Raw genomic sequence first — 72,089 nt, 5'->3', positions numbered from 1 at the left:
ATGTCACCTTAAACGGTCATCTTTTGACTTCATCCTCGTGGTGGGTGCTGGGTAACGCTAAGTGATCGCGAACCCCCAGTTGTGGACCCGGGGGCATATTCAGTGCGGCCCTGTGTCGGTGGAGAAGGAGATCCTGCTGGTTGAGGGCATGGGAGCAGGACCACTGTTCATGTTGCTCAACACCCCACTTCGGCCCTGACTTCACCTAGACGGGTGGTTGAATGGGCCCGGTTCAACCAATCAGCTGGTCACTCCAAACCATGTGCATGGATTATTTACGTGATTGTACAGTTTTGATTTGGAATTCTTTCCAATGTTTGTCCTGGCCCATTTAACACTTGCAGGTTTTGAAATATGATATTATGAACTTATGCCCAGAGTCTTATGCCCAGAAGTCCTTGTGTAATTCCGTGGTGGGTGGGGAGCTCGACTGATGAACCATATTACACTAACCATGGTTTCCGAAATCTCTCTCTCTCATAAAAATAAAACAAAACTTGAAATCGATCTTCATGGTACTGACCACAATCCACGTTTTCTTGTGATTGAGACTCCTGACAAGGCATCGTTAAAATTGAATCCTTTTGCAGTATAGAAGGGTATTCAAGGTATTGCTGGGGATGTTAAGAAAATTAGACGCTTATGTTCGGGTGCGCTGCTAGCTGAGTGCGGAAAAGAGCAACAATCAACCAATCTGATGGGTGTTGAATCTTCCTTGGACATTCCGGTCACGTGCACGGTTTCACAAAACCTTGAACACAAGTAAAGGAATTGTCAGAGATCGTGACTGATTGTTTGCTGATGTGCCAGAACTTGACACTTTATCAGAAATGAAAGAGCAAGGTGTGATTTATGTACAACGCTTTTCAACCCGAAAAAACCCAATGAAACTTTCGGAACAAATACCTGTCTGTTTTCTTTTTCATGCTCCCGAATCAGTGAAGGCAAGTTACTATAGTTTCCAAGTTGACACCTACATCCCCAACCTGCTCAGGTGTTTCAAATGCTAGCAGTATGGACACGGTGTAACTACTAGCACCTTGTCTGTAGTGTGTGATCACTGTGATGAGAAGACACAAACAACAGAAGATTGTGACAGCGAGTTTAAAAAATGCACCAAGTGCACATGTGATCATTCATCTTTTTTGAAACAGTGTACGATTTGGAAAGAGCAAATGGCGATTAACAATATCAAATTTACCTAAAATATCTCTTTTTGCTAAAGCGAAGAAACTGGGGAAGATATCTGACCTTACAAAAAGTTATGCTACAGCAGCAAAAAACATCTTTTGAGACTAGCTCTAAAATAACAAAATCATCCACAGACTGCCAAACTACCTTTCGTGGTTTAATTGCGACTCGCCACAACTTTTGTACCCTGCTACGAGTATATAATCTCAGACTGAAGAATCACTTAATGGTACATCAAAGTCTTCTTCTGATCGCAAATCATCTTCTCAGCCACGCCCAGTGTCTCAGTCGACAGCTGATAGTCAACAAGTGTTAAAAGTAAACCTACACCTGAGTCTGATGCTTCAAAACAACAAAGGGACAGAGCCCCAAAAGGGCCGCAAAATAGAATTCAGTTGTTCAACAAATATGGATTTCTTGAAGACATGGACGCATCTGAAAACGTCCATTCTTGGGTACATAGCTTGTCGCCCTCCAAAAATGTGTGGGGTAGATCCCCAATCAAAACCCCCAAAAGATAGTTTATTCCAATAATATTGTACAGTGGAACTGCAGAGGACTGAGGACTAATTTAAATGAGTTACAGATATTAGTCTAAGATTTTACACCTTCAGCGATATGTCTCCAAGAAAAATATTTAAAACAAACAGATACATTTGACCTTCGTCATTTTAATGCATATCATTGTTTTGGGGCCACCGACGGATCATCCATTCTAGTCAGACAAAACGTTATTCAAAGCCCTGTTTCACTTAATACTAATATACAGGCTGTCACACAGATCACTTGTATGATCGAAACTTGATTATGGCTCTACGTTGAGGCTGAAACATCTCTTACGCAACGCCGTATAAAATTGTCTTTACAATACATTACTAAATTATACTCTAATGAACCTGTGTTTAGTCCCCTTCATGAGGATTTATACAAGAAATCTTCTCGTTCCGCCTCTATTAGATCCAGAACAATATCTTCTAGATTACCGAATAACAGCTCTATTTTCACAGCTGAAGCAAACGCCATATTGACGGCTCTTGAATATATTCAGAAACATCCTAATCATAAACAATATATAATCTTTTCAGACTCTTTTTCTTGACTTCAGGCTATTAAAACGTATTAATCATATTAACATAAACTTTTAAGAGAAATTATTGAATTGTATAATGATCTTGCTACTTGCCAATACAACATCTTCTTCTGTTGGTTACCCAGTCACGTAGGCATTTCTGGTAACACAATGGCCGATCTTGCTGCCAAGGCACCTCTCATCAAATCTGTGGCACCACTTCTTACTCCATACTCAGATTATTCAGCCACCATCTTCTATTCATGATCTAATGTAGAAGTGGGAGACCCAAGTAGGCATCGATAAGTTACATGAAATAAAACCCTATATCAGTTATACCTGCTTGGGTTGTGTATTCGGATTTGAAGAAGTCGATGTCGTATGGTCAGACCAGATATACACATGAATACGTATTGAAAGGCGAGGCTCCTCCATTTTGCATCCATTGTTATGAAGGACTCTCGTGACGCATGTTTTGCTTGACTGTTGAATATTCCATCACAAGGGACACCTATTGTAAATCACGTACTATGAAAGTCCCCATTTAATTATAATGATTGCATTAAAAGAACTGGATTTGTGAATTAAATTGTAAACATATATTTTTTAATATTAGTATTCTAGATAAGTGGCACCCGTGGCGAGCCACCTCCTCTTTGTGGGTGCTTGGTAACGCTAAGAGCTCGCCGACGCCCCCGTAGTGGACCCGGGGGGATATTTGGTCCACCAACCCGTTTGCCGTGGGTTGCGGCCCTGTGTCGGCGGAGGAAAGGAACCTGGTGGTTGAGGACAATAGGGGCTTGCAACCGTGTTCCTGTTGCTCAGTACACCACTTTGGCCCTGACTTCGCCTAGACGGGTGGTTGAATGGGCCCGGTTTGACCAATCGACTGGTCATGCCAAGCCCTGTGCATGGAGTATTATTATATTTATCAATGCACACTTATCATTTGCAATTGTTCTAACTTTGGACTTGGCTTTATTGTCTAAAACAATTTTGATTTTGAAATATGTTGTTATGAACTTAGCCTAGGGTCCGATGCCAGAAGGCGGTGGCTCATGGGCCAATCTGGTGGAATTATTAATCTTTTAATTCTTCTGTTGGAGTATATCATCCGGGTATCCATGGTGCTGCAAGCTGGAGGCCCGCTTGCTTTAGCATTGTTCTCGTGATACTCCGTTGTGGGTGGGGAACTCGGATGATGAACCATATTACCTTAACCATGGCTTACGAAATACCACTAAAAAAATCAAAACGTCTACTTGATATTGACCCTGTTTATACTGACCACAGACCGTCTGATTCGATTGAATATTGGCCGCGTTTCATTGTGATTGAGACTCCTGACAAGACACCGTTAAAACTGAACCCCTTTGCTGTCTCCAAGGGTATTCAAGGTATTGCTGGGATGGTGAAAAACATTAGACGCTTGCGTTCGGGTGCCCTGCTAGTTGAATGCGAGAAAAAGCAACAAGCAACGAGCCTGATGAACATTAAATCTTTCGTGGGCATTCTGGTCACGGTCCCTGCTCACAAGACCTTGAACACGAGTAAAGGTACCGGTATTGTGAGAGATCGTGATCGATTGTTTGATGATATGTCGGACCTTGATATAGTGTCAGAAATGAAGGATCAAGGTGTCCTTTATGTCAAGCGCTTTTCAACTCGGAAAAACAATGAAATCATCAAAACGAACACGTATGTTTACTTTTTCATGTCCAAAGAGAAGACACACACAACAGAAGATTGTGACAGTGATTATAAAAAAAATGCACCAATAGCTCAGGTGACCATTCCTCATTTTCTAAACAGTGTCCTATTTGGAAAGAGCAAATGGAGATCAATAAAATATAATTTACTCAAAATATCTCTTTTTCCGAGGCCAAAAAATGGTAAAGAAATCTGATCTTTTAGAAAGTTCTGCTACAGTAGCAAAAACATTCTCGGGGTCTAGCTCTAAAATAACATCAAACACAGGCTGCCAAACTACTTTGACTTGGGTAAATTGCGATTCTCCACAGCTTTTGTACCCTGCTATATCATCACAGACTGAGGAATCACTTCCTAGTACCTCAAAGTCTTCTTCTGATCACAAATCATCATCTGAGCCACACTCAAAGTCCCAATTGACAGCTGATAGTCAACAAACGGTGAAAAGAAAACCGAAGCCAAAGCCTGATGTTTCGAAGCAGCAAAGTGGTAGAGCTCCTAAAGGGTCACAAAACAAAATTCAATTGTTAAATAAATGCGGGTCTCTTGAAGACATGGACGTTTCTGAAAACATGCGTTCTAGGACACATAGCTTGTCGTCCCCCAAAAGAGTGCGGGGTAGATCCCCAATGAATCCCCTCCAAAAGATAGTTTATTCCAATAATATTGTACAGTGGAATTGCACAGGACTGAGGACTAATTTAAATGAGTTACAGATATTAGTCCAAGATTTTACACCTTCAGCGATATGTCTGCAAGAGACATATTTAAAACAAACAGATACATTTGACCTTCGTCATTTTAATGCATATCATTGTTTTGGGGCCACCGACGGATCATCCATTCTAGTCAGACAAAACGTTATTCAAAGCCCTGTTTCACTTAATACTAATATACAGGCTGTCACACAGATCACTTGTATGATCGAAACTTGATTATGGCTCTACGTTGAGGCTGAAACATCTCTTACGCAACGCCGTATAAAATTGTCTTTACAATACATTACTAAATTATACTCTAATGAACCTGTGTTTAGTCCCCTTCATGAGGATTTATACAAGAAATCTTCTCGTTCCGCCTCTATTAGATCCAGAACAATATCTTCTAGATTACCGAATAACAGCTCTATTTTCACAGCTGAAGCAAACGCCATATTGACGGCTCTTGAATATATTCAGAAACATCCTAATCATAAACAATATATAATCTTTTCAGACTCTTTTTCTTGACTTCAGGCTATTAAAACGTATTAATCATATTAACATAAACTTTTAAGAGAAATTATTGAATTGTATAATGATCTTGCTACTTGCCAATACAACATCTTCTTCTGTTGGTTACCCAGTCACGTAGGCATTTCTGGTAACACAATGGCCGATCTTGCTGCCAAGGCACCTCTCATCAAATCTGTGGCACCACTTCTTACTCCATACTCAGATTATTCAGCTACCATCTTCTATTCATGATCTAATGTAGAAGTGGGAGACCCAAGTAGGCATCGATAAGTTACATGAAATAAAACCCTATATCAGTTATACCTGCTTGGGTTGTGTATTCGGATTTGAAGAAGTCGATGTCGTATGGTCAGACCAGATATACACATGAATACGTATTGAAAGGCGAGGCTCCTCCATTTTGCATCCATTGTTATGAAGGACTCTCGTGACGCATGTTTTGCTTGACTGTTGAATATTCCATCACAAGGGACACCTATTGTAAATCACGTACTATGAAAGTCCCCATTTAATTATAATGATTGCATTAAAAGAACTGGATTTGTGAATTAAATTGTAAACATATATTTTTTAATATTGGTATTCTAGATAAGTGGCACCCGTGGCGAGCCACCTCCTCTTTGTGGGTGCTTGGTAACGCTAAGAGCTCGCCGACGCCCCCGTAGTGGACCCGGGGGGATATTTGGTCCACCAACCCGTTTGCCGTGGGTTGCGGCCCTGTGTCGGCGGAGGAAAGGAACCTGGTGGTTGAGGACAATAGGGGCTTGCAACCGTGTTCCTGTTGCTCAGTACACCACTTTGGCCCTGACTTCGCCTAGACGGGTGGTTGAATGGGCCCGGTTTGACCAATCGACTGGTCATGCCAAGCCCTGTGCATGGAGTATTATTATATTTATCAATGCACACTTATCATTTGCAATTGTTCTAACTTTGGACTTGGCTTTATTGTCTAAAACAATTTTGATTTTGAAATATGTTGTTATGAACTTAGCCTAGGGTCCGATGCCAGAAGGCGGTGGCTCATGGGCCAATCTGGTGGAATTATTAATCTTTTAATTCTTCTGTTGGAGTATATCATCCGGGTATCCATGGTGCTGCAAGCTGGAGGCCCGCTTGCTTTAGCATTGTTCTCGTGATACTCCGTTGTGGGTGGGGAACTCGGATGATGAACCATATTACCTTAACCATGGCTTACGAAATACCACTAAAAAAATCAAAACGTCTACTTGATATTGACCCTGTTTATACTGACCACAGACCGTCTGATTCGATTGAATATTGGCCGCGTTTCATTGTGATTGAGACTCCTGACAAGACACCGTTAAAACTGAACCCCTTTGCTGTCTCCAAGGGTATTCAAGGTATTGCTGGGATGGTGAAAAACATTAGACGCTTGCGTTCGGGTGCCCTGCTAGTTGAATGCGAGAAAAAGCAACAAGCAACGAGCCTGATGAACATTAAATCTTTCGTGGGCATTCTGGTCACGGTCCCTGCTCACAAGACCTTGAACACGAGTAAAGGTACCGGTATTGTGAGAGATCGTGATCGATTGTTTGATGATATGTCGGACCTTGATATAGTGTCAGAAATGAAGGATCAAGGTGTCCTTTATGTCAAGCGCTTTTCAACTCGGAAAAACAATGAAATCATCAAAACGAACACGTATGTTTACTTTTTCATGTCCAAAGAGAAGACACACACAACAGAAGATTGTGACAGTGATTATAAAAAAAATGCACCAATAGCTCAGGTGACCATTCCTCATTTTCTAAACAGTGTCCTATTTGGAAAGAGCAAATGGAGATCAATAAAATATAATTTACTCAAAATATCTCTTTTTCCGAGGCCAAAAAATGGTAAAGAAATCTGATCTTTTAGAAAGTTCTGCTACAGTAGCAAAAACATTCTCGGGGTCTAGCTCTAAAATAACATCAAACACAGGCTGCCAAACTACTTTGACTTGGGTAAATTGCGATTCTCCACAGCTTTTGTACCCTGCTATATCATCACAGACTGAGGAATCACTTCCTAGTACCTCAAAGTCTTCTTCTGATCACAAATCATCATCTGAGCCACACTCAAAGTCCCAATTGACAGCTGATAGTCAACAAACGGTGAAAAGAAAACCGAAGCCAAAGCCTGATGTTTCGAAGCAGCAAAGTGGTAGAGCTCCTAAAGGGTCACAAAACAAAATTCAATTGTTAAATAAATGCGGGTCTCTTGAAGACATGGACGTTTCTGAAAACATGCGTTCTAGGACACATAGCTTGTCGTCCCCCAAAAGAGTGCGGGGTAGATCCCCAATGAATCCCCTCCAAAAGATAGTTTATTCCAATAATATTGTACAGTGGAATTGCACAGGACTGAGGACTAATTTAAATGAGTTACAGATATTAGTCCAAGATTTTACACCTTCAGCGATATGTCTGCAAGAGACATATTTAAAACAAACAGATACATTTGACCTTCGTCATTTTAATGCATATCATTGTTTTGGGGCCACCGACGGATCATCCATTCTAGTCAGACAAAACGTTATTCAAAGCCCTGTTTCACTTAATACTAATATACAGGCTGTCACACAGATCACTTGTATGATCGAAACTTGATTATGGCTCTACGTTGAGGCTGAAACATCTCTTACGCAACGCCGTATAAAATTGTCTTTACAATACATTACTAAATTATACTCTAATGAACCTGTGTTTAGTCCCCTTCATGAGGATTTATACAAGAAATCTTCTCGTTCCGCCTCTATTAGATCCAGAACAATATCTTCTAGATTACCGAATAACAGCTCTATTTTCACAGCTGAAGCAAACGCCATATTGACGGCTCTTGAATATATTCAGAAACATCCTAATCATAAACAATATATAATCTTTTCAGACTCTTTTTCTTGACTTCAGGCTATTAAAACGTATTAATCATATTAACATAAACTTTTAAGAGAAATTATTGAATTGTATAATGATCTTGCTACTTGCCAATACAACATCTTCTTCTGTTGGTTACCCAGTCACGTAGGCATTTCTGGTAACACAATGGCCGATCTTGCTGCCAAGGCACCTCTCATCAAATCTGTGGCACCACTTCTTACTCCATACTCAGATTATTCAGCCACCATCTTCTATTCATGATCTAATGTAGAAGTGGGAGACCCAAGTAGGCATCGATAAGTTACATGAAATAAAACCCTATATCAGTTATACCTGCTTGGGTTGTGTATTCGGATTTGAAGAAGTCGATGTCGTATGGTCAGACCAGATATACACATGAATACGTATTGAAAGGCGAGGCTCCTCCATTTTGCATCCATTGTTATGAAGGACTCTCGTGACGCATGTTTTGCTTGACTGTTGAATATTCCATCACAAGGGACACCTATTGTAAATCACGTACTACGAAAGTCCCCATTTAATTATAATGATTGCATTAAAAGAACTGGATTTGTGAATTAAATTGTAAACATATATTTTTTAATATTGGTATTCTAGATAAGTGGCACCCGTGGCGAGCCACCTCCTCTTTGTGGGTGCTTGGTAACGCTAAGAGCTCGCCGACGCCCCCGTAGTGGACCCGGGGGGATATTTGGTCCACCAACCCGTTTGCCGTGGGTTGCGGCCCTGTGTCGGCGGAGGAAAGGAACCTGGTGGTTGAGGACAATAGGGGCTTGCAACCGTGTTCCTGTTGCTCAGTACACCACTTTGGCCCTGACTTCGCCTAGACGGGTGGTTGAATGGGCCCGGTTTGACCAATCGACTGGTCATGCCAAGCCCTGTGCATGGAGTATTATTATATTTATCAATGCACACTTATCATTTGCAATTGTTCTAACTTTGGACTTGGCTTTATTGTCTAAAACAATTTTGATTTTGAAATATGTTGTTATGAACTTAGCCTAGGGTCCGATGCCAGAAGGCGGTGGCTCATGGGCCAATCTGGTGGAATTATTAATCTTTTAATTCTTCTGTTGGAGTATATCATCCGGGTATCCATGGTGCTGCAAGCTGGAGGCCCGCTTGCTTTAGCATTGTTCTCGTGATACTCCGTTGTGGGTGGGGAACTCGGATGATGAACCATATTACCTTAACCATGGCTTACGAAATACCACTAAAAAAATCAAAACGTCTACTTGATATTGACCCTGTTTATACTGACCACAGACCGTCTGATTCGATTGAATATTGGCCGCGTTTCATTGTGATTGAGACTCCTGACAAGACACCGTTAAAACTGAACCCCTTTGCTGTCTCCAAGGGTATTCAAGGTATTGCTGGGATGGTGAAAAACATTAGATGCTTGCGTTCGGGTGCCCTGCTAGTTGAATGCGAGAAAAAGCAACAAGCAACGAGCCTGATGAACATTAAATCTTTCGTGGGCATTCTGGTCACGGTCCCTGCTCACAAGACCTTGAACACGAGTAAAGGTACCGGTATTGTGAGAGATCGTGATCGATTGTTTGATGATATGTCGGACCTTGATATAGTGTCAGAAATGAAGGATCAAGGTGTCCTTTATGTCAAGCGCTTTTCAACTCGGAAAAACAATGAAATCATCAAAACGAACACGTATGTTTACTTTTTCATGTCCAAAGAGAAGACACACACAACAGAAGATTGTGACAGTGATTATAAAAAAAATGCACCAATAGCTCAGGTGACCATTCCTCATTTTCTAAACAGTGTCCTATTTGGAAAGAGCAAATGGAGATCAATAAAATATAATTTACTCAAAATATCTCTTTTTCCGAGGCCAAAAAATGGTAAAGAAATCTGATCTTTTAGAAAGTTCTGCTACAGTAGCAAAAACATTCTCGGGGTCTAGCTCTAAAATAACATCAAACACAGGCTGCCAAACTACTTTGACTTGGGTAAATTGCGATTCTCCACAGCTTTTGTACCCTGCTATATCATCACAGACTGAGGAATCACTTCCTAGTACCTCAAAGTCTTCTTCTGATCACAAATCATCATCTGAGCCACACTCAAAGTCCCAATTGACAGCTGATAGTCAACAAACGGTGAAAAGAAAACCGAAGCCAAAGCCTGATGTTTCGAAGCAGCAAAGTGGTAGATCTCCTAAAGGGTCACAAAACAAAATTCAATTGTTAAATAAATGCGGGTCTCTTGAAGACATGGACGTTTCTGAAAACATGCGTTCTAGGACACATAGCTTGTCGTCCCCCAAAAGAGTGCGGGGTAGATCCCCAATGAATCCCCTCCAAAAGATAGTTTATTCCAATAATATTGTACAGTGGAATTGCACAGGACTGAGGACTAATTTAAATGAGTTACAGATATTAGTCCAAGATTTTACACCTTCAGCGATATGTCTGCAAGAGACATATTTAAAACAAACAGATGCATTTGACCTTCGTCTTTTTAATGCATATCATTGTTTTTCACCTCCGGGTGATAGGGCCACTGGCGGATCATCCATTCTAGTCAGACAAAACCATATTCAAGGCCCTGTTTCACTTAATACTAATATGCAGTGAGAATTACTTCACATGTAGCGTTTACACAATGCTCTCTTTATATTTCGCCTTCTTCGACGTTTGCCAAACTTTATATGACCAACTCTGTATTATAATGGGAGATTTAAATGGGCACAACCCACTCTGGGGTAGTGTACCTACAAACACTGAAGGTAAATTGTTGGAGGACATTTGTTCTGACAATGATTTATGTATTTATAATGATGGTTCCAGCACACATTTACACCCTGGTACAGGGACTTATTCTGCTCTCGACTTGTCACTCACAAATTCAGAACTACTAAATGAATTCGAATGGTCAGTCCACGATGAGCTCTGTGGAAGTGACCATTTTCCTCCTATACTAAAATCTGTAACTCCATCTGATGTTCCTCCATCATCAAGGTGGAATTTTGAAAAGGCTGCCTGGGCCTTACATGAAACACTGTGTGCTGACAAACTTAAACCTGAACGTTTTATTGACGTTCCTGATGCTATTAAGTGCTTTTTTGATGAATTGAACTCCATAGCTGATGAGTGAATACCAAAGTCCTCTGCAGTTCCACATATTCGAAAGCCATGGTTCAAAGATGACAGCAAACAAGCTAGGAAGGCATGGAAAAAAGCAGAAGATTATTTCCGTCGCCATCCTATGGTGCATAATTTAAACAATTCTAAAACTTTAAATGCTAAAGCATGGTGTACTTTTGAACAGAACAAACGCCAATCTTGGCAAAATTATGTATCCAAAATAAATTCTCGGACACTCATGTCCAAGGTATGGAACATGGTCCAGAAAATTAAAGGTAAAGGTACTAAATGTACTGTCCATGGGGACCTACAGTACCTTTGCTACCTACATGGACCCTAGTTGGATTTACACCATCCCTTCAGCCGCTGGCGAGTGTACAATATGCTAGCCAAAATTAAAACAACAGGAATACTACGATTAAAAACCTGCTAGACTTAAATTTACTGTGAATGTTTTTGGACTTACGTAACCTCCCAGGAGGACAATAATTTTACAATACTTCAACCCCCATTGAGGGTACAGCCACTAACAATTCTAGTTACGAATCCCAACTACCAATTATTAAAATACATGTTTTTACAGAAACATATTGCTCACAATTCTATAAAAAAACAATAATTAAATGAAAACTAACGCTGGTAAAAAGATCCATCATTGTTTTAACTGTAAAATACATGTCCCTTGTGATGGAGAATTCAACACAGTCAAGCAGAATATGCTTGACTGTGACTCTCTCATCACAAGGGATACAAAACGGAGGATCCTCACCTTTTAACAGGTATGAATGAGTATATCTAGTGTGTCCAATACGACATCGTCTTAAAATAACCTCTTCAAATCTGGACTGACAACCCAATTGGGTCTAACCAATGTAAGGTTTTATCTCATGTAATTTATTTATATCCACTTGGGTGTCCCACTTCTTCTGCATCAGATCACGGATATAAGATCTAATGTTAGCTTTACAATCAGTGTATGGAATAAGAAGTGGTGTCACAGATTTGTTGAGTGCTGCCTTGGCAGCAAGATCTGCCATTGCGTTACCAGAAATGCCCACGTGGCTGGGTAACCAACAAAAGACGATGTCGTATTGGCCAGTAGCAAAATTATTATACAATTCAATAATTTCAATTAAAAGTGGATGTTTACAAGAAATATTTTTCATAGCCTGAAGGCAAGAAAGAGAGTCTGAATAGATTATATATTGTTTACGTTTAAGGTGTCTTTGGATATATTTAAGAGATGTTGATATGGCGTTAGCTTCTGCTGTAAAAATAGAACTATTATCTGGTAATCTAGAAGATATTGTTCTGGATCCAATGACAGCGGCACAAGCCACTGCGCCACCGTCCTTGGAACCATCTGTAAATAAGGGTTTGTAATTACTATATTGATGTTTTAATTGATGATATTCCTGTTTATATTGTAAGTCATTTGTTTCTGATTTTGTAAATGATGTTAATGTTAGGTCAACTTGTGGCCTAACCAAATGCCAAGGAGGAGAAGAAAGAAGACGGGAAGGCGATATACTTTCCAGCTCAATGCCGGTAGAAGAAATAAATGGTTTAATTCTGTGCCGAAGAGGTGGAACAAGAGAAGACTTTTCGTTATACAAATCCTCATAAAGGGGATTGAAAACACAGTTATAGGCAGGGTTAGATTCGTTAGAATATAATTTAGTAATGTATTGTAAAGACACTTTTATACGACGTTGAGTAAGAGATGGTTCATCGGCCTCAACGTAGAGATTATCAATAGGTGAAGTTCTGAAAGACCCAAGACAAAGTCTTAGACCTTGATGGTGGACAGAATCAAGAAGTTTCAGGCTGCTTTTGCAGGCTCCACCATATACGATGGAGCCGTAATCAAGTTTAGATCGGATCAGTGATCGATATAAGTGAAGTAGGGTAGTCTGATCCCCTCCCCATTTAGAATTTGAAAGAAACTTTAATGAATCGAGTGCCTTCAGGCATTTGGCTTTAAGGGATTTAATATGCGGCAAAAAGGTCAAGTGTGAGTCGAAAATAAGTCCCAAGAACTTGGCCTCCTTGACCACTTTGATTGGGGTACCACTGAGAAAGAGTTCTGGGTCTTTATGGGGTTTGTATTTACGACAGAAGTGTATAAAATTGGTTTTTGATTTAGAAAATTTGAAGCCGTTTTCAAGACACCATTTATCTAATTTGTTTAAACACAGCTGTAGTTGCCCTTCAATAGTATGCATATATTTACCACGCCAAGAAATATTAAAATCATCCATGCAAGACCATGGAACGCATTATAAATAATCGACCTGTTTGGTACTTGGGAACTAATGACCTTATCACAGATATACAATGTGGTTTCCGTAAAAACAGAAGTACTGTCGATCACTTAGTGCGTTTAGAATCATTTGTGAAAAATGCGCTGATTAATAAACAACATGCTGTGTCTATCTTTTTTGATCTTAAGAAAGCATATGACACAACCTGGAAATATGGTATTTTAAGAGATTTAAATGATTTCGGTTTGCGAGGTCGTTTGCCTAAATTCATAGCCAACTTTTTAAATAACAGACAATTTCAAGTCCGTGTGGGCTCTACCCTGTCTGATCATTACACTCAGGATAAGGGTGTTCCATAGGGCAGTATTTTGTCTGTTGCATGTTTTAACATCAAGATCAACACTTTATCAAAAGTTTTAAACGATTTAATAGATGGATATTTATTTGTGGATGATTTCAGTATTTCTTGTCGTGGTAAAATATGCATACTATTGAACGGCAACTACAGTTGTGTTTAAACAAAATAGACAAATGGTGTCTTGAAAACGGCTTCAAAGTTTCTAAATAAAAAATCAGTTGTATACACTTCTGTCGTAAATATAAACCTCATAAAGACCCAGAACTATTTCTAAGTGGCACCCCTATCAAAGTTGTCAAGGAGGCTAAGTTCTTGGGACTTATTTTTTATTCACATTTGACCTTTCTGCCCCATATTAAATCCCAAAAGCCAAATGCTTGAAGGCACTCGATTTATTAAAGGTTCTTTCCAATTCAAAGTGGGGAGGGGATCAGACTACCCTACTTCACTTCTATAGGTCACTCGTCCGCTCAAAACTTGATTATGGCTCCATCGTATATGGTGGAGCCTGCAAAAGCAGCCTGAAACTATTAGATTCTGTCCATCACCAAGGTCTAAGACTTTGTCTTGGGTCCTTCAGAACTTCACCTATTGACAGTTTCTACGTTGAGGCCGATGAACCATCTTTTACACAACGTCGCATTAAAGTATCCTTCCAATACATTACTAAATTACACTCTAATGAATCTAACCCTGCCTATAACTGTGTGTTCAATCCCCTTTATGAGGATTTGTACGACAAAAAGTCTTCTCTTGTTCCACCTCTAGGGCAAAGAATTAAACCCTTTCTTTCTTCAACCGGCATTCAGCTGGAAAACATAGCTCCCTGCTGTCTTCTTTCTTCTCCTCCTTGGCAGATGGTTAGGCCACAAGCTGACCTAACACATTTACAACTACATTTACAAAATCAGAAACGAATGAATTACAGTGTAAACAAGAATATAATCAATTGAAACATAAATACAGCAATTATAAATCCTTATTTACAGATGGGTCCAAGGACGGTGGCACAGTGGCTTGTGTGGATCCAGAACAATACCTTCTAGATTACCAGGTAATAATACTATTTTTACAGCAGAAGCTAACGCCATTTTAACAGCTCTTAAATATATTGAAAGACACCCTAAACGTAAACAATATATAATCTGTTCCGACTCTCTTTCTTGTCTTCATGCGATTAAAAATTTATCATGTAAACATCCACTTTTATTTGACATTATTGAATTGTAGTGAGCATTAGAACTTATATACGTGTTCTGATGCAAAAGAAGTGGGACACCCAAGTAGGTATAAATAAATTACATGAAATAAAACCGTATATTGGTTACACCTACTTGGGCTGTCAGTCCAGATTTGAAGAGGTTATTTTAAGACGATGTCGTATTGGCCATACTAGATATACTCATTCATACCTTTTAAAAGGTGAGGATCCTCCGTTTTGTATCCCTTGTGATGAGAGAGTCACGGTCAAGCATGTCCTGCTTGACTGTGTTGAATACTCCATCACAAGGGATAAATATTTCAATGTCAAAACGATCAAGGATCTTTTTACCAGCGTTAGTTCTCATTGAATCATTGTTTTTTTAAAAAGAAACTGATTTTTTGGTTGAATTTTGATTAATATGTTCTGTAAATAGATGTATTTTAATGATTGGTAGTTTGGATTCGTAACTTGAATTGTTAGTGGCTGTACCCTCAATGGGGGTTGAAGTATTGTAAAATTATTGTCCTGAGAGGGTACGTAAGTCCAAAAACATTCACAGTAAATTTAGACTTTCCACTGTTTTAGTCGTAGCATATTTGAATTTTTAATTTTTGGCTAGACGTGTCTAAATTGCTAACAGCTGAGGGGATGATGTAAATCCAGCTAGGGTCTATGCAGGTAGCAAAGGCACTGTAACTCCCCATGGTCCCTAGTATGATGATCTACCTTTAGTTGTTGACAATCTATAGCCTGATTTTATATTGTATTGTTCGAATAGTGATATAAGTTTTAACTTTTCACGCTAGTTTTAATTCCATTTGTGATATTCTAGTTGTTTTACTGTCCTTCGTTGACAGGTTTTTATACTATACTTATATTTCATTTCAGTATTAAATGCTCTCGTCACGATATGGCTGAGATATTGCCGATGTGACGTTAAATATTAACTCACTCACTTCTGGATTAGTGACTGAGATTGTTAGTGGCTGTACCCTCACAGGGGGGTGAAGCATTGTAAAATTACTGTCCTCCTGAGAGGGTATGTAAGTCCCAAAACATTTGATGTAAATTTAAGTCTACCGAGTTTTTAATCGTAGTTTTCTTGCGATTTTAATTTTGGCTAGCATTTCGTGCACTCGCCAGCGGCTGAAGGAATGATGTAAATCCAACTAGGGTCCATGCCGGTAGCAAAGGTACTATTCCCCCCCCCCTCCCCCCCATGGTCCTTAGTATGATGATCTGCCTTCAACTGTTGGCGATCTATAGCCCGTGTTTTATATTGTCTACTTTAATTACTAGAATATTTTACTTTTCCATGCTAGTTTTATACCCATATCTGTGATACCCTAGTCTTTTACTGTCCATCGTGACAAGTTTAATTCTTCAAAATGTTTTCGGTTTTCACGTAAAATTTGCTTTCGTCATGATATGGCTGAGATATTGCCAATGTGACGTTAAATTGTAACTCCCTCCCTCGCTCGTTTGACTTCACGTCCCTGTATAATCTGTTGTTTGCTAATTATCAAACAACCGCCAACATGTTCTGTTGATTTTCATGTTTCACGTAGTTCCTACTTTTCTGTCATTGTCATTACTCGTTATCTATTTGCATTTCTGAAATATTAATTTAAAAAAAATATGTTTTTAAAAAATCTGCTCCAGTCTTGTTTGGTGAGGACATTAATTGGTAATGCTATCAGTTTCTTGCATGATAGTTTAATTTTTAAATAATAATGTCTGAATTTCTAGTCCAATTTTGATAAAAGTGGAACTTTCAATTTGATACAGTTACATTACTGATGGTAATAGATGAATCACCAAATAGATTTTGATATTACCCAGCAGTGTTTGGTCAAATCAGAAATAATGTTTCTGAAGTTGAAAATTGCAGACAAAGGAAATGATGGTCTAAATTTAAATTAAATTCGCTCATTTGGTAGTTGTAAAGTAAAACAACCTGCAGCTGTTGAGACAAAGAACCCCTCACTACGAAATGATTCCCTACAGCCTGTACTGTTCATGAATTGGTGTGAAGCTTTGGCAGTGAGTTATTGTTGACAGAAGGTTCGGTAATCATGCCTGGAGTAACATCTAGAATGAAGCGTAAAACGTAATCCTGTGAAACCTTTTGGCACCTCCAGAACCGTACTTGTCACGACCCTTCTGTGATGCACAGTAAAGTTGTTAGTTGTAATTATTGTGATACATATGTTACCTTTTGTACATCAATATTTTCACAACTACCCGTCTATATAAGAACGAGAAACTTCGCTCAGTTGGACCATCATCTTCTATCCGACAAGGTAAGAACACTTCATTATTTAAACATCTTTTTTCCGGGTAAAACATCATTTATGTTTGACTTTATCTTTGCCCTGTCAGCTTGATACTCTAAGACTGAAGGCAGTCTTGAAATAACCACATACCATTTCAGAGAAGTACCGTCAACGTATGTACAACTGTTGAATAGAAGTCCCGTCAGCGTACCTACAACGGCTGAAGTCCCGTCAACGTATATACAATTGTTGAATAACACGAATGGGTTAAAATTGTTTTGATGCAATTATGCCGTCATGAATTGCTGTACAATATAATTACTTCTGTCTGCCAGTACCTAATACGATATGAGCGATAACGACGCATATGCTGTTAAAACAACTTCGATTGTTCGCAAACTTGAGAAATAATCAGAAAAACATATGGTCATTATGATCATGCCAACTAAATAAAGAACGATAGTTTCTTGAACACTTGTGAAGAGTGTTTACTATACAAGTATGTGTATGATATTATGGCCGCTTTAATTTAAATCCTTTATACCATGATTAAATATTGGCAGTTGGCCACTTGTAGAAGCAGGGGTGGTTTGTAATATCCGCTTATCTGCGAAATCTGGTAGGAGAAGCACCTGACCTTATTCCGAAACTGATCATTAAATGCTGGACGTTTACTCACAATAATCGCATTCGAATAAAGAACGATAATTTTTTGCACACCAGTGAAGAGTGATTACTATACCAATGATAGATAGATAGATAGATAGTTAGGTAGAAAGATAGATAGATAGATATCCATTATTTCCTCCAGTTGAATAAGATAATTTACAATGTGCAGTTATGGTACATTTTACGTTAAATGATTAAGATGGATCACTGTTTTAGTCAGGAATGTTCATATACATACAAGTGTTTTAACAAGTGTCGCCATTTCCTTATGAAACGGCTTACAATAAGTATTACGTTTGCCCGTACATCCCTTTCTAGTTCCATAATTCATTCTATTGGACATCCACCGAGTAGAAATGCAAGAATAACATCGTCATCCTGATCCCAGATCTTAACAAAAGTATCTACATCCAGAATATCACATATGGAGTTAAAGAGTTCATTTCGGTCATTCATATTAATCGTACATGACATAAACACGTGCTTTACAATACCATTGGTGACAGTTTTACAATAACATTCTCTTGAAACGATTTCAGCTGATCCATAGAATAAAAGTCTTGCAAAATCAGTGAACTGGTAATTTGTCTCTTTCCCTAGCATCCAGAGATAATGTTCCTTACTGGATCGTATATTGATATATTTTGGCAGACTTAGTCTTGGGTTAAGATGGACATAAAACAGATTGTATCTATGTGATTTAACGGCATCATTTACGGCCCTGGACCAGCGTTCCTTATTACTAAATTGATTATTATTGACAGAGTTTGCTAGTATGTCGTTTTGGTTATACTTATGTACAAGTTGTAGCATATCTATATATCGGGGATTTTCTAATACATACGTTGCATGTAGAGCTATTCGAACACATGAACTGACCAAGGCGAACTTGAAACATACCTTTGAAAACATAGTTATACTTTGCATTACACAACTTTCCTAACTGGTAGAGTGCTCTTTTATCTATGTAGTACTGTAGTGGCATAATCCCAATGGAATCCAATACAACAATACTGGGAGTGCGCTTGTGTAGTCCATGAACCTTTTCACAAAATTGTCGTTGTACAACTTCGAGCATTTCATACTCTGTAAGAGAAAGTTTGTCCCATACGTTGCATCAATACAGGCCTCATGCTACGATTAGCCTCTCCCAAATACCTGCTGCAGATATAGGATTAAAACCACCAAAATACAACCATTTTTATGGTTAGTGTTCATGAGCACACTTTTCACCTGCAGAGTTGGTATGTTCAAGTGATGATTTGCCTGTGCTTATATATACACCTATATATTTAATAGATTTTTTTGGTGTGTGGAACATGCACATAATCAATTTAAACATTATTGGTTTTAACGTTATCGTTTGACCATTCAAAGTGTACAACCGCACTCTTGCATTTTAACTGCCGCATATGAGCATACAATTTTCAGCGATATTGAAAGGATTTTGCAGGCCTTGGTAGAGGAACTCATCAAAGTAGTGTCGTCAACAAGACGTATTCCAGGGTAGTTACCCCACGACAGGGTTAAGCCAGAGTCTGAATTCCTACGTTCATATAGGAGGTCATTAATGAATGATGTGAATAGCCAGGCGGACATTACTCTCATTCACGGGGAATGCATCCGATTTAAATCACTCAAAGCATACAAATGAATTCATGGGGTAATGGGAGAGTCTTCATATTCTCCATAGTTTATTCGTAATTCCAGTATCATACAGTTTAACAAATAACCCATCAAGCCATACCCGATCAAATGCCTTTTCGTTATCTAAGAATGCACAATATACAGGCATCATCCTTTCATTGTAATATGCAATAGTTTCTTTTAACGTAAGTACGGACGTTTCAGCACCGTAGTGACGCCTAAATCCAAAGTGAAGATGATGGTTGAATTCTATCTTAGAATGTGTGTTATTGTGGCCGCTTTAATCAAAATCCTTAATACCACGATTAAACCTTGACAGTTGGCTACTTTTGTATAAACAGGGCCCGGCTTTTAATATCCGTTTGTCACCGAAATCTGGCATGGGGAGAAGCACCTGACCTTATTTCGGTCAGTAAGTGGTGGGCGTTAACCCACAATGATCGCCTTCGAATATTGTGATTATGTGATTATCTCTTCGTAACATTTATCTCATACCACTCAAATTTGGTATGTACTAGTTACAGTCAACAGTGCCATGTGTGACTTTGGCCTTGCGCAGGTCATGTAAAGTGAGTTGGTAGTTATTTGAATCTGGACGGTATCGGTAAGGGCTTTCATTTGAACCACTATAAACTACTTGTGAATGATTACAAGTAAGACTAGGACTAATTAGACTAAGGTTACGCTTATAATATTTACCTTTTCACGCACACGCACACGCACACGCACACACACACGCACACAAACACACACACATATGTACATCCATACATGCATGTTATGAATGAACAAAATGAGTGATTAAAGAAAGAATAAACACATTTTATGTACTCTTTTAACCATTACATGTGAAAGACTTGTAGTTAGTCTTAAGCGGAACGCCAATTTTCTTTTTAAAAAAACGCGTGGTTAATTAATACCTAGAGATAAAAAGTGGCCTCTTTACCTCTCGCCCCGCCAACAAAACCACAGACAGGTTAGGTAACTCTGTCACCAGAACCCTGCAGTGGCGTCATGTGAGGAATTATTTTCTGTTAGTTCAAGCTCGTCAATTTACTGATTTCGCGACGTCATCAAAGACATTCCGAATCGTTGTGTTGCCGCCCTATGCTCCCACGTGATGGTGTCACAATGCACAGATTTCCACGGGACCACTCAGTTCGTGTTAAATATGTTGTTTGTGAGCGCGAAGCGAGCGTTGTAGAAGCCTGTACGTATTAAATCAGGTGGTTGGACACCTACCTCTCTTCCAAGATAGAATATGCTATTCTGATTTGTTTCCATCGAGTTTAAAAAAATCAAAACAGCTTACTAGTAAATGATTCATAACCAAAAGTATTTTGCATGACACAACTTGTAACATAAAGATGTCTTCATCCGAAGCGATCGAGGTTTTTGTCGAAGTGACAGTAATATTGTAAGCAGGATTAAATTAACACACACCTCGTTTCCAACAGTGAAACTGTTATGTTATAAACAATGTCATGCGCAATCATATTGTCTATCAATCAAATACATATTTTATTACCAGTAGAAAGTGGTTTAGATATTGTTACTCGGTGTAAACAATGCCTAAATAGCATTTATTCTCAGACTGGCGAATGTTCGCAACAGGGTGTCGCTATTTTAAAAATCATTGCGTCACTGTCTAAAGTCAGCTTGATCAATTAGATTTTGGTTTATTTTCATCAAGTTAATAGATAAAACTAGTTTCCTGCTCCTTTGTATATTTTTAAATCATGATCAAAAGAATTTTGGACCCGTGAAGGTCCCGGGGTAGAATAGGCCTTCAGCAACCCATGCTTGCCATAAAAGGCGACTCAGCTTGTCGTAAGAGGCGATTAACGGGATCGGGTGGTCAGGCTCGCTGACTTGGCTGTCACATGTCATCGGTTCACAATTGCGCCGATCGATGCTCATGATGCTGATCACTGGACTGTCTGGTCCAGACTCGATTATTTACACACCGCCGCCATATAGCTGGAAGATACTCGCTCAAAGAATTTTGCATGACACCGCTTGTAACAGAACGATTTATATCTATCATAACAACAAGCGAATCGTCTATGAAAACAAGCTGTATCTCGGAAAATATGCAAAGCAGGTGACAAAATGAAATGGCAGTAGATTGTAAAAATATAAAGCTTTTATTTTTTAAAACAATTGGTACGATTGCAGGTTTAGACAAACCTGCAAACAAGATAATCCACGCATGAATTGTAGATGAATACTACAGCAACCCACATTGGTATACCTCATATTGCGTTATGGAGGCGCGCCCCTCTGATTGGTTGAAATTTCGTTCGCGGGAGTGAATTGTGCACAGTTGTCTAAAAGGTCGACTTAAGGTAATTAAATGTCGAAACGAGTACATTTGTAGTTTAAAAGACGGGGTTTTACTTATACGATGCCAATATTTATGACTTATGTATTTTTACCCACCGGAGTATATCTGATCTATCAAATCAGATGTCACCCCTTAGCCATTATCTATGGACGGTCCATAAATGCCCTCAAGCAAGTCTGATTCAGATAGGCACCCGTGGAGAGCAACCTCCTCGTAGTGGGTGCTGGGTAACGCCAAGAGCTCGTCAACACCCCTCTTGTGGACCCGGGAGGATATTTGGTCCACCAACCCGTTTGCCGTGGGTTGCGGCCCTGTGTCGGTGGAGGAAGGGATCCTGGTGGTTGAGGGCCTGCAACTGCGTTCCTGTTGCCTAACACACCACTTTGGTCCTGACTTCATCTAGACGGGTGATAGAATTGGCCCGATTCTATCAATCGGCTATTCACGACAAGCCATGGTGAATATACTTCCAGAATAAATTATCAATGGGTCTTGGTTTTTGGATCTACAGTCCTATGCCAGAAGGCGGTGGCTCATGGGCCAATCTCGTGATATTAGACCTCTGAAATCTGTGCTTCTTGGGAATGACGTCATGGTCCGAACCAGCCTGGCATTTATTCTTTTAGTTTTTAATAGAATTTCACGTGTTTATCTCTGGAGTATAACACTTCTGTATCCCTGGTGTCGGCATCTCGGAGATCCGGTGCTATTTGACACCGTCCTTGTTGACACTCCATGGTGGGTGGGGAGCAGAGATGCTGAATCATTTACTTTCGCCATGGCATTATCACATGCTGGTTCAACTCGTTCTGACAAGAAAAGGCGTTTTGAGGATTTGGATCCCTCAGCAGGACAAAATTCTGACTGTGATCCCTGGCCACGATTTCTAGACATTGAGGCTACTGGTTTCCTTCCTATCAAATTAAATCCGTTTGCCATTTCAAAGACTATTTCTGGCATTTGCGGTGAAGTAAACAACGTGACCCGTCTCCGCAGTGGTTCACTTCTTGTGGAGTGCGCACGGAGACAGCAATCTCTCAATTTGCTATCAACTAAAACATCCGCTAATATTGAGGTTGCTGTGTCTGTGCACAGAACACTAAACTCTTGTCGAGGCATTGTTCGTGACAGGGCTCGTTGCTTGTCCGACATGTGCGAAGAAGAAATTGCTACAGAGTTGAAGGATCAGATGGTAACATCAGTGAGACGTTTCACGATAAGGAAAGATGGTTCAGTTATTAGTACAAATACACATCTAATGACATTTGCTCGTTCATCACTTCCGGAGTCGATAAAGGCAGGCTATTTCAACATCGGGTGGAGGTGTATCTCCCCACTCCACTTCGATGTTACAAATGTCAAAACATTTGGGCATGCCTCCAACTCTTGTCGCAACTCTGCAACATGTCTTCATTGTGGTGACAATCATGAGGGCACTGACCGTCAGGAGGATTTCAGATGTTGCAACTGTGATGGTAAACATGCTGCATCGTCTAAGTCTTGTCCAGTCTGGCAAATTATGACGATAAAGTGTCAAAACAATATTTGGTACTTGGAGGCAAAGAAATTGTTAAAATTCAGGCGACACCTCAACTGCCTAAAAGATACTCCGCTGCATTATCTCGATCTGTGATCACTTCTATCGTTTTTAGCCAGACTGACTTGACATGGGTCAAGTCAGAAAAACCTGTTTTGTCATCAACATCTCCATCCCCAAAACTTACTGCCCCAGTTACTCTGTCGACGTCTGGATCTCAGACAGACATCCTGAGTGAGCCATCACAAACGACTTCTTCACAACATACCATTTCACAGTCATCCAGCGATCTGTCCAAAAAGAATAAAGGCAAAAAATTAAAAAGAAACGTACCATCAAGGTCTAGTTACTCCTCCCATTCACGAGAACGTTCACCCATTGAGGCACCATGACTCAATTGGCCAATATAATTCAGTGGAATTGTAGAGGATTGAAGAATAACTTCAGTGAGATCCACTTGTTGATACAGGACTTTAAACCGTCAGCATTATGTCTTCAAGAGACATATATGAAAAATACAGATAGATTCAATCTACGATATTATAGTGATTATCACTCTTTTTCTCTTCAGGAGATAAAGCAACTGGAGGGGCTTCTATTCTAGTACGACACGGTGTAATTCATAGCCCTGTCCATCTTAATACCAACCTTCAAACTGCAGTTTTTCGACTGACCCTGCATATTGCATTGACGCTGTGCAGCTTATATATACCTCCATCCTCTGATATCTGTTTCTCGGATCTACAGAATTTGTATGACCAGATACCAAAGCCACGAATCATCATGGGCGATCACAATGGACACAATCCGCTTTGGGGAAGTATTCATTCTAGCAATAGAGGTTCAATCCTAGAGGAATTTACATCAGATAATAATCTCTGCATTTTCAATGATGATTCAAACACCTATTTACATCCAGCTACGGGAACATATTCTTCCCTGGATTTATCACTCTCCGAATTCGAATGGATGGTCCATGATGACCTGTGTGGGAGTGATCACGTCCCCACCATTCTCAAATCAATCAGCCCTGCTGATGATCCACCTGTAACTTCGCCAGGGTTGATTGGTCATTATATAAGACTCTGTGTACTGATCGACGACGTTTTAGCGAACAGCGGAGATCCTATATAGTTGTTTTCAGATATACTGAACACCATTGCTGACAAAACTATACCAAAGTCCTCTGCAATTCCACATGTTCGTAAACCATGGTTTAATAATGAATGTAAACAGGCCAGAAAATGTAGGAAGAATGCCGAAAAATATTTCCGCAAACATCCTACTGTCCATAATTTAGACAAAGTTAAAATATTAAATGCCAGGGCTCGACGCGCCTTTAAACAGAACAAGCGTCAGTCTTGGAGGAACTATATTTCCAAAATAAACCTATGTCCAAAGTGTGGAACGTGGTCCAAAGAAGTAAGGGCAAAGGCTCTAAATCTACTGTTCATCATCTCAAAGATGGTAATAATCTTTTAACTGATAAAACTGACATTGCAAATAAACTTGGCGAAACTCTAGCCAAATACTCATCTTCATCACATTATGTTCCAGAGTTTCAAAAGTATCAGGAACAGGAAAAGAAAAAAAATCAATTTTACCTTAGACAATGGTGAAGATTATAATGAATTATTTTCACTCCATGAGCTAAATACCGCCCTTGAAAGACTCATGATACAGCAACAAGAGCTGATGATATCCACTATCAGCTCTTGAAGCATTTGCCCGAGTCGTGTTTGGAAACACTGCTAAATTTATTTGATACCATATGGACTTCGGGGAATTTCCTAAATTCTTGGCGTAATGCCATTGTAGTTTCCATTCCAAAACCTGGCCGGGATCATTCTGATCCGTCTAATTACAGACCAGTCTCTTTAACGAGTTGTGTCTGTAAAATCATGGAACGAATGGTTAACAATAGATTAACATGTTATCTTGAAACCAATAACCTTATATCAAATATTCAATGCGGTTTCAGGAAAAATCGTAGTACCATTGATCATTTGGTACGTTTAGAAAAATGCTATAGTCAATAAACAGCATGCTGTATCTATTTTCTTCGATCTTGAGAAAGCTCATGATACCACCTGGAAGCATGGCATTTTGAAGGATCTACATGATTTAGGTTTGAGAGGTCGTTTGCCTCTTTTTATATCACAGTTTTTTACAAGACCGGCAATTTCAAGTCCGAGTGGGTACAACCCTGTCTGACCATTATAATCAGGATCATGGTGTTCCACAAGGCAGTATCTTGTCCGTAACACTTTTTAGTATAAAGATAAATGGTTTATCAAAAGTTTTAAACGATTCAATTGATGGATCGTTATTTGAGGATGATTTTAATATTTCTTGTCGAGGTAAAAATATGCAAACTATTGAACGGCAACTGCAGTTGTGTTTAAATAAAATATATAAATGATGTCTTGAAAACTGCTTCAAATTTTCTAAATCCAAAACTAATTGCATACATTTCTGCCGTAAATATAATCCCCATAAAGACCCAGAACTGTTTTTAAATGGTACTCCCATCAAAGTTGTGAAGGAGGCCAAGTTCTTAGGTCTGATTTTCGACTCACATTTAACTTTTCTTCCGCATATCAAATCCCTGAAAACTAAATGCCCGAAGGCACTTGATTTATTGAAAGGCGTGTCCAATTCAAAGTGGGGAGGTGATCAAGCTGCCCTCCTGCACCTGTATAGATCACTTGTCTGTTCGAAGCTTGATCACGGCTCAATTGTATATGGTGCAGCCTGCAAAAGCAACTTGAAACTATTAGATTCTGTCCATCATCAAGGTCTAAGACTTTGTCTTGGCTCCTTTTGAACTTCACATGTTGACAGTCTGTGTGTCGAGGTTGATGAATCATCTCTTGAGCAGCGACGTATATAACGAAACTATATTCCAATCAGTCAAACCTTGCATATAACTGTGTCTCCAATTCTCTCTATGAGGATTTATGCAATAAGTACTAACTATAATGCATTTAAATCCTTATGTACAGACAGATCCAAGGACGGTGGTACTGTAGCATGTGCTACTGTCATAGGATCCAGAAAAATATCTTCCAGATTGCATGATAACAGTTCAGCGGAGGCGAACGCCATATTAAGAGCCTTAAAATATGTTCAAAGACACCCTAAACATCAGAAATATATGATCTATTCAGACTCTCTTTCTTGCCTTCATGCGATTAAACATTTATCATGTAAACATCCACTTTTAATCGAAATTATTGAACTGTATAATGATCTTGCTACTGGCCAGTGCGACATCGTCTTTTGCTGGTTACCCAACCACGTAGGCATTTCTGGTAATGCGACTGCCGATCTTGCTGCCATGGCAGCACTCAACAAATCAGTGACACCACTTCTCATTCCATACTCTGATTGCAAAGCCAGCATTAGAGCTTACATCCGTGATCTGATGGAAAAGAAGTGGGACACTCAAGTACGTATTAATAAACTACATGCTATAAAACCCTATATTGGTTACACCTACTTGGGTTGTCAGTCCAGGTTTGAAGAGGTTGTCATGCGACGGTGCCGCATTGGCCACACTAGATACACGCATGAATACATACTAAAAGGAGAAGATCCTCCGTTCTCCGCATATTTTGCTTGACTGTATTGAGTATTCCATCACAAGGGACAACTATTTCAAATCACGAACAATGAAGGATCTTTTTAACAATACCAGTTCTCATTTAAAAAAATGCATTTTGAAAAGAATTAGATCTGTTAGTTGATTTGTAAATAGATAAATATTTTATAATTGGAAATTTAAAGTAGTAACTCATTTTGTTAGTGGCTGTACCGTCAAAGGGGGTAAAATTACTATAAAATTATTGTCCCCCTGAGAGGGTACGTAAGTCCCAAACATTTGATGTAAATTTAAGTCCTCCAGGTTTTTAATCGTAGCATTTTTATCATTTTAATGTATGGATAATTCTCTGCATAAAAGTCAATGGCCGAGCTGATGGTGTAAATCCAGTTAGGGGCCATGCAGGTAGGAAAAGTAACGTAAGTCCCCATGGTCCCTGCTATGGCGATCTACCTTCGGTTGTTTGCAATCTATAGCCCATTTTTATACTGTATTGTCCTTTTAGCTTAATTTTTTTTAGATCTAATTACTAGTTTTACATTCCTATCTGTGATATTCTAGTTATATTTTACTGTCCTTCGTTGACAGGTTTTTACATGCCATTGATTAATATGTATGTTTGTGGTTGATCGTTCTCGTCACGATATGGCTGAAATAGTGCCCATGTGACGATAAATTCTAACTCACTCACTCACTCTGATTCAGATAGACATTTGTATATATATTATATATCACATATACTGTATTTATCGTGCTCTTGTGCCACGGGGCACTCGTGTTAGGTTATTCTGAGTAACAGATACATAGTGAAGGTACTTACAATGGAAAGCATAGTTCCTGAATTCCAAAACACGTTTTCATTTTCTTTTTACAATTTCAAATGCCAATCAAACAACTCCAGATGCTTTTTAATCTCGTGTTGGTGTATTCTTAATTCGAGTTCGTATGGTGTATTTTGTTCTGAGTAACCAAGATATACTTTAAATTAAATACAACAATGAAAAGTAGCGAGAGGAAAAGGCAGCCCGTGTATTTCAAAACATGTTTTATTTTCTATTTACAATATCAGATGCGTTTTCTGCTACTGGTTGTTATTGTGGCTCTGACTGCGACGAACGTGTCAGGCGGGTGGTGGAGACGAGTAACGAGGTGGATAGGCGAACAATGGAGAAAACACAAGGGAGCAATCATAGGAACTGCAGGTACAATCAATGGGAAGGATGTATAAGAAAAACACGACGTTTGATTTTGCTTTTCTTTTGCATTCCACTTCTAAATGGCCCTGAAATATTTGGATGCATGTACGCATGTATGCATGCATGCATGTGTGTGTGCATGTATGTCTGTGTGTGTGTGAGAGAGAGTGAGTGAGAGGGATAGAGAGACAGAGAGAGACAGAGAGAGTCTGTGTGTGTTGTACTGTGTGTGCGTTGTACTGCAACTACGGAGTTCGTGCTTGCATCCGCCATCGTAAAAATGCCATAGATGAGGTGTCAAATGTTCTGCCAGATTTGCACCTACTATTGCAATAATACTGTAGGTAATTTTAATTGCTGTACTGATATTTAAGATTTGTTTTATTAACATAATATTTTATATAATTTTTATTACTATTGTTCGCACTACCACCATGTATGGAGGAGTAATAAAGCGAGGACGCTTGCGTCAGATTGTGTTGAACGATATGACATATCGTACAGGGGGAATGCATGATCCTGTACAGGGTGGTAGAACAAACTGAATTTTTGTTCGAAGATGCCAAATAAATCTAAGGCACAAAACAGGAAATCGTTAGTGTCGGTGGCCTAAATTAACAATTCTCGTTCAGGACTAGGCATGCGACACTGTGGGAGAGCGTTAGACTAGTAACACTCCCAAAAGTCTTCGTTGGTAAGCTCAGCATCCTTTCAAACACCTCACGGAGCATTCCATACAATATTTGGTACGTACGTTCGTTTTACTGTGATAGTGATATCAGGAGATACCAGCACACAATGAATTTTTATTTGTTTTATCATTTTGAATCATAGTTCAAAGGTTGACTTAACACACCCATATGTAACACAGTGAAAGGGCTGTTGGATGGACGTAGTATTGCGGACGTTGATCAGAACGACGATGGTGTCCTGACTAGATCCGAACTGCAGCAGCACATGGATGAACGTGATGTGGATGACTTGATGGAGATGCTAGATGAAAACGGTAAATAACTTTACAAATGTTTATAAGTATCATGCTAATGTTTTCAATTACAAAACGCCTGGACCCACCAAATCCTCTCTTTGACTAGACTTATCAAGTGTTCATGAAACAAACGTTTTATGCATGACGAAGTAACAACAACAGTTCAAAGTCATTAATATCCTCCGCTATGGCAAAATATCCGTCATGAAAATGACTACAACTTATCATTATGCCAGTTGTGTTGGTGTGTATGTAGAAAAGTGCAAGGAGAGAAAAGAGAAAAGCAAGTTCTGCTTCCGAAAGGAGCACAACCACCAACTTCAGTCTAAATCAAACTTGTTGCCACGGAAACACCAAAATATTTTAATCGGAATTCAAAAATTACCAAAAGGCACTAGTACGCCACCAGATCTATCTATGTGTCAAGTTTGGTGAACGGTTTTAGAGTTCCGCTCCGAAAGAGAGCAGTACCACCAATTTCAGTCGAAGTCAAAAGTGTTGCCATGAAAACGCCAAAAATATTTTAGTCAGAATTTCAAAACTACCAAGTTGCACCAGTACACCAGCAGAGCTATTTATGTGCCAATTTTGGTGAAGAAATAGTGAACGGTTTTAAAGTTCTGCTGCGGAAAAGATAAACGTGTACGGACGGACGCAAGGATGGACAGACGGAGCGCATTTTAATACACCCCAGGGGATAGAGAGGCTTTAGATAGCCAGGACCTTCATGTAGCCCACCATGCTGTGGACAACGGTGTGGTGAACAAATAGTGAAAATACGTGTTATTTTCATTCCAAAAAGCAGGAAAAAGATAAATGTGTCGAGAACTATTATATTATATAAGCAATGAGAGTCAAAGGTTTGTTTAATGAATTACTATCTCATGTGTTACATTTTCTGATAGTTTACATGACCATATTTCACAATTGTGCAGATGAAGGACACATTCCACGAGACGTACTGGAAAGGTACGCAAAGGAAGCATTCACAAACAGCGAGTGAGACTGTCCAAGGTATGTGCAGCGTGTAATGTATCTATGGCTCAGGAAAGAGGGGTGGGGTAGTCGAGTATTCAACACGGCACACCAGAAACTCGGGCTGTATTCCTCACATAAATACAATTACACATTTGTGGTGTTCCCCAAAATGATATTGCGGGAATACTGCTTGAAACGGCGTAAAATCGTACTCACTCACTCTACCTGGAAGTAACCGTAGTATTGTCTGAATAAAGACGTCTTCCGTGATGGAATCTTGACACCAACTTTTGTTTAACAATTTGCTTTTCTTTCGTAGGTACCGGAGCAAATGGACGTGAATAAAATGTAATCAGCACTTCCATTCTAAATAAAGTGAAGCCACATGCACAGACATATCATTAGTCTCGTTTATAATTTGAATGATGACTTCCAAATGTGTGCATTTATTTGCCGCGTTTGAGTCCGTAAATCATCAAACCCTTACATGTTAATGGAAATTGTGTGAATGATGGCTGATGGAGGCTTTAAATGAACACCTGGTGTCTGATTTTCAGGGGTCTGTGTACCGTATTCCCTCTATTAAGCGCCGGAATTTAGGAAACAAGTTAAGATATAATTAATTAAATCAAGTAAGAGTCCTAAGCGCCTGCCGGTCACTTATGAGAGGAAATACGGTACATACATTTACCTGTGCGAGGTTAAATGGTATCAAAACCCGCAAAGTAATTTGCTTCGAAATCTTTCGTTTCTTTAATATTTTGAAATAGTACATGGTCATTGGTCACGCAAAAGTAAATAACTTTGTGAAAGTATGTCCTAAATGTTGGTAGTGTTCAATTACGAGTAAAATTTAGTTTTCGTATCAGCAGATATGATATATTCTAAATTGAAAGTGCAACTTTCAACCACCAGTCACATGTTATAAGCTCGAGGCATCAGCGGGATATTTCTGATGTCCTTCAAATAAACACTGTCGGCAATAAACGATAAAAGCCTTTTTCAAATATTATTATCTGATTGATTGTGAAACAGGAATATCAGATATACTGCAACATTACAGGCACAAAATGAACAAGTTTATGAGCATTTTTCACCAAGGAACGCACGAAAGCAATCAAGGAAACGATTAATTTGTTCACCACCGACGACCAGCCAAAATTGCTGGGAACCAGCAGTGTTTCCTCCAGAGCGTTTTGGAAGGGCGCTGCGCCCTGCCCTTTTCTTCTGGCGCCCTGCCCTTTTCTTCTGGCGCCCTGCCATTTTGTACTACGCCTTGCCTGGTACTTACTAGTTGTGACGGAGCAGAGGAACAGACTGAAAGTCAGCAACTGTAACAAGCATCTTATGATCAGCCTAAACACTGACAGCCACAATGACACCGACTTGGAAGCTGTTGTGAAAAGCTTCCTGAGAAAAAAGCAAAGAGGACTGTAGGTTAATAATACATGAGGCTCAATCAGATAATTGTTTTGGGTTTTATTGTGTTTTTTTCAAAGCCCTTTTCTGTAGAAACTTCACCCTGCCCTTTTTGTGGTCTGGAGGAAACACTAACCAGGTATAGCAGAAATCTTTGCTGATGTTACTGGCATACTGAACTGCAAAAGGAACGCAAGTTTTGAAAAAATGAAATCTAATAAAAGTAAGCGTTCAGTCTTCTATTTAAACATTTGACAAAAGGCGTTTCTTTTGCTGTTCATTATAGTTCAGGTATTATATATGTAAGCTTCCATCACAGTAGGAGGATTCGAACATGTAGTGGGTAGTCTACAATTATGTGTGAGGTTCTAGACCACTGAGCCACATGCAAGATATACATGTATTTGGAATAATTTTACCTGTTTATCTCTGATCGCTTTTGTTACTGCGCTTCAAGAGGGCCTTCTGCTCGTTTTAAGAGGACACCCAAGAACCCTTTCAGGAGCCTTCCCCGTTCATCCTGTGGTCCTCCCGCATTCACCGTAGACCATATAATTTGGAGTAGCGATTCCGACACATAAACGCTTGTTGCAGGCTATACGATGGACACTCTCTAAGTAATCGTCCGATCCATATAATAAAATGGGTGGTACCTGGGCATCACATAGTTTGAAAAATATATCTGGCTTTAATATTCCACTTTCATGGAAGATAGATAAAATTGAAATCACTGCTTTCTTTGCACGTAGGAGCAGGTCATAGACACAAGTGTTTAAATTCATCCTACGTGAAAAGATTATTCCTAGATATTTACTTTGATTGACAATAGCAACAGGCCTTCCCTGAAAAAGAAAAAGAAAACATTTATCTTTGACGTTATAGCGCCACCCCTTCTAAATATGAAATATGAGTTTTGTTTAAATTTACGAATAGTTTACTGTTTTCAGAATAACTTTCAAGAATGTTTAGCTGATATTGCAAACTACAAATTGTTTAAGATACCAAGATGATATCGTCCGCAAAGAGAAGCATAAACAGTTCTATCATATCTGGAAACATCTGTACATCATGTTTGCTTTTTGCGTAACACCGTAATAGAATTCGTTAAAGAAAAATGGGAACAAAATCGGACTTGTTGCATCCTTGCCGTAGTCCCAATGGGCAGTCAAAATAATCTGTTACATCAGAGCCACGTCGTACACAAGATTTTACATTTGAATACATGTGCTTTTAACATAGTATACATGTCCCCATCTAATCCAAAGCAATACCATTATTTTGTCTCTACTGAATCGAAAGCTTTCTTAAAATCGATAAAAGTTACCTACAGATTTATGAATCAGTGCATACAAAGTGAAAATGTTATCAGTTGTGGAGTATTTCTTACGAAAATTAGCTTGATTCTCAGGAATCTTATCCCTCGGGTCCATTTAGAGAGTCGATTTTCAAGCGACTTTTGAATTTCATTGAGGGCATTTAGTGTCCACTTTCTTTTCAGAACTTAGACTGACAATGCATGGAGGTACTGCGGCGCTTGTTTGGTTTATTACATTTGAGTTCGTGTTTAAAGTTTCTGGAACATTTCTTATACCTATTTCACTCTATACAATGTGTTCGTCTATCAGTGCGCTGACATCGAAACTTTCTTAAAGATCTGCGTGCATTTCTCTGAAATTCAATATGTTTAAAGGAACAGAGTCATTTGAAATACTGTGACAAGAAAAGACGCTGTGCGTGACATATCCGTAGTATTGCTTGAAGCACTGCTAAAATATATTCTGGTTCGGTGTTGGTGCCACAATCTCCTTACAAAGTCAGAGGCGTATATATTCTACCATTTACGATAGGTGACGGCTTTAAGCAGTGTGTATAACTTATTGTGAGTGAGTGAGTTGAGTTTTACGCCACACTCAGAAATATTCCAGCTATATGGCGGCGATCTGTAAGTAATCTAGTCTGGTCTAGAGAATCCACTGATCAACGACATGAGCATCGATCTGCGCAATTGGGAACCGATGACATGATTGTGTCAGCGAGCCTGACCACCTGCTCCCGTTAGTTGCCTCTTACGATAAGCATAATCACCTTTTATGGCAGCATGGGTTGCTGAAGGCCTATTGTACCCGGACCTTCACGGTCTGTGTAAACTTACATGTTTTAATGAACATGTACATGTAGGTGCAGTTTGGGACAGTTTTAGTTAGGTGTAAAAGTAATTAATAGGGCAGATGATGTTTAGTCATCACACAGCATCATTTGTGTGAATAGGACCGATCATCAAAATGTTACTCCAATTAGGTGAGTTTGTGAGTGAATATTGTTTTTCGAAGAGATCGCTATTTTTTCCTCTCACTGAACAAACTTACAAGTTAAATCAATAGTTGGCTGTTATGACTGCAGTAGCTTGTCATGCTGATGTGTCTAGCACAGTTACCTACAAGTTACCACGCGTCAATTAAGTACAGGTGTTCCTCACCAAGATATTGCTGGAATATTGCAGCGTGACATCAGTCACACTCGGTTTGTCGTAATAGTCACCTGTTATGCTATTGTTTATCCGCAAAATTGCAAGCTTGTTTTTTTAAGAGGAAAGAAATTGTTAGTCTGTTTGTGAACCCATTATATTTAACAGCCGCTTCATCCACTTTCCGACAAGATAATAGGCATATCGCTTGGTCATTTTTCACAATAAATGGTCAAACGGTTTAAACCCTAACGTGTTCGTAACTGACGATGCATGCAATTTGATTTGAACATGTTTCAAAAGTTCTTAGTGATCATGGAGTTCAGTCAGAAATAATTTTAAGGAATTATAATTATCTGGAATATGAAAAACCTAACATGAAGACCAGATGCATGTATAAGAAAATGCTTGGAGTGCACGATAAAGGGGCGCATTATCTGATGTGTTTGTATGCCGAGATGTCTTTTGGCAGGGATATATCCGCTTTGATTTGCCTCTTTTGTGAAATTTATAACTGTAAACTCAGTAACGATATTCCTTCACATTCAGATGTCGTTCAGCTCAACTTATATCAATAACAAATGACATTTGGCAATACTTTGCGATAAAAACGGATTTCACTACTTCCTTGAGATTTCATCTGCAAATGCTCCAGGACCGAGGTTACAACATTTAAAATCGATTAAAACTTTAAAAATATTTTTGGGTAGATTTGCATATGGGCATATCCAAATCTAACTGATCAGTGTCACAAAGGACTTCCGATGTAGTTCCATGTATATGATATGTACAATATCACTTATTCCCGTGATTTGGCAGCCGAACAATTGACATGTTGCCTGTGTTTATGACTAGTGCCACAGGATAAACTGGATAGGATAAACTTTTCGAAAGCAACTTGTATCATCTCTCTCTTATAGTAGAAAAGTCGATTTGGGACAGAAATTAATCATGAACATAGAAATGATATTACAGCTGGTTGTATAATCGCACAGTTGATTTGTTGCATTCATAAAGAACAACAAACTCAGATTTTTGACGACAAAAAGAAAACATGGTTTGCTTAGTAGCATGGTTGTTCACTTAGAGATGAATACATTAGCTTATTTCGTTTCTTTCCTAAAACGTCGTGAAATTAGCTACTTATTTCCTTTTTTTGTATTCAGTGGTCATGAAGTAAATACTATATAAATTGCTTGCTTCTCTCAAGGGTATTACGGTCTACGGCGAGGGATGACACTGCTACAAACAGGCCTACGTCAGACCGTATTAGACGAAGGGGGTGCATACAACGTATTTATCTTAGCACCATGTCAAATTCACAAAATATCATTTCATTTTATGTTGAAGAGTGCTACCGACTGTATGACATGCAAACAAAATGGTGTCTATCTCTCGAGTGGATTTTTACCATCAGAGACACGTAATCTGACAAGCATATAACTGTTATAAAAAATGCTAATTAGGTTTAGGATGAGCTGCAAACCGGTATAAAACAGTTTTAATAAAGCAGTGAAAGTCGGTAAAGTAAGTATGTACAAAGTGAACACAAAAACACCTGATTGGGCGGTTTTCGAACTCCTGGCACGGCATGCGTCATATTATGACGTCATACGACTGTTAGCGTTTCATCTTCTCGGCGTAGAGCTTAGCGGGTGACACGGAATCTTGTTAAAGCGTAATAGACCATTGAAGTTAAAGTATTTTACAAAAAGGCACGATACATTTCCTTTTCCTTATTCACACATCGTGAATGCACCTATTTATTCCCTTTTCCTTCATATGACGTCGTGAAGTTGGCTACTTAATATTCCCCGCTACGAAGTGGCGGGAGATATTTGCTGGAGGTCCATCCGTCCGAGATAATGGGGTCAGATGCTCTAAAAAAACCCCAAACAAACAAACAAAAACACACACAAAAAAAACAAAAAAAACCCAAAAAACCAAACAACTAAAAACAAAAAAACCCAAAAAACCCACAAAACAAACACATGCCCCCGCCCCCCAAAAAACAAAACAAGAAAAACAAAACAACAGCAAAAAACACAAATAAACACACAAAAAACCAAAAACCAAAACAAAACCAAAAACAAAAAAACAACAACAAAAACAAAAAGAAACAAACAAAAAAACCAAACACACACACACACAAAAAAAAAACCCCAAAAAACCCAGCAAAACATAAAAAACAAAACAATAAAAAAACAAAACAAAAAACCCGTTATAGTAAGGGAAACCAAATTTGGTTTGTCTTTTCAGAACACGGATGCCTTGATGGAGTTCGAAAACGAAAATCGTGTTACAATGCGTTACAGTTTTGGTCCTTTTTTTATTATTTAGTGCACAGTATCCTCAATGTGGACAGAGTTTCTCAAAAACCGTTACAGATAGGGAAACCAAATTTGGAATGTGTTTCAGGATCTGAATGCCTTGATGGACACGCAAACCGTGTTAGGATTCTTTACAGAGCTATGACCCTTGTCATTTAGTGCACGTATACCCAATGGGAACAGTTTTTCTCATATAATAGTTTATGTATCGCTATTTGTAGGAAGAATGAACTGTTGTCAAAACAGGAACGGAACACCGGTACCTCTTTTACACATACTCATGTCAGTTCACTTACATGAACGTCCTGAAGTTAGCTGTATATCCCCATTACATCATTCGTACGTACATTTAGACATTATTTCGTGAGGTTAGCTACATATTCTCTTTACCATAATCGAATGTCATGAGTGAGTGAGTTTAGTTTTACGCCGCACTCAGCAATATTCTATAATATGACGGTGGTCTGTAAATAATCGAGTCTGGACCAGACAACCCAGTGATCAACAACAAGAGCATCGATCTGCGCAATTGGGAACCGATGACATGTGTCAACCAAGTCAGCGAGTCTTACCACCCGATCCCGGGTCCGCAGTAGAAAGGGAAATTGACAGACTAGTGATTGACTTAAAACTTGGAAGTGATTCAGACACCGAGAGTGATAATTAAAGCATAAATCATTAAGTCCGCCTTATTTTCCACCATTGTTGTGTCGTGTATAATAACTGACACATACTATATCAGGTTTTTACTGTTCCCATAGTTTGTCATAAAAAAGAGTAATCTTTGGTGAGTTGTCTGTATTTTATAATTTTTTAGTCACTGATAAATCTACTGAGTCTGGTACTGAGTAATCCTCAAACTGACAAATTTGTGTACAAAGATATTTCTCACTGACTCATCAATGTCAAAAGGTATTTTCAGTTTTCTGTACACAATTTTGGTGACCATAATAAAAATATGACAGAAATTTGGAAATATTGTTTGAATACTAACCATTTCTCTGGAACCGGTTATATAAATTTCTAAGACATGTATTCCCGGTTGATCACCAGCGGAATTATGGACGAAAATCAGCCCGTACAGAGGAATAGGAACAAAATTTTGGGATAAAAATATTTCCCCCTTGCTACTCAGCCACCACCATTGAGTAACAGATAACTTTTAACATATTAAACAGTTAAATGAAACACAATTAACTATATGTAGTTATTATCTATTTAATATTTAGCAGACGAAAAGTCAACTTTACCCATTAAAATAACACAGCATATTCCTTCGAATGATAAGACTGCAATTTCAGGCATAAGATACTGATATTCCACGCTAAGATTTAGTTAAGACGAAGACAAATAGATGATTGGGGCATTGACAAGCATTTTAGATATTCAACAATTTTGTTAAAAAAAACCCCAGGAAAATGTCATTTGCTTCGTGAAATGGATCGGTGTCCTAAACATATTTGCTCGGTATATTGTGTTGATTCAGTTCGTTGGGATTGTACCTGTTCCCAAATCGAGTGTGCTATAACAATTCATGCGTGAAACGCACGGGGAAAATGAACTTCTCGATATTTATCAGACAATCTGTCTCCATCTTGTTTCAAGTGGATCGTTCTGTGGGGCGTTCCCAAGTATGCAAATTGGGGTCATTTGTCAGGTCGTGGATCATCTTATATGTGTTTACCAGTAGTCACCTTTTATGGCAGCCATGGGTTGCTGAAGGCCTATTCTACCCCGGGACCTTGATGGGTCCCTAATGTCATGAAGTTAGCTAAATATTACTTGAGGCTGTGAAACTAGCTGCTTAACCCCCTTTCCTTAATAAAACTTAAACGTGCCTGCTTACTAATTACTCAAATTATGTATTATTTCAGATTTAGTTTCCTTAGCACAATGCCAGGATTACGCTGTCACAAGTGTAGATTGTGTGAAATGTATGATGTACCACAAAGACCTGGCCTACAGTTTGACACTTCCTGGAATAATGTCAGATATTGTTACCACTGATCGCTGCATTGTGCCATATACGGTGCACATCTGGACCCACCTTTGTTAAAAATCAAGTTTGCTTTAGTAGACATTTCGTTATTGCTTTCCGAAGAGTAAATGATTAACACTAAATGATCACAACACACAGAGTTATTTTGGCGGTGCAGTGTGACTCCATCAAGGTATATATTTCCTTGAATGATTTTATCAGTAAACACAATATATAGTTGCCAAATGGACCAGAGCACTTTACAAACACTACACTGTCATTGCATTCAGTTATTCATTGTGGCTAAGTGGGTGGTTGAGTGAGGGACTGTGTGGTTGAGCGGTTGGGTAAGTGTTTGAATTTTTGAGTGAGTGAGTGAGTGAGTGAGTATCGAAGTGGTTGAGTTGAGCTGAGCTAAGGGAACAAGACAATTACTGTTTAGTTGTACTGAGAGGTTTGAGGGTGAATCACGGGTCTCAGTCGTTCAATACATCGGTTTAACCCAGCATAGGATAGACAGACCAAGATTCGTGATCAGGGGACCCGACGGATAGCTTACAGAAGCACTACGAAGACACAAGTACAAGAGACTATACCTATACCAAATGGTCAGGCTAAATGTGAATGTCTGTTGTGAATGCACACCCTCAATACACTGAGTATTAATGACGTGTGAAAAGGTACAAAATGTTGAACCATCCTCACACTCGCTCTCAATGTCCTAAGAAAATTTTCCATATTTGTTTCTATACCGGTCCCGGTTAAAACAGCATAGTTTCCAGGGTTGATATATAGTCCCTGTATCCGGATTTGTAACAGCCGACTTACCAGATAGACCATGCCAGATAATGTCAGTGAGCAATGACAGATCACGGATACGCACCTCTCCATCTACAACCATTACAGGTAATCGACACTAGCTACTGATGCTGCTGGTGTCAGTTACATGGTAGTCATCACAAACAAGCTGTTGAGGGGTAACCTGAGTTAGCAGTGGTACAAGGCCTTAAATCGCGATTGAAACATCGGGTTTGTGTGTTGGGGGAGGAGCTCATCCAAACGCCGCATACTCATTGGACACATGGGAGACAACTTTCGGCACAACGAAGAAGGGTCGGGATACTCTAGGGATAGGTAAAGCATATTTAGCCTTAGCCATCAGCATTTGGTGACTCGTGAAGATCCAGGTTAGAATTGATCTTCAGTAGCCCATGCTCGTCGCGAGAGACGACCAACGGGGTTTGTGGTCAGGCTCTCTGACTTGGTTGACACGTCATCGGTTCCCAATTGCCCAGACCGATGATCATGCTGTGGAGTACTCGATCTGGTGATCTGGTCCAGACTCGATTATTTATATATAAACTGGAATACTGCTAAGTGCGGCGTTAGACCCAGCATACTCATTCACTGACTAATAAACACTTGCTCACTGGATAATCGGGGGAAAAATCTATCACTTAACTCACACATCTGATTGCCTATTAAATATCCGAACGTTCAACTATAGTATGTTTTGTTCACAAACAGGGATTCTGCACCAATATGTTTGTATTATACAATAAGGTTTCAACAATATATCTGAATGAATTAAGTGCTTACGACAAACAAATACATTACACTGCATATATTTTGGTGCTGCTCAGTAGTGATCGAGTAAGAACAAGATCTTGACACCTGTTTCCGCTATTTCACAATGTAACCCCAAATAAAATGATTTATAGCAAATGCCATGGTAGATTTCTTAAATATCAAATTTGTAACGTTTTATTGTTGAAATCAATTACTTGTAACCGAAACGCTGCCAACAAAAGAATTCGGTGCGAAACAGGTAAACATAGAAGAAAAATCATACAATTAACAGTAAGTTATATTCCAAACATCTGCTTGTCAAGTAGTAGATGAGCCAGCGCAGTGAACGGATTTGTGACCAGCAGGCGGTGAAAATTGTTGAAGATTGGAATCACAGGCAACCTGTATAATGCAATTATTTCACACTACAGTGATGTCCAGTCATGTGTCAGGACTAACGGTTTGTGCACCCCCTTCTTTGACGTCAAAAGCGGATTACGTCAAGGCTGTCTTCTCTCGCCATTACTCTTTAATCTTCTTCTCTCGCCATTACTTTTTAATCTTCTTCTCTCGCCATTACTTTTTAATCTGTATATAAATGACTTGATTACTACTTTAAATGGAGTGGAAGTTGGGGTAATGGTTGAAGATGAATTCATCAGTGTTCTGGCCTGTGCGGATGATATAGTTGTACTTGCAGAGAATGAAGATGACTTAAATACACTCTTAGCTGAGCTGGACATCTGGGCCCACTTGCACAAAACGATCTTAGAGCTACAATTATTGTAAATCCTTAAGATCGCGATCTCAGGCTTCGGCTACAATCGCCACACACTTGCACAAAGCGATTGTAGGCTAAGATCATTTTAAGTTACAATCAAAACTTACAAATGGTCGGAACCAGTTGTAAGGAGCTAAGATCATTGTAGTCAGTAGCAAAATGGCGTTCACGTTGTTGTCAGTTTCACGCAAATAATTAGCTTTGCGTTTGGGGATTGCTTTTATATTGCATAAAACTGTATGATTCACCTCGACACTTCAACAACACGGAGAATGCAACATCGATTTAACGTTTGAAATATCGTTATTTGAGGCAGTGAACAACATCATTATCGAGTCGATATCATAGAGTACAATTCTCACCCGATTCAGTGTTGGAAAAAGTATGAACACCATACCTTTTTGATAAACAAGGAAAGGATAGTAACGAAAGGTGTCTGCATGCGATTAGCAGTGGCCATGACCTTTTCATTAACTCAAGGGCAGCTAATCTTGATTTTCACGCAAGATGGGAGTGGTTTCCCTTTGCCTATTATACCGTTGCTGTAAAATCTGCCATGCCCAAATACAATGTATGTTATATTGTGACAGCGCAGATCTCCACATATATTTCTTTTTGATCATAGACGTGTCAATAATCTACAGTTGGTTAACGTAGAAATGTATGTTTCTTTCTGACGACAGAATAGAGTTTTAATCTATGCATTTTAAATATAATACAATTTGAAGTATTCTTCAAACAGGAAAATACACTTGCTGAGGCACGTGAAATTTGCGTAAAAAAAGTTTTTAACAAAAAGAAGAAAGAATTATCAACAAAATAGCGTAACGCAGTTAACATACTGTAGATAAGTATTTAACAGCACATACAAGACACACGGAATAATACCGTTTTCATACTTCCCTGTCATGCATTTTCCACAACACTCCCACTTTCATGTCACACTTTCATATCTTTACACATCTAATGCTTGTGGGATATATTTGGGATTTTACTCCAAATAACACCAACCAGATACCAAACACAGACTCATTGACAGTCATTCACAAATCATTGTACATTTAGGTGTTGTATCATAAGGACATTTTGTTTATAATTTATGTTATCTTTTAATTTTCATGAGTACTAGGTCAGTAACTCAAAACCCAAATTTGTTAATGTACTTGTTTGTATTTCAATATTTTATCATAAAACGTGATATTTCTGTGGTTGCAGTATGACATTCTTAGTTCATAAATAATAGTAGAATGTAGAAAAATTAGAGAATAGCCCACGAGGTAGAAGTTACCATATATGTTATCTTCCACGCTATCATTACAAAGATTTGTGGGGTGTTTCTGCTTGTTTTTGTTTTTTTGTTGTTGTTTTTGTTTTGTTTTGTTTTCATGAAACATCTGCAAGGTGCGGTTAAGGCAGTAATGTCAGTTGCATGCAGTAACCAGTTCCACGTTTTATTTGCGCTGCACTCTGTGCGCACTTGCAGACAACTGTAGACAGGAGTCGAGTTTAAGAAAGTTCTACCTCCAACGTTGAAGAGTTCGATCTTAGTTAAGATTGCGGTCTTAAGCCTATGCTGTCTTAAGATAATCTTTGTGCAAGTGGATTAGGGCAATTGTACGGTGATTGTAAAGTTGATTGTAGGGGCCTAAGATTAATTGTAACTAAGATTGCTCTGTGCAAGCGGGCCCTGGTGTAATATCAACAGGATGACTTTAAATCCAAGCAAGTCAAAAATTGTTCATTTTAGGAGAAAGTCTACATGCAACTTTCTGTGTGGAGAAGTGAAGCTAGGGGTGGTTGGAAGTTATAACAATTTAGGATTGCTACTAACGGAACACATGGACGATATACGAATGGGAAAGGCTGTGGCGAGCTCAGAAGGTAGGGCCCTTGGTCTACCCATATCAAACTTCAAAGTCATAGGAGGTATGCGGTTTGAGACTTTTACAAAACTATATTATTCCATGGTTTGGGCCACAAAAGAGTATGGTTTGGCCGTATGGGGAACGTTTAACAGTCCAGCAATAAATACAGTTCATAGCCGGGCTTTGAAGTTTTTCATGGAAGTGAAAAAGCACACACCTACCAGTGCCGTGGCGTGGGACATGGGCTGGGTACCGCCCTGTGTTAGGCAGTGGAAGTATGTGTCTCGCTTATATGAAGTTAGGGCTGATACGTCTCCAGAAAGACTGGTTGCTAAAGTATTCAAGTGGGCCAACGAAGAAGCGAGGAAGAACAAACGAAACTGGAATCATCGTGTCCATAAAATCTATACAAGTCTCGAGTTGGAGCACTTCATCCCACTGGATAACACATTTTTATCAAATCTATAATAATTTAAAGAAAAATTCAACAACGTTTTAACGAGGACTGGAAAGCCTCCATTGACGCAAGACCGGACAAGGTGGGAATAAACTGCGTCTCTATCGTAATTTCAAGGGCGTATTCGGTACAGAGTGGTATCTGCAGAGTTCTCTCCCCTTCACATACCGATCGGCGTTGGCTCACCAAGGTGGCTCCATTACGAGTTGAAACGGGGCGTTACACAAATGTACCTTTAGCTGAAAGAGTATGTTTTAACTGTTGTAATTTAATTGAAGATGACTGTACATGTCATGTGTTGTTTTATTGCCCGTTAGAGAGAGATTCAGAGATTAAAGACAAGAGCTTTCATCTGTAAGTATTGAAAAATGTAAAACTTTTGTGAATTTTAATGACTGTGAAAAAATTAGCTTTGTTGTGTCCAGTTCAGAAATTGTATTTGCCAAAACCTGCAAACTTATTTTAAATCGCAGAAAATGTGCTTTATATATAAGTTAATTTGTATTTTACTGAGGTATATACCTTGCTATTTAACTTCTTACTAGTCTCTCATAACCCTAAGCGCTCATAAATATGCTTTTAAAGTATATTTTATTTTGTACTTTGCAAAAGAGGTGAGAATCTAATAAAATATCAGTCTGTCTGGCAGATTGGCGATTAAGCACGTGCAATACATGCTGACCGTGGCGTGAAATCAATACCGCCACTGTTTAACACGTGTCTCGTAGAGCGATTGAGTTCAGCAAAACACCATCACGACACTGTTCGCAGGAGGAAATAGAACTTTTCAATATTTAGACGACAACCTGTTCCCCACTTGTTTCAAATGGAATGTTCTGGATGTCGTTGTCATATATGCAAATTGAGGTCATTTGTCAGTTCGTGCTTCATCTAATACATGTCAAGCAGTAAAACTACCTTTCAAATTCAATACAAGTTTCTTGCCGATGAATGCATAGACAGTACAAATGGAAATAAAAATGGAGTGACCTTACCACTAAAGAGGCACTATAAAATATATGAAGTGTTATAGCAATAAAGAGATTCGGGATATTATTAATATCCACAAAACTACAGCAGTCCAAGTTCTACTACAGGCTTGACTGGGAGTGAGTGATTCGCTATATAGCAATATTTCAGCAACATCACCGCGGGGCACAAGATAAACGGGCTTCATACATTGTACAAGTGTGGGGAATCGAACCATGGGATTCTGAGTGACGAGCGAACGCTTCCACCACTTGGCTACCCCCCAAAGGCTTGGAATCCACGACAGGTGTAACTCTCTGGGTCCCGTTCTTCGGAGCGATCGGTACGACTGTCGTAAGTCTGTGTTGAAGTATGGGAGTTACGATCATCTTAGCGCTACGACTGTCGTAGGTCTGTTGAAGTATGGGAGTTGCGATCATCTTAGTGCTACGACTGTCGTAGGTCTGTGTTGAGGTTTGGGAGTTACGATCATCTTAGCGCTACGACTGTCGTAGGTCTTTGTTGAAGTATGGGAGTTACGATCATCTTAGTGCTACGACTGTCGTAGGTCTGTGTTGAGGTATGGGAGTTGCGATCATCTTAGCGCTACGACTGTCGTAGGTCTTTGTTGAAGTATGGGAGTTACGATCATCTTAGTGCTACGACTGTCGTAGGTCTGTGTTGAGGTATGGGAGTTACGATCATCTTAGCGCTACGACTGTCGTAGGTCTGTGTTGAGGTATGGGAGTTACGATCATCTTAGCGCTACGACTGTCGTAGGTCTTTGTTGAGGTATGGGAGTTACGATCATCTTAGCGCTACGACTGTCGTAGGTCTGTGTTGAGGTATGGGAGTTACGATCATCTTAGTGCTACGACTGTCGTAGGTCTGTGTTGAAGTATGGGAGTTACGATCATCTTAGTGCTACGACTGTCGTAGGTGTGTTGAGGTATGGGAGTTACGATCATCTTAGCGCTACGACTGTCGTAGGTCTGTGTTGAGGTATGGGAGTTACGATCATCTTAGCGCTACGACTGTCGTAGGTCTTTGTTGAAGTATGGGATTTACGATCATCTTAGAGCTACGATCGCTTTGAGGAACGGCGTCCAGAGAGACAGGGAATCTGGAAGCCAACTGTTGTTCTTTACGCAAACTGACGTGCTATGAGTGAGATCACATGGGACTCAGTCTACTAAATCAAAGAGTTTTAGTGAAACAATCGTTTCACGCTAATAAGAACAAATAATGACATTTATAATTCAATAAGGACACATCTGAATTAATCAAACTGGGATTCTAAACAGAAAAGGCTTTACGATTGTGTAAGAAATATTTATCAGACCACTGTATATTGCCCAAAATTACTTGAGAGAAAACATTAATTAATCCTACTCAAGTATGGAATGATTTAGCAAACTTAGTTTGTCTCAGCTCCTCAAAGTAAGGATGGGTTCTAGCTGTAGTTGTATTTGGTTTGTATGTTTAAACTGAATTTAAAAATATGTTTATAAAAACTTTATTTATGGGACTAATCTATTAATTACTTTCTAACGTGGGCAACGCAATACTGCTCCGTCTTCTCTCCTATGGGCCTAAAGTGTCAAATAAAACTCAGTTAAATGTCTACTCGTGGTCAGTCAGTTGTTTGTAACAAAATGAACACTAATTGAGAGTTGTGTATTCATTTAAACCCACAGCTGTCACAAGGACGGTGGAAAACCTACATGGTAAACGGTATGCAAATTGATGGGAATGTGTAATCCCCACATTTGACACAATGAGTACCAAACGTGATCAGGAGTACGGGCAACATCCTGTTTGATTGTTACAAGTCGTCATGTAACAGGAAACGTAATCCTCATGAGATGTTATCACGCTGATCAGGGTGTTCCACAGTAATGACCATGATCGATAATGTCACAGGTTGCCGTCTATATAAGAATGACACACTTTGAACAGTTAGAACATCATCACCAGTCATCCAACAAGGTAAGAAAAACTATTTCCAAAATTCACGACTATGTAAACATTCATTTTTTTGCTTTGGCATTGTACAATGCTATACAAGACTGAAAGAAATCTTAATTTACTTGACTGCTGTTGGCACCTTTTGTACCCGAAGTGATTTGGATGTTCTTGGCCATATCGGTCTTGGATGTCCATCTTCAGTAGAACTGGTCGTAGTATTCCGTGCTTATCGTAAGACCCGTAGGGGTCCTGGGGCAGAATAATGCTTCAGCAAGCCATAAAAGGCGACTGACTCAGCTTGTCGTAAGAGGCGACTAACGGGATCGGGTGGTCTGGCTCGCTGACTTGGTTGACACATGTCATCGGTTCCCAATTGCGCAGATCGATGCTCATGTTGTTGATCCCTGGATTGTCTAATCCAGACTCGATTATTTGCAGACCACCGTCATATAGCTGGAATATTGCTGAGTGCGGCGTAAACCTAAACTCACTCACTCACTCATGCTTGTCGTAAAAGACGACTGAACGGGTCGGGTGGTCAGGCGCGCTGACTTTGACCCACATGTTTTCGTATCGATGCTCAAGCTGTTGATCCCTTGATCTTCTGACTGAGACTCAATTATTTACAGACCTCCGCCATACACCTGGAATATTAATGATTGTGAAATAAAACTTAACTCACTGACTCGAAAATGAGAAATGAACAGTGAGTAAGTTAATATCTAACGTCACATTGGCAATATTTCAGCCATATCGTGACGAGAACACGTTTGATATTGAAATGAAACGTATACATTACAATAACTAAACAATGTACTCAGGACGACATGCTTTACACAAACAGTAATAACGTGGTAAAATATAATAAATGACACCCATTGAAAACGCACTAACACTATTCTAATTTGCCGACTGGCCATCAGGGCATGCTACCGCCTGCAGGCTTTAAAATCTACAGGCCCTGAATGAAATGTGCAGGCCCGTTTTATTAGTCAAACAAATAAAATGAAAATAGGTTACACTGTAACAACTTCACACTGTTTCTACAAAATGAGTTCGTTGGCGCAGAATTTTCCATTCCCATTCAAAGCGTTGAAATACCAATAAGTGAAACTAAAGTTACTGTGTCATGGTGGATCATGGGTGATTCCCGTTCGATAATAAAGAATAAAAATGTTTGAAAGATTCCAATTGAAGAAAATGACAGATAATTTACTAAAGGCTACAATTGGTTGCAGATATTTGAAACTTCCAACTCGATACAATAACAACCGGTGCTGACCTCCGGGCCGGCTGTTATCTCCAACGCTGCTACCACTACAGTTACAAAAACTGTAACAAAAAAAATACTGCAAAATGTAATACAAACTGTGGTGAATTGTAACAAACGGTGTTTCATTTTTATGAAAATTGCGTCCCAGAAGTGCAATGCATATTGGAGTGCGATAGACATCGTAAGTTATGCCAAAAAACCCATAATGTCATCTGAAAATCAATTTGAAGCAGTTATCATGAGTAAATCTATTTAATGTTGTCTACCACAACCATACAATATGGCGGTAACATTTTACCCCTCGTGGTAGACAAGGCAGTTCAAAGCTAGAGTAGTAGAGAACCATTAATTTTAGAAAACGATTGAGACTCGTGGTGATAGTATCGACTGGCCAAAAGCCGACCACGGTGTCGCTGATAAAGAGGTCTCACCTGTAAGCACACACTGAGAAGTAAATACTCATGAGACAGTGAAACATGATTTAATTGAACGCATGGGTCACAATCATAGATTAAACTGAAGAAGTTCAGTACTTGAGAAGGAAAGCTCTTTATTCTCCAAACGATTTATTCCCGGAGTGACCATTCCCACAGTGGCCCCTGAGTTTTCACGCTTTGGTGACGACCGTTCCCAGAGTGTCACACTGGCCTCTGTTAATATCGATACACCCTCCCTTAAGCGTCATAAGTCATCCCCATGGAGGCTTCCTGTGTGCATACGTAAACAACCTCTGGGGGCATGACTAATGACGCTTTTTTGCAGTGACGATCTTTTCCTAAGAAAATAATCTATAGCTCTGACAACACCTCATACCTAAACCCATTCAACACGGGTAGTCAAAGGTGGATAATTATGAAAATGAAAACAGTAGAAACCAAAAACAAAACTCACCGAGACGGGTGCTCCTTCCAGTGACGCCATGTTTTGATGTGTGAGTTTCAGGACGCGACCGATAAATCACGGAACGGAGCCGAGAAACCTCCGAAGATGGCCGAGCGTGTTTCAAGTGTTACCGACATTGCTTCCGATAGGGGTGTTGTGTTTATGCTATAACCGCTAACTACCGATATCGCTGCAATTGTTTCGCGAGTGGGCTGCATTTGTTTACATTTGAGATGCAATTCATTCAAATTTGCCGCAATTCCTTCAATTATAGTTACTTAGGGGGCCTGTTTACGCAGAACCTCCCTGATTTAACAGAACTTCAGCCAGTTTGTTGTATCAGTCGGAATTTCACAATTAATGAATGAATTATTGTAAGGATTAAGAGCAAGAATTAAGTGAATGAATAAAAGAAATAGAACATATGTCATATTTGGGATTTCACTTTCTTAGTAAAGTACAAATTCTAGTACTTTTTTTCGGTTGAGTCCCATCCGGGATTCGAACCGGTACCCGCACCCTCAGAGTCAGGCACCTAATCGCCAGCACACAAAGTCAGCCGCCTAGCCCGCTCAGCCACCGCGACTTCCGCGTGGAAGTCGCGGTGGCTGAGCGGGCTAGGCGGCTGACTTTGTGTGGAAGTCGCGGTGGCTGAGCGGGCTAGGCGGCTGACTTTGTGTGCTGGCGATTAGGTGCCTGACTCTGAGGGTGCGGGTTCGAATCCCGGATGGGACTCAACCGAAAAAAAGTACTAGAATTTGTACTTTACTAAGAAAGTGAAATCCCAAATATGACATATGTTGCATTTGACCACTTTCTAAATGGCATCGTGTAATCAAAAGAAATAGAGAAAAAGAATAAAGGAAAGGAGTACATATGTGAATGAATGCAAGAATAAATGATACACCAGGGCCTTCCCTCCCAAAACTTAAAGAACACAAAAGTATCGCGAGAAAGTGTTAACATCAGCTGTCCTTTTTAAAAAATCTACTTTGAGAAATATTTGTTTACTGTAAAAATTAATTCAGATATCTTATTGCATGTGGGGAATGGGGAATGGAATGGGCATTAAAAAACGCTAATGACACTGTTTCTCACACCCCTCAAAAGCAGAAAGTGTAAAACTGTCACAAAGCGTTCTAAACACAAATTTCTCAAATAATAAGATCAACAAGAAAGAAAGAAGTTATGGAACTGTAACCTTCAAAAACATCACAAGTATCAATGTCGGATCAGATCAGATCGGCGATATGTCACATTTTCCACACACCTCAAATACATCCCAACCATTTGTTTTAGAAAATGAAACTTTTACTATTATTATACTATTATTTTACTATTGCAAACACATTTCACCCAATAGTATATTCCCCTCGTAAGAATTAAAGGTGAATGTGAAAGATGCAATAAGTATAAACACTCAAACACCTACGTGTATCATTTCAATGGCGGATCAGAACAGATTGGCGATATTACAATAATTACAATAGCAGATTAACTCTTTGCTTTGATAACTAACAAGTTGTCCCACACTGGTCCCCACCTACTCACACCATACCAAAGGTATTTAACTCGTCCTGTGCTCGCATGCAAATATCACACGACAATGTTGGGGGTAAATGTCAACTTTTAATAAATGCCTATAAAACCATACATTTAAAACACCTCCGACAGATAAAACATGTGAAAACGTTTTACAAAGGGTACATGCTCACACACACTCATAGGTATCACCTGATTACAACTAACAGAAAAGCTGACACTAAAAGTCTTTGACCCGGGTGGGCGGGAGGTTCGCTGTCCGCCAGTTGACGTGAGACTAACACTGCAGACTCAAGTGGGGTCTCGCCTGCTGCTGCACGTGCAGGGACACCCGGGTGTTTCTGCCCACATTCGAAAGCAGCCGAGTTTAACACAAAATAATAGTTCCATTATTTTCCTCCTTAACTCGCCATGTGCTCGCATGCAAATATCACACGACAATGTTGGGGGTAAATGTCAACGTTTAATTGACGACTATAAAACTATACATTCAAAACACCTCCAAACCCCCCAGCATTGTAACGTTAGCGTCTCATGGTTGCTGCCACAACCAAGGCACGGGCAAACTTAAAATGTGTTTCTGGTTTTAAAATGACGTAGCGTTCATACGCGTTAGACTTCCAGTCTCCATGAAGCTTAATGACAAGTGACGTCACAAACGCCAACCGAGTCAAGGTTTGGACTCGACCATCCTTCCAGAAAGAGAAGAGATGTTTGTCTCGTGGGATACCGGTCTGGATTTCCTGTAGAGCCGTTAGAGCCGAAACAGGGCACAAAGGGGTGTCTGTCATTGAGCAAAGAGGGATCTGCAACACTCTCTGCCCGAACTAAATAGTCTTACTATGACGTATGGTTAGGAGAACCTTTTCATTCTGCCAGGTGACGTCATGAATTCATATGTACTTAGATGAGCTTACACGGACCTTATCGTCTAGCAGTAATGTAGATTGTCTTAGAAAGGTGAAAGAGGCGACAACACAGGCTGCCCAGAAAGCTGTGTTGAAAGGGGCCAGTAGATCCAACTTTTGTCTTATAGCAAGAAATATTTCTGGTGTAATGGGTAGTTTTTGGGTCGGGTGTTTCTCTTTCAGTCTTAGGATACCTTTCTTGACATTAACTAGAGTCCAGTCCTCCAAAGGGTTGGGTAGGCCTGCTTCCAGGTGGATAAGCCGAACTATGTTCAAGTAGTTAGGGATGCTGGTGGTGTTGATCGATCGTGCCAGGAAAGCCGTAAAGCGTGGAATCGTTTGAGGATGGGCAGGTACCGGCGTTAGACTGTAATATAGACAGAACCGCAAGAAGGCCTTTAACAGAGGTGTAGGTTTTCTTAGTATTTGTTGCGTACGCCGATTGATGATACTGCTTCATCTCTGCATCTAGACGCCGCAAGTCTGCTGCCATTGGTCCTGTAAATAGAGCAACGCTTCAATTGTCATGTGATGAATAATAGAGTCCTTAGTGAAACCTTTTAACCATTTTGCATTTCTTGGTAGATGTAGTCTTTAAATATTATCGGCAATTGTATTTTTCTCGCCTGGGATGTCCCTCGAAGTCATATCTGGCTGATAACCAGAATAGTTCTCTAATGAAATGCATTATTGCAGGATTCCTTGATGTACCTTTATTTATACAGAACATAGTCACGGAGTTGTCTGTGTAAGCTACCACGTGTCTACCTGATAACATTGCACCCCACCTCTTTAACGCGACATAGATAGCTGCGAGCTCCTTGACGTTGATGTGTTCTTCGCTGATCGCCGTCATGTCACTTCTCCAGTTTACGTAGAACCAGTCGTCGCCGAAGTAACCTCCGCCATCCAAGTAACGACATCAAAGCCCCTCCTTTTCATCATCCTTGTAATACTGGACGATATCAGGACTTCTTGCAGAGCCAAAAGGCAGTCTTGTGTCAAACATGTACGAGTGATTTGTTTCGTCACTAAATTTCCATTGTAGTCCTAAGGCCTCATAGCAGTCAGGATGAACTGGCACACTTCCATAAGCGTTTTTGAGATCGACTTTCGCCATAAAGCCATTGGGTGTAAGCATTTCCACAGCTTTAACGATACTGTTGTAAGCTATAGAGTTCTTAGTCACGTGCTCATTTACGGACCTCCCGAAAGATCGACTACAGTCAATTATTACCCGCACGTCGTCTTCACCCTTAGACATTGCAGCTAAACTGCTCACAATCGTCGTGGGCCACTTCATTCATAATTTTCTTTTCGACTTTAGCCTGATTGTCAAAGGCTGATTTTGAATTTTGACATGCTACATTTTGCAGGACGGCACTTTTGTTTATGACCCTGAAACCACTAGCGATTCCGTCTAAAATAAAGTCTTTATCATGATCATCTGCTAGTTCCTGTTCCCATACATGAAGGCGCCCTGTGAGAGGGTTAGGATAAAGATTCACATATGTCGAGGCTGGTTGTGGCTGTAGGAGTTTCCCGCCGCTGCTTGTTGTGCTGGACCCAGTGTTGTCGAGGCTGGGGCTGGCGCCCGGGGATCCGGATGTCGACACTGGGGATGGGGCCGCGGCACTGGATACACACGTTGGCATACTTAGACCGTGGAAATCTGCAACCACTTGGGTTTTGAAAGTTCAAGCACATGGTATCATTTAGGCTGGCGCCCCTATTGTAATATGTCGATCTGGCTACTCTTTTATCCCTGTTATCCTTCTTTTCCAGGTAGTAGAAGACTGTATGAAAGTCAATATCAGACCATCTACTGTGTTTCTCTGTTTGAGCTTTCCTATGCATGTGGTCAAACATCATGACAGAGAACACTGTGTGACTCTGAAGATAGTCTCCAACGCACGCTGTATACTCTAGGTATTCTATTTACTCCTCCGAGTCCAGTTTACCCTCCCTGACGGGTTTTGATAGAATTCTAGCGTTAGAAGATATCCACGGGGGCATTGAAACTTCTTCAGGCTTCAATTTTGAATTTCTGTTCTTTACAATGAACTGGGATCCTTCTGGGAGATTTACAGCTTCCTCATTTTCACAATGTACCGTATTTGGCCTAGTCACGAAATCTACCATAAATAAGGGTTTCTCACCTGATGTTTTCGCCTCGCGGGTAGCTAATTAGTATGTTGCTGTGTGTGGGGAAGGTCTGTGAGTGAGGCAGAACCAAGGGCATCTAGGAGCGAATGCAGCTCCGTGTTAGCGGCTAGGGACCGGGTGGTTGCTTGGTCCGCGGTGTGAACGTCGACAGCAGGGTTTTGTAGATTTAGGTGTATGATTTCGTCCGCGACTTTTTCTAAGTGTTTTCTCTGCGCCATTTTAAATCCAAGTTCTAAATTACCTGTAGCGATGAGTTGCCAGAGTTGTTGTGGTGACTCAAACTCCTCATCCAGGAGAATGTCTACTGTGTTTTCTTAAGACCTTTACTTTGTAACCACTGGGTAAAACTCTCGGCCATGGTGCGCTCGCTGTCCGCCAGCTGATCTGAGACTAACACTGCAGACTCAAGTGGGGTCTCGCCTACTGCTGCACGTGCAGGGACACTCGGGTGTTTCCGCCCACTTCCGAAAGCAGCCGAGTCAAACACAAAATGATAGTTCCATTATTTTCCGCCGTAATATAAGTCGCTACAGCTAATTGTACGTCAACACACAGCGAGTTTTCATTCATTCTATTCTGGATATTCAAAGGAGCAAGACGTACCGAGGTACTGAGACTAGCTCGGACCCCACCTCCCGCCCTCAATTCCCCACTTACCTCCTCCTCCCCAATAGACTATCATAAGACAGACCATCAATAAATTCGTACTATGCTTCGAGAATCATAACATCCAATACAAATACATTAACAATTGCGGCCGAGGCTTCAAAATTACATTCCCAGACAAACAGGCACTAAATAACACACTCTCACGGACACTTATAGATGGAAAACAAATAAGCTGGCAAACTCCAAGGTGGCAATCACAAGTCCAGGGCGTCATCAAAATCGACTGCTGGGAAACAGAAACAGACATACAACATTACACTGACATAGCCAATAAAATCCCCACCCGACCCCAAATCACCCACAACTATAGAAATTAAATATAACCTCAAAAAAGGAGACTGGTTCAAATTCAACACATGCAATCACCATCAATACCATCCAAGACCCCGACATCAATATCTTCAACGAAAACTACACTAATACCATCCTAAATATAACAAATAAATGCACTCCCACTTTTCGTCTCAACCCCCAACAAAAAACAGTCCCCTGGTGGATCATTATTATAATCAACGCCAGAAAGGTAAGAAAAAAAGACCCTTAATCAATCCAAAATGACCGTTCCGAATTACCTTTAGCTAATAAACTAAGAAATCAAACCAAAGAATTAATCAGGGCAGCAAAATTCAACCACTGGAAGAAATTCTGCTCCACCCTTAGGCTCTCAAAACAAAACTCTAGGCACATGTGGAATAAATTTAAAGCCATTAAGGGTGTTTAAAAAAACCAATTGCACCTAATTTTCCGGACTTACCCACAAACAAAGCCGGCTAAGGCAAACAAGTTTGCTTCCCACTTTTCGGCCACCAGTAGCTCCACCAACTATCCACCCGCGTTCCAAAACACCATTAAAAACCACCCAAGTTACACACAGAGGCCACCTCACAGAGAACTCCCCATAAACAAAACCATCAACATTCACGTACTTACATCAGTACTCAAAAAAAACCCAAAAACACAACCAACCAACCCCCGCAAAAAACAAAATAAACAAACAAAAACAAACAAAAACAAACAAAACACCCCCCCCCCCCGAAAAAACAAAAAACAAAAAAACAACAAACCCAAAACAAAAACAACCAAAAAAACCCCCCAGTCCCTGGTCCAGATACAGTCCCATACACAATACTCAATACACAGTTCCCACCTAACATGGAACACATTACCCTTACCCTCTATCCCAGACACTTAAAAACAGCCAGGGTGGTGCCAATCCTCAAACCAAGGAAACCCAGCTTTGAGCCTGATTCCTATCGCCCCATCTCACTCACCTCTCACCTCTGTAAAACTTTAGAATCAGTAATTAATAACAGGCTCAAATACCTTATCCTATCCAAAAACCTTATGAAAGAGGGCCAGAGCGGCTTTACTCCGAACCGATAATGTTTAGACCATATTTTACATTTGGAACAAGACGTAAAGGTAGCCCATGCAACCAGTACACTACGGACATTTTGATTGACTTAAGCAAAGCTTTCGACATGGTTTGGCTCAACGGCCTACTACAAAATCTCCAAAACATGCCATACACGGACGCTTTCTAAACTTCATTCACTCCTTCCTTAAATAACCTCCTGCTAGCTCTATAGCCAGGGTCAATGCCAGCACCTCCAGCCAGCCTCTCGCCAACAAACCAAACAATAAAGTTCTCTCCCCGGCCTCTCCCTACCACCCCCCTCACTCTAACTTTTTATATATAGCTTTACACCCCTCAATTGACATTTTTTGGTAGGTTGGTTTATTGCTTATTCCCACTCGTTATTAATTTATTACCCCCACCTACCCCGTCGGATACATTGGCCCAGCCAACAGCCGTCGTAAAACCTATAAATCCGTCCGTGTAAGTCAAAACCCTGATACCTCAATTTAAGTGTGAAGTTGTACATCCCTTTTTTCAAGAGTAATACTCGTTTCGGACGATTCAGACAATGGAAGGTTTTATTATTCTGGAATATTGGATTATTTGGAATTATTTGTTATTAATGCCAAATGCGACTGATAAAATTCGCATCATGAACCACAATTAAGCGATTTTTATCACGTCAATTAAATTCTCCACGTAACACACAGGTATACAAGACGGCATAGGGAAGTTAAAATGTTAGTCATATTATAATAGTTGCTAAATACGAGATAGGTTATTCTAACAAGTTTAATTTAGAAAATAGCTAAAGCAATGTGCATTCTTACATGAATGACTAATAAATAAGGAATTATTTGATTTCGTATTCCACAGTTGTAATCCTAACAATCACCTGAAGCACACTGATATGTCAGCGTTTCAAATGACCCTTCAAGATCCGAGTGGATCTTTAGCAACCTATATTTGTTAGCGGTGACGAGCGGGATCGAGTTGTCAGTTTCGCTAACATGGTCGATGCATGTTATGTTGGGCAGATCGATCTTCATGATGTCAATCACAGGTATGGTTTTACACGCTTTTAGCAATATTCAAGTGCTACGAGTGCGTATTTTCTGTATATTTTTGTTATTAATTCAGTAATAATTATTATTGGGTGACAGTGTTTGGTGTTTTGAATAGTAGATATTGTGGGTCACATTTCGTTTTAATATCTGGTCAACACTTTTAGCATTCTGGCATTCCGGAATTTATTTGCTCCTAGTTTTCGATGTTCACTTCCGGGATACTGTTTCGTGACCATTCTACATTATCTGCTGTCGCAACGACCGCTGTGTTTACATTTTGCCATAGCTGTTCCCTCTCACACCAAGACTTTGGTGAGTTTGCTATATTGTATTTTGTAACCCATTGACTTACATTTTGTCTGTCTTGAATTGTACCTGAAATCTGCATTGTTATATTGACTTGTGACTTTGTGTATATTTCTCTCGTCGTATAACAATATAGAATTTGAAAGTTAACAACTTGTCTTTGTTCTGTTTTGCTGGTTTACAAGGAATGAGTCTTAGGCGTGACGCTGGATCGCATTAACTACAAGGCTACCCCATCGCATATGTATTCAAATACGTATTTCCTAGTGGATTATACAGTGAACGTAGTTGGCAGTTATTCCTGTCCTACAATTGCGTTTGTTTTCAAGACGCGGTTCCACTATACAGCAAGGAGAGGTACATGCATACTTATCTTACCTCACACATAAATGTCGCTATCTGATTGGCTGAGCACTCTTCTCTTACCCCGTGTACAATGCAAGCTAGCATTGCAATACAGCTCGCTGCCAATACTTCGTGGTAGTGCTTCTTTAACTCGAATAACATTGAATCACGCATTATGCACGGAAATTCCCGATGTTTTACGAAGGCAAATCAATGGAAGGGAGATAACTACTCCTTTTTCTTGTGTCGCCCGCCACATGTCGTCCGTAAGTAGTCTTGAAAAATGCACAGGGTAGAACAAACTGTATTTTCTTAAAATAGGTTGTGGTACGTCTATCATGACAATGCGCTTCCAATGAATATTTACCCTTTACTACGTTTAGAGAAATTACTCACGTCACTACCCGTGAAACTGAAAAACTGTTAAAAGGTGCATGGTGAGGTGAGAAGAGGTTTAACCTAGCTTTCGCTTTAACTGCAACTTCCATATACAATGTATGCCTACCTGGCCAAGTGATTGGTCGATGTTACAGTACTGACCCAATATGGTACCATGCCACAGTTTAACAACTCTAACACAATGCACTACATTTGGGCTGTTTTATATTTCTGTCAACAATTTCAGATGCGTTTTCTACTATTGGTTGTTGTGGTGCTGACTGTGACGGACGTGTCAGGCGAGAGGTGGTGGAATGGAGTTAAGAAAGGGTGGCGCACGTTATGGGAAAAAGAAAAAGGAAGAATATTAAACAACGGTACCTTCCACGATAGAACGCCTCTATGGATTAGTAATGTACGTTATCACATCGTGTAGAGAGAAATACGGGGTCTTATTAGTACCGAGTAAGATTGTCCTTACGAATAAGGTTTTTCGACTGATAAAACCTCGTATTTCCCGAGACACGATGTGATAACGCATTTATCTAACCGAATGGCTTTACTAAATCAGCAGAAAACAATACGTGGCCAATCGCATCGAATTTCATCCTCAGCTGGTGTGGCGAAAATTAAAGCTTCCTTGCTACCATCTTGACACCAGCTGATCCACTGATCTCAATGCAGCGCGCGCCACTGAAGGCGTACTCCCTGCTCGCCGATCGTGACTGATGTACATGCTATTTTATCAGAATCACGTGAATCTATCAAAATTCGACATTCTTACATGAGGCTGGATAATGGCGCTTGTATTACCAGGAAGGGAAGCAGGCGGGCAAGTAATCTGGACGAATACACTGGGTTGCCTCAGTTAGATTGGCGATCAAGCACCTGACCGTGGTGTGACATCAATACCGCTACTGTTTAACACGTGTCTCGTAGAGCGATTTAGTTCGGCAAGACACCTTCACGATAGGATTCGCAGGAGGAAAATGAACTTTTCATTATTTAGACGTCAAACTGTTTCAAATGGAATATTCTGGAGGGCGTTCCCATATATGCAAATTGGGGTCCTTTGTCAGGTCATGGCTCATCTAACACTTGTCAAGCAGCAGTCAGCAAGCCTGATCCTATTAGTCGCCTATTACGACCAGCGAATATGCTGGATCGTCACCGGTTTTAACTATGTTGTGGTACACGCGTCACAGAAAAAAATGTGTCACGTGCAATACTTTCAATGCTTACACGCTATTTGATATAAAAATATACTCATGGAAAAATTTAAGGGAACGCATGAAATAGTTGTGACTTTTAATCTTTGAATCAGTAAGAGAAAAGTTCATACAGATGAAAAGGCTTATGTCAAGTGATGAAATCAATATCGGGTGTGTCCCCTATGTCTCTGGAGAACTGCTTGGCATCGTCGTGGCATGCTGCGAATGAGTGTACTGATGGTACCAATCGGAATTCTACACCATTCTTCCTGGAGAGCCACGAAACGTTCATCCAGATTGTTGAGCTGAACACGTCTGTCCCGAACATTGCGGCCAAGAACAGCCCAAAGATGTTCGATGGGGTTAAGGTAAGGACTTTTAGCCGGCCATTGCAACACCCGGACACCTGCAGCCCTCAGTCTGTCCCGACAAACATGAGCGATGTGAGGGCGGGCATTGTCATGCTGGAACTCGAACTTTCGACCTGCTGTACGCGCAAAGGGGATCACAATCGGGTTCAACAGCTCGTCACGATATCGTACACCTGTTATCCTGCCATCAACACGCACAAGATTTGTTTTGTGGTTAAAGGGTAAACCCGTCCCACACCATAACAGAGCCACCTCCATAACGATCATGCTGTTTGATGGTGCAGGCACTGTGACGTTCCCCAGCGCGTCTCCAAACTCGAATTCGACCGTCATTATGGTCAAGTGTGTACCTGCTCTCATCACTAAACACGGTGTTTCTCCACTGACGTACGGTTCCTCCTCTACGGTTCCGTGCCCACTGCAGTCTCAAGCGCTTGTGTTGCTCAGTCATGTTGATTCCAACCAATGCACGGCGGCTTTTTAGACCAGCCGATTTAAGACGATTACGCACTGTACGTGAACAAATTCTGACGTTGTTCTTCGCCTGATTTCCGTATTGATTTTGGAGGAGGATTTGAACCTGTCTCGCAGAGCAATAAGGCGTAGGGTCTGGTCATCCCGTGGGGTGTTGTTTTTTTCTTCCGTCCTCGACCACGCCTCATTTTGACGTCACCAGTCGCTCTATAGAGATTCCGAAGCCTGGATATCACGCTAATAGACCTGTGAAAAGTTGTTGCAACCTGTCGTAATGGGCTTCCGCCATTAACCATGCCAATTGCCTCCTATTTCTGTGCCAAAGTTAAGTACTGTGTTGTCATGTTAACAATGTTTTTAACCGTTGTGTTTGACAGTGCACATACTTTTGACAGTCCACATACATGTAACGTGTAAATCTAAGCGCATGTAACTTCAGGAGCATGGAAAGCATTATGGTGCGTTTGAGTGAACTGCTCCTCATGAAAACGATAATACACGGCGCTGAAGTTGGTAAACAGAAATTTTGAATTGCCCTAAGAAACATGCGTTCCCTTCATTTTTTATTATATTGTTTATAAGCCCCCCTCTAACTATTCCATTGCACAATTTTTGGAGATCAATCCAAACCATTTAAGACAAGGCAAGTTATTTTGATTCATTCTTGAATCGCAGATCAGGATGATAACTGATTGTTTCCATATGCACCAGGCTTGAAGTTACTCAATTCTGGACGAAGTATTGATGACGTTGACCAGAACGGCGATGGTGTCCTGACTAGATCCGAATTGCAGCAACACATGGATGAACGTGATGTGGATGAATTGATGGACATGCTAGATGAAGACGGTAGGTTTACTTTTATACGAAATATAATTTCCCAGAAATTACCGAAAAAGTTGCTTCGGCCAAAATCTAATGCATGTATATACACTATAGACGTTTTAGTGAAATGAATATGTTGAGCCATGGTTCTCTTACAGTCTAAGTGTATTTTCAGTACTTTGCAAGACCCCTTGCCCTGTAATACACGACTGAATGCGCCTGGGTACACTACACTAAGTTTGTAGGAAATCGTGTGACAGCGTATCCCAATACTCGATCACTTTTTGTTCAAATCCTCAATATTCCCAGAAATTATTTAGAAAATCTTCGCTTCACAAAACTGATTATGGCATTTAATAATAGGCGTTGCTTTATGGTATTAAGTATTATCATAGCGAGGGACACGACAAATGGGTATCACAAGTTGTGTCCATGTTGGGAATAGAACCAGAACGAAAGCTTTAACCGTGCGCCAGGCGACTCGATCGCCCCTAAAGGGAAAACAGCTGTGAAAATTATATGAATGGATGTGTGAAAATCATGATGTATTCATGAAAGGATTGATGGATTCGTAGGTCATTCAGCCTAAAGCAATTCGGTTCCACTTTTGCATTTAGCCTTTTGGAAAATGAATACTAACATAGAACTAAGATTATTCCGATAGTACTCTATTTTTGTGGCCACCGCGACAGCAACATATTACAGGGCGTTTGAAATATCCACATCGCATATAACGTCCACAGTCTTTGCTCTAGCAATTGATCATGTTAGTTCGTTCTTGGGATACAGGAATCAGCTGCAATGGTTTGATTTTAGGAATATTGAACAGGTTAGCTGATCACAAAAGCATGCCAACCTCCACCCCGCCAGTGGGGAAACACGGGAGCATGGGTACGGTTCTTACTGATATACCTTTCTTGTGAAAACGAAGAACAAATGTGTGTTGTTCAACGACGCACAAAGCGATATTCTAACTATCTGACAGCAGTCTGGACCAGAGAATCAAATGATCAATAGTATTAACATCGGGCTACGTAACTGGGATACGGTGACATGTGTCAGCCAGGTCAGTGATCTAGACCACCCGATCCCGTTTGTATCTCACAACAAGCATGAATTGCTGAAGATCTTCAAGGTCGTAGTGTAGTAACTAGTTTGATTGACTAGTATCAAGCCCGGGCTTTCATCTATCAAATCAATCCATACAGAAATATGTAGTCTCAGCGCTACCCGTGTGTTTTTAAATTTACGATGCAGTGTTTCTATCTCTTCATTCTCCAAAACAAGAATCTGATTATACAAAATGCGAAGTGTTAGGGTTAAAAAATGCCGTCACAAAAGGAGTAAGAAATCCCCTCGGAACCAGCAAAATATAACACTGAGAAGTCTGATGTTTTCAATAACTGTATTCGGCAAAAGCAAAGGCAAGATTCACAAGAAAGGTTTCATGTACAATACAACCGAGCCAAATCTAAATTAATGGGTTGCTATATAATGTCAACTCACGGATGTCTTGGTGCGAGAGTGAGAAACAGCTATGCAGAATGTAACACATCGAGCGGTCAGGCAGCGGCTCTGTAGATCAAGCGTTGACGGAGATGCTGACAGATATGTACTCCAGTAATCAGTGTGCATTTCCATGTCGACCACACGGCAACTAGCCTTTATATATATTCAGTATTTCCTGAAAGCTCGTGCACTTACGATCATGGCCATCAACGCAGAATCTTCTCGGCCAGCCTCCCGGAAGTCAAAAGTTAATAATCAAAACACGTAGTCAAGGGGAGGTAACTCTAAAGAGCTACCACAAAGTCTTCCCGATAAAATACCAATACTACTGAACATTTATGACACGGAACGTGACCCATAATAATTATTACTTAACCAATAATACAATTTACAGAAAATACACTTTCGTAACAGTGGTTACCTTGTAACCTAGTGGTATCCTAGTGGTTAAAGCGTTAGCTCGTCATGTCGAAGGCCCTGGTTCGATTCCCCGAATGGGTTTAATGTGTGAAGCCCATCTCTGGTGTGTTCCGCCGTGATTTGCTGAAATATTGTTAAAAGCGGCGTAAACCATGCTCACCCACTCAGTTATGCATTGAATGTTTTTAGAACTATTGTGTTGTTTTTGCCATTATGACTTTGAGACTTAAGTATATCCATATTCCTTTTATCACCTATGTTACATTATCTGCCCATGTACATATTTACCATGTGTGATAATTGTGCAGGTGAGGAAGAGGTGAAGCGTGACGTTCTGGAAAGGTACGCACAAGAAGCACTCGTCAATACAAGCCATTGATACCAGCGAAGGTATGTGATTATGTAATGCGCTTATTGCTTATGACGCATAAAGAATTAGAACTGAACCTTAGACTAGTGTTTGGTTTTGCAAAACACTACATGCTTTTTTATTTCACAAGTTCTAATCTTAACATACATCAATACATACTACCCATCAAAAGTTTAGATTCATAAGTGTAAATGTAGCCACCTTCAGTCATTTGTTCTAAATTAGATTTTGTAATTTTTTCCATACTGTTTACAGGTACTGTTTACCCATGGACTGATGTGTCGATAAATTCATAACGTTGAAGAGAGTATTGTCGTGGGCGAATTCTTAGCAAAAAGTTACATCAAAACCCAGCTGTTCACATGCACGATATTTACCCATCCTTTTCAGAAATGTGGTGCATGAGTCTCACACAATTAATCTACATGTGGTTTGCATTTGGTTCCTTCAGGCTAGTGGAGAATACATAACACATAGTGAATGTTTTAAGTGAGTCTAAACATTTGATGAGTAGTATATGGTTTTACTACTAATAATATACACTGGTTATCCAATTGAGTTTTCTGTTGTAGGTACCGAAATGGATGGACGTATGCAGAATGTAATCAGAAAGTAGATTTTAATAAAAGTGGCGTCACTTCAATTGATATCACTTCAGCCTGTCTTTTGTGTAAATAATTGTGCTCGTCCCCCTCCCCCAACAGAAAAAATAATATTAATAATAAAAAAGTAATAAATGAAATTATTAAACTAGGCTGCATACAATAGTTACTATTTTATGAAAATTGTGATAATGCTGGGTGCTTCCTTTAGGATAGTTAATTAACTTACCCCTTTCACGCACAGTGTCCTGACTGATGATCTGTTTTGCTTTTTTATGTCCATTGCCATGAACGTTAGACGATGATCACAGTTCACAAAAGTATGTTTTAAGGCTTTTCTTAATTTGTGCATGGCCATTTGTCATGCAAACGGGAACAGCTTAGACAATATTGTCTTACGTTCAATATGTTCGTTTGTTGAATGGAGTTTAAATGTCCCAAATCCACATATCCACTCAGAAAAGATTTTCTTAAGTGAAAACGCAAGAGGTTTATCACGAACAAGTAATCACAGCAGACACTATATATATCCTGAAACAGTCAAATGGATACCTATATGCCTTAGTAAAAGGCATGATCGTCGGGAAAACAAAAAAGATACGTTTATGAGTACTGTCCAGTAGGTGTGAAACTCTGCCAAAAATATACTACAACATTTATTGTCTTATATCATACATTAATGTCGTTTTCTGGTTTGCGTAGCGCTCTTCTATTATATTCCCAGCTACTAATAGCGACTCATTCGGTACTTCGTGGTAGTGCCTCTTTATCTCGAATAACGCTGAATCACGCATACGGAAGTTACCGATACTTTACGAATGCAAAGGAGGGGAGATAACTCTGAATTTGTTTTGCTTGTGTCGTCTGCAAAATCTAGCGATGGATACGAAATGATTTGCCTTGCAAAACGTTCAAATGTCCCTGTGAACATTTCAGAAGGGGAATTACATCTCAGCAACAGCAGGATGCAAGATTTGAATCGTTTGATTCACACAGATTGGCTGAAGTGCCCATGCTTCAGACAGTTCAGAATTAACATTGAGGTGTTCGGTAAGATAAATACGTTGTTCACTGGTCCTTCGGGGCCCATGGGTTGATCTATCCTCGATGTTTGTTTATGTTGCCCTCTCCCTTCGGACTCAGCGAGCATAAACAAACATCGAGGCTGCATCAACCCATGGCTCCCTCGTCACCAGTGACCAACTTATAATGTACAGAGTGAGCTATATCTACTGATTGCTTTTGTATTCTGTCAGAATACCTCTCCAGTTTACCACAAATGTAACATCCAACCGAAACCGTAATATCTATGGCAGACTTGTCTAATTGCATTGTTGCTGAGGATTCGAACAGACAACCCAGAACATTTTCTTTTCTGGGTTTATTGGGTAACTGTTGCACCAACGGTAAAAGCAATCCCTGCTCAGATCTGCGAGCCACGGTATATCATTTTTTAGTAATTACAATATTGCAACAGTCACCATTTAGCACCCGTGTCTTAAGCTTACCAAATATGGGGAGGAGTGAGTGATTGAGATAAGATTTAATGTCACACTGGAATTATCTCAGCTATATCGAGACGAATAGAATTTATACAATAGAAAATTAAATAAAAAAACCAAAAGATTGTGGAGAGTTAAACCTGTCGACGATGGACGATGGACTAAACTATCACAGACATGAACATAAAACTAGCATGTAAAACGAAAGCAGTGTAATTAAAGAAGACAATACAAAATAAAACAAGGTAGAACTGAAGGTAGATCATATACAAATATGGGGATGAGATTCAGGAAGTGATACCATTGAAATGGTTTTACACCACGAACAGCTTGTACATTCTCGACGCTCCGTTATATTGTAAGTAAATCTACTGCACCAGACACTACCTCGAAGGGGAGTAAACAAACCAGGTTACTGAACCTTGCACCAGACTCCGTGTGTTATGGAAGCTCCTAAAACAGATATCGACTAATCCCACACTTTTGAGTAGTTACACGTATATGTAAATGCTCTATCGCATGCCGCCCTCAGCTCAAAGTACATGATTACAAGTGCATGTAGTTTTGTGAAGACCGCATATTTACCAAGGTTATCACACCAATGGACCAGGTAGGCAGTAACACGCATCAGTTGGTAGCTACAAGAAATGTGTATAATGTATAGATTTAATGGAGACGTAGATGCTAATGTTTATGATAGCTACTCAGAAACAAACCCATTCTCTCGCGAACGTTGTATTTGACATGAGGTTGTCCAGTTGCTTTTACGTGTGCCACTGTTTTCACCAATTCTAATCCCATTCGTGAGGGAGACCTAAAGAGAATCACGAGCAATGATCCAAATGGACAAAGTAATCTAAATCTTGCTGGCGTAGTTAATCCAGTTGGGTAACTTCTTTGGGCTTAGTTAATCAAGTTCGACAGATAGACACTTTCGAGAAAAACTGTATTTTTTTATTTTAGAACATCGCATCAACAATCAACCAATTGCAGACAGTTAAAGATAATTTTAAGACCATTTTAAGACATAAAATACTCGTAACTGAAACAGAATTTCGATATGTCTGCTAGCTCGCGGGAAACTAATTCAGCGTGCGATTAACAACATAAAAAATACTTTGAATACATTTTCCAAAACCTTGCTATTTACAAAATCAGGATCTACAACTACTAACCGCTTTATGAGGAATTGATGCTTTTATTTGATTTCTCACCTGAAGAATAAACAGAAGTTGCTGTAAATTCAGAATTTACCAAGGTCTGCCGTCAAGTAAATTTGTCTTCGGCGCATGACGAGCGGTTTTTGGCATGAAACGAGAATGGAAACTGAACCTTTCGACTGAAACATGTGCATGGATTTTAAAGCAAACATGCATCTTCAAAACGGGATACTTACCCCCTTTAAAAATCGACTCAAGTTATTACTTACAAACCCACAATCCTACCAACTTTCATATTTTCCACAGCCTGTTGGCCAGATACAGCAGATGACTTAAAAGCAGAATCGCATTAAAACTGACTCAGTGATGGTCTGGGTTCGGCTGATGGAATTAAATGTATTTCTTAAACAGACAGGTATGTATTACAAGGTGAAAATGGGATATGTCAGTCACATGTATATAGAATCAAAATGGTACCAGTCTTGAACTCGTATCCAAAACACCTTCTCATTTAGATCACGACGTGAATACGAATCCGAAACACCACACATGTAGAACAGAGAAAAACAGTGTTGTGAACCAGGAAAGCAACACATATAAATAAATGTGGTGACTATCATAAACGTGATCTGTGTAGATACTGCAGTCTTCTCGCAACGAAATCAACGCATTTGTACAAATGTAAGCATTCCGTTGGTGCCCGTGTGATCTGAATTTATGCAACACAATTTTGGATATGAGGTCATGTACAAAATTCAATATGTTTATTCCATCTTTCAAGACGAACACTTCTATAAGTAACTGCAAGTCTTAAGTCTTTGAGTTACCAATAATGTGAATTCATTGCATTTTTCATTTTCAAGTTTGGAACACATCGTTGGTAAATAAAAATATGGATTATAGAGGACATTTGAAATATTTCATTCTTTGTGTAGAAAAGAGGAAATGGAATGTGTCAAATGACTTAATTCCCGAAACACTTCAACAAATCGCAATCGTTGTCACTATTACCAAATCCAAATTATTACATATATTACATTATTACTTAAATAATGTATATCTGCAATGACACAGCTGACATTGCCTAAGATTTTGACATAGTATTATCATAACTTCATTACGTTTATCTACATTACATAACTTACTTGTGGAAAAACTTGTTTGTCAACTTGTTCTGCACATGGTATGAAGTACTAAAGCGCACGTTGTCTTCAACTGCAGATACATTCACGTTATCAACACATTATGAACATGTTCTGTCGACTCGAGCAACTCCTCTTTCTAACTCCTCTCTCATGTGAATCCATTAAAAACAATTCTTGCCTTCTTGCAAAAAGACGGATGAAATGTACAAAGCCTTTTCTCCTTGTCATTCTAGAGTATGTGTTCACGTTTCACAATCAGTATTCCAGCAATATCACGACGGGGGACACTGAAAATGAGCTGCACATATTGTACCCATGTAGGGAATACAACTATGGCGAACGGACCCTTCAACCAGTAGACTTCTCCACTGCATCTTGTCAGTATAACCATAAGTTACAAAAAGGCGAAGAAAATGTCGACAGAGATTATTTGAAGCTTCTGACAGAATGACTAGTATCAAAACACATGGTAAGTGCAAAAGGGGAAACTACATTTCAAGTTTAAGGATATATCATTTCTTAATGTGGAATAACCAAGATGTTTGGCCTTTACCCTAAGCGTATTAATACTCATAATCTCACAGGCATTAACCGTTTCACTGAAGACATCCGAAAACATCCACATTTCCTGGTCATACTTGTGGAAACTCTTTCAATGAATAATGAAAAAGATCAGGTTAATAAAGCCAGTTAGTGTTTTGGTGGTCGTTTTTGTTTTGTTTATATTTGCTTTACGAAGCACAAAGCAATATCCCAGTTTTATGGTGGTGGTCTGAAATAATCAAGCCTGACCCAGACAGTCCAGTGATCACCATCAATGGCATTGACCTACGCAACTGGGTTACCATGACATGTGGCAGCCGATTCAGCAACCCTGACCATCCAGAATGCACACTACTCTGGACTTGTAGAGTAACCTTGCACCTACAGGAAATCAATATGTATTTTACTAGCGCATCAGTCGCTACTGTGCTGTGTTTCATTTGTATTCTTTCATTAATCAGAATACTATGACAGATTCCTGTTGATTAAATATACTGGGCAAAATAAGTTAGGGATATCGGTATTTTTATGATTGCTATTGTGTCAGTGTGTCAATGAATAGATAGATCACTATTCATAATTTCAAAACTGACATATATCCCGAACTAGTGTTGTCCAGTGTATGAGGTTTGACGTTATTGAAACAGTTCATGCCCATGGACATCTTGCACGTTCTCTTGTATTTTGAATACATAAATCAAATGCATCATAGTCCATCTCGAAAGGAAGTAAACAGATCTGTATGGTGTACATTGCAGTCGACCCCATGTTTTGTGGTAGCTGCCAGAACAGCCACTGACTAACCCGGCCCAACAGGACTCTTTCGAGAAGTTATACGTCAATTTTGATCCATTATCGCATGTATCTCTTCGCTTGACGACATGACAAGCAGTTTTGTAAAGATCATAATTTCCACCATACGTGATAACAGCATCGATAGATAAGTGTCAAATTAAGTTTATATATCGTAACTGTTGTGACTCCTGCTTAATGGGACCTCTAAACTCTACTTCAAACTGAACATAGAAATTAAGATATTCTTTCTTAAGCATGACACATTAATACCCATAAGGGCATCCATCATCCACACAGTTTCCTTTATAAAAGCAGCTGTACGCAGACTAGAATTCCTGTAATCAATACAAGTGTTTGAACAAACGGACGGACTGTTTCATTTACGCAAAAGATAAGTTGAAACTGAGTCAATGGAAGTGACGTCACTTTATTCAAAATCGACATGCTGATAGTATGTCCGGTTACTTTGGTACCTGCAACAGAAAACACAGATTGAACAAAGGTGTATATTACTTGTGACAAAAATATTTCAACGTAATATCCATATGCTGATATCTGTTATGAGTAGAGATTGTAAAATGCGATAATGTTTTAGGAATTCGGTTCTCATCCTGTTATCACAATTACACCTCAATGGTCAGACACATTACACAGTCACATACCTCCGACGGTATCATTGGCTTGTACTGAACGCTCCTTCTGCGTACCTTTCCAGAACGTCACGCGTCAACTCTCCTTTGCCTACAAATTTGTCACACATAGTAAATATATACATGAGCAGAACATGTAACATAGGTAATACAAATACAAGAATATCCGGAAGCCTCTAACCCTCAGCTGCAAGAGAGACAAGACAAGACAGTCGTTTGTTGTATTTTAGGCCACCGGGCCTTATACAAGAGAGTGACATACAGCGTTGTGATACACGTTGTATGGATATACATTAGGACATGACTAATTGTAAGTGATTGTTACGACGAATAATTGCATACTTAACATAGAGAGCTAGGTGACGATGGGTGGATTCATTATTAGTTGTAAATATACTACTAAAGGCTGTCAATGATGGTTTTGATAGATAATATTCTGGGATATACTTGTAACGTAAATCTTCATAAAACGGACAGTGAAGGGTAAATTGTACTTCATCTTCAACTGAAGAATTGCATAAAGGACACATTCTTTCAGATTTTGGGATGGACAGTTTTCTGCTTTTATTTACCATTAGGTCCGACAAAACTGTCCTATTACAGTTAAAAGTTAGTTTAGGTAAATACAATTCAGGTTGTATTAGCGTTTTAAATGTTCAATATAGTTCATAACGAGAGCTACTTTCTAGAGTGAAATACCATTCCTGATAAAACATATATACCGCTCGATCACGAAATTCTTTTAAAAACATAAAAACATCCCAAACACCCTGGCGTATCCATACCAGTCCATACCCTGAGGAAACAGAAGATTTCTTATGTGTGATGCCCAAGATGTTTTACCCATATTATCTAGATGAACCATCATATTATACGATATTTTTGGTAGACGACTTTGAGGCATTATCAGGATTTTAAACCAGTATTTAAAGCATCGTATTTGTGAATTAATATATATCGGGTGTCTCCCGTATTCACCGTAGCGGGTCCAACACACAAAAACTTTTCGCAAGCCATAAGATGTAGTCTCTCCAAGTAATCGTAAATCCCCACACTTCCGATCCATATAATAAATTGGGTTCTACCTGGGCATGAAATAGTTTGAAAAATATTTTTGGAGAAAAAATTCTACATTCCAGGGAGATAGATAAAACTGAACTCGTATCTTTCTCGAAACAAATCAAATCACGGACACAACATTGTAAATTCATCGTATCCGAAAAGATTATTCCTAGATGTTTATATTCATTGACAACAGGAACAGGTTTTCCGTGAAAAAAACTCTTTTTGGATGATACCCCTTTTAACTATTACAATGTAAGTTTTATCTAAATTAAGTGATCGTTTCCAGGTTGCAAAATAACTTTCAAGAATATTTAGCTGATTTTGCAAACCAGCGATAGTTTCGGATATCAAGATAGCATCGTCTGCAAACAGGAGCATAAACAGTTTTATCATATCTGGAAACAACTGCACACCATGTTTGCCATTTTGTAAAACATCAAAATCGGACTTAAAATGCATCCTTGCCGTAGTCCCAATGGACAGTCAAAATAATATGTTGCACCAGAGCCACATCGCACACAGGATTTTACGTTTGAATACATTAATTTTAACATGCTGTACATTTTCCCACCTAATCCGGCATTACGTAAGCAATACCATAGTTTCTGTCTATCTACAGAATCGAAAGCTTTCTCTTAAAATCGACAAAAGCTACATACATTTTGTGTTTTCGACGGGATAGGCATTTCTGAATCAGTGCATACAAAGTAAAATATGATCAGTTGTGGAGTATTGCTTAGGAAACCCAGCTTGAGTCTCAGGAATCGTCCCCCATGTTTACCGGTTTAGACAGTCGGCCATATAGTATAGAAGTGAAGAATGTTCATCAGAGATATCCCCCTATAATTATCGGGATTATTTAAGTCACCTTTCTTGTGAATTGGGACTATAATAGAAGACGACCAACTGCGGGGAAATGTCCATTTTGTAAACAAACTATTAAAGTATAAACAACACATTAGTTCTGGAAACGTTTATTGCAGTTATCAGATCCCCGCGTTCGGGATTGTAAATATAGACACTGCATCATAAATTTGTAAAGCGCCCAGTGCGTGTCAGGACTTTGTGTTTTCCAACGGACTGATTTGTTAGATGAAAGTTAAGGTCAACCTTTTGTAAGTCAAACTATTTACTCCGATAGGGTACGTCCTGTGCAGAGCATATCATACAGACATGAGCTTTGATTGGCATATGTCATCGCTGATTTTCAGAGATCCATTTAGATAATTTTCATTGTTATCTTTTTCCTTGCAGCCAAACTAAATTTGTTTCTGGTGAGAGTCAAGACTGGATATTCTTTAGCACTAGCGTTCTGTATCAAAGATATGGTGATCAACGTTCGTTAAGGCATCAGTTGATCCTGTGTCCGGACAACTAATCTTCATGGAGCACCTTATCATAAACATGAGCTTTGATTGGCACATGCCATCGCTGATTTTCAGAGACCCATTGATGTAATATAATCTTAATTTGTTTCTGGTGATGTGCCCGGAAAACTAATCTTCAAGGAGACACTTATCATACTGATGTAGAAATCTCCTCTGAATGCAGTATGGTTGTAATACAGTAAACCTTCCTTGGGAACCATGTAATGCATTATTATATACAATGGAGTTATTTCGTATACATGTAAACCTACCATTCTCATCTAGCATATCCATCAGTTCATCCACATCACGTTCATCCATGTGCTGCTCCAGTTCAGATCTAGTCAGGACACCATCACCGTTCTGATCAACGTTCTCGATACTGCGTCTACCAAGTAGCCTTATGCCTGGTGAATATGGAAAAATAAGTTATCATCCTCACCTGCGATTCAAGAATTTTGGGTGATGGTACAAGGAATTGATACACAAAGACTTCTGACATGCAATGAAATGATTCGGCGGGTGCAATAAAAACAATGGTCATTTGGGATGATGAAGCTGGTAGCTAGTATTGTTTTCATATAAGGCTGCATATAAGCACTGGAAGTACTGCTATCGATACATGTGTTCAGTTACGTGTGTACTAAATCGTAGGTGGGACCCGAGAAAATCTGGGTTAGAATCTTGGTTAGACGCGACTGGGCAAACTTACTGACTTGGTTGACATATGCTATAGCATGGACTATTGCTGTGTGTGTGGCGTTATACAAGAACCAAACAAAAATAAGTTTTTAGGGTCAGAATATCTTAGCTACATAAGTCTACAAGTGAATGTATTTTAGTTTTCTCCACTTTTAGCAATACAGCAGCAATATCACGACAGGTGACACAACCAATGGGTTTCACACATAAGACCCCTGTGGGAAGTCGAACCCGGGCGTAATGATGCCCGAAGGAAAGAAATTTAAAGAGGTACGTTTTGTGTAATAATCTTTGTGCTCTATCCTTATTCAACATGTCTACGTTCCTGGTAATACTAGTGTTATTACTAAACTATAGAGACCTGTGCGTATTATCTCGCGGCGGTGATCCCTCCATACC

General features: G+C 39.6%; 2 protein-coding genes across 2 annotated transcripts; both read left to right on the top strand.

Moving 5' to 3' along the window:
- The first annotated feature begins 17,306 nt into the window (after window positions 1–17,306).
- LOC137286120 (uncharacterized) lies at window positions 17,307–30,677 on the top strand. Its single transcript, XM_067817781.1, has 5 exons — window positions 17,307–17,344; window positions 28,191–28,323; window positions 29,189–29,323; window positions 30,241–30,319; window positions 30,603–30,677. The coding sequence occupies exons 2-4, from the start codon at window positions 28,191–28,193 to the stop codon at window positions 30,306–30,308; spliced, it is 336 nt and encodes a 111-aa protein (XP_067673882.1). The 5' UTR covers window positions 17,307–17,344; the 3' UTR covers window positions 30,309–30,319; window positions 30,603–30,677.
- Window positions 30,678–46,079: 15,402 nt separating this feature from the next.
- On the top strand, window positions 46,080–62,806 carry LOC137286119 (uncharacterized). Its single transcript, XM_067817780.1, has 5 exons — window positions 46,080–46,104; window positions 57,227–57,356; window positions 59,747–59,884; window positions 62,098–62,179; window positions 62,732–62,806. Exons 2-4 carry the CDS (start codon window positions 57,227–57,229, stop codon window positions 62,166–62,168), a joined length of 339 nt encoding a protein of 112 aa, XP_067673881.1. The 5' UTR covers window positions 46,080–46,104; the 3' UTR covers window positions 62,169–62,179; window positions 62,732–62,806.
- Window positions 62,807–72,089: the final 9,283 nt, after the last annotated feature.

The sequence above is a fragment of the Haliotis asinina genome, chromosome 6, assembly GCF_037392515.1.
Source record: "Haliotis asinina isolate JCU_RB_2024 chromosome 6, JCU_Hal_asi_v2, whole genome shotgun sequence".
Taxonomy (NCBI): domain Eukaryota; kingdom Metazoa; phylum Mollusca; class Gastropoda; order Lepetellida; family Haliotidae; genus Haliotis; species Haliotis asinina.
Note: the sequence above shows the minus strand (reverse complement) of the source record. Positions and strands in the feature narration are given on the sequence as shown.

Bases quoted from the DNA above. Each gene is read 5' to 3' on its own strand.
- LOC137286120 (XM_067817781.1), top strand. From the start codon at position 28,191: ATGCGTTTTCTGCTACTGGTTGTTATTGTGGCTCTGACTGCGACGAAC. The intron at 28,324-29,188 runs GTACAATCAATG...TATGTAACACAG, and splicing joins AGCAATCATAGGAACTGCAG to TGAAAGGGCTGTTGGATGGA. The intron at 29,324-30,240 runs GTAAATAACTTT...ACAATTGTGCAG, and splicing joins GGAGATGCTAGATGAAAACG to ATGAAGGACACATTCCACGA.
- LOC137286119 (XM_067817780.1), top strand. From the start codon at position 57,227: ATGCGTTTTCTACTATTGGTTGTTGTGGTGCTGACTGTGACGGACGTG. The intron at 57,357-59,746 runs GTACCTTCCACG...CATATGCACCAG, and splicing joins AGGAAGAATATTAAACAACG to GCTTGAAGTTACTCAATTCT. The intron at 59,885-62,097 runs GTAGGTTTACTT...ATAATTGTGCAG, and splicing joins GGACATGCTAGATGAAGACG to GTGAGGAAGAGGTGAAGCGT.